This window comes from Mesocricetus auratus, unplaced genomic scaffold (assembly GCF_017639785.1).
Source record: "Mesocricetus auratus isolate SY011 unplaced genomic scaffold, BCM_Maur_2.0 Super-Scaffold_100003, whole genome shotgun sequence".
Classification (NCBI taxonomy): Eukaryota; Metazoa; Chordata; class Mammalia; order Rodentia; family Cricetidae; genus Mesocricetus; species Mesocricetus auratus.
In genome coordinates, this window is record NW_024429188.1 from 25,735,944 (window position 1) to 25,808,032 (window position 72,089).

General features: G+C 39.1%; 1 protein-coding gene across 1 annotated transcript; it reads right to left on the reverse strand.

Moving 5' to 3' along the window:
* Nucleotides 1-13,914: 13,914 nt before the first annotated feature.
* LOC101822402 (claudin-34-like) lies at nucleotides 13,915-28,151 on the reverse strand. The gene is made up of 3 exons (XM_040743819.1): nucleotides 28,031-28,151; nucleotides 15,349-15,428; nucleotides 13,915-14,748 (listed from the first exon to the last, which is right to left on the reverse strand). Exon 3 carries the CDS (start codon nucleotides 14,731-14,733, stop codon nucleotides 14,101-14,103), a length of 633 nt encoding a protein of 210 aa, XP_040599753.1. The 5' UTR covers nucleotides 14,734-14,748; nucleotides 15,349-15,428; nucleotides 28,031-28,151; the 3' UTR covers nucleotides 13,915-14,100.
* Between the last annotated feature and the right edge of the window lie 43,938 nt (nucleotides 28,152-72,089).

The following is a 72,089-nucleotide window of genomic DNA, read 5'->3' on the forward strand; positions in this document are numbered from 1 at the left end:
ACACTAAGAGACCACGGATGCCAGCCCAGACTACTGTACCCGGCAAAGCTCTCAATCACTATAGACGGAGAAAACAAGATATTCCATGACAAAACTAGATTCAAGCAATATGTGTCCACTAACCCAGCCCTACAGAAAATTTTGGAAGGAAAACTACAACCCAAGGAAGCTAACTACAACCAGAAAAACATAAGCATTAGAGAATCCCTCTCTACCAACAGCCAAAAGAACAAAGGGGTGAAATTCCACACATAATTCCACCAACAACAACCATCGCAAATCGAAGAAAGATGAGCAATCATTGGTCATTAATATCCCTCAATGTTAATGGCCTTAACTCACCCATAAAAAGACACAGACTGGCAGATTGGATTCGAAGACAGAACCCTTCCTTCTGCTGCATACAAGAAACACACCTCACCCTTAAAGACAGACATTACCTGAGAGTTAAAGGTTGGGAAATTTTTTTTCAATCAAATGGACCCAAGAATCAAGCAGGGGCAGCAATCGTAATAACTAACAAACTAGACTTTAAAATAAAATCAATCAAAAGAGATGAAGGAGGTCATTACATACTCATCACAGGTGAAACCCACCAAGATGAAGTGTCTATCCTGAACATCTATGCCCCAAATACAAAGGCATCCACATTCGTTAAAGAAACATTATTAGAACTTAAATCTCATCTAAAGCCCCACACAGTTATAGTGGGAGATTTCAACACACCACGCTCACCACTAGACAGGAATACCAAACAGAAACTCAGCAAAGAAGCAAAAGGTCTAATAGAAGTATTGACCCAACTGGGATTAACAGATATCTATAGAACATTTCATCCACATAAAAAAGAATATACCTTCTTCTCACCACCACATGGAACCTTCTCTAAAATCGACCACATACTTGGCAACATATCAAACCTCAGCAGCTACAAAAAAATTGGAATAACTCCATGCATCTTATCAGACCACCATGCTTTAAAATTAGAATTCAACAACAACACAAATTGCAGAAAACCTACAAACTCATGGAAATTGAATAATGCTCAAATGCACCATCCCTGGGTCAAAGAGGAAATAAAAAAAGAAATTAAAGACTTCCTTGAATTCAATGAGAATGAAGACACAACATACCCAAACCTATGGGACACTTTGAAAGCAGTGCTACGGGGGAAGTTCATAGCGATAAGTGCTCACATGAAGAAACAGGAGAACAGTTATACCAGAGAATTAGCATCACAGCTGAAAGCTCTAGAACACAAAGAAGCACACTCCCCCAGGAGGAGTAGATGCCAGGAAATAATCAAATTGAGGCCTGAAATCAATAAAGTAGAAACCAGGAAAACAATACAAAGAATCAATGCAACGAAGAGTTGGTTCTTTGAGAAAATCAACAAAATAGACACACCTTTGTCCAAACTTACCAAACAGCAGAGAGTGAACACGCAAATTAACAAAATCAGAAATGAAAAGGGGGACATAACAACAGACTCTGAGGAAATCCAGAGAATCATTAGGTCATACTTTGAAAACCTGTACTCCACAAAATTCGAAAATTTAAAGGAAATGGATGACTTCCTGGACAGCTATCAATTGCCAAAATTAAATCAAGAACAGATAAGCAATTTAAATAGACCTATAACCCCTATGGAAATAGAAGCTGTCATCAAAAGTCTCCCAACCAAAAAAAGCCCAGGTCCAGATGTCCTCACTGCAGAATTCTACCAGTAATTCAAAGAACAGCTTATGCCAATTCTTCTCAAAGTGTTCCACACAATAGAAGCAGTAGGGTCTTTGCCAAACTCTTTCTATGAGGCTTCAATAACCTTGATCCCCAAGCCACACAAAGATACAACTAAGAAAGAGAACTTCAGACCAATATCCCTCATGAACATTGATGCAAAAATACTCAATAAAATACTGGCAAATCAGATCCAAGAACACATCAAAACAATCATTCACCACGATCAAGTAGGTTTCATCCCAGGGATGCAGGGATGGTTCAACATACGAGAATCCATAGACGTAATCCACCATATAAACAAGCTGAAAAACAAAAATCACATGATCATCTCACTAGATCCTGAAAAAGCTTTGACAAAATCCAACACCCCTTCATGATAAAGGTCTTGGAGAGATCTTGGATAACAGGGACATACTTAAACATAATAAAAGCTATATACAGTAAACCAACAGCCAACATCAAACTAAATGGACAGAAACTCAACGCAATTCCTCTAAAATCAGGAACAAAACAAGGCTGTCCACTCTCTCCATACCTTTTCAATATAGTACTTGAAGTTCTAGCTATTGCCATACGACAACAAAGGGGGATCAAGGGGATACAAATTGGGAAGGAAGAGGCCAAACTTTCACTGTTTGCAGATGATATGATAGTTTACATCAATGACCCAAAGAACTCTACCAGGGAACTCTTACAGCTGATTAACACCTTCAGCAAAGTGCCAGGCTACAAGATCAACTCAAGAAAATCAGTAGCCCTACTATGTACAGATGATAAAAGGGCTGAAAGAGAAACATCACCCTTTACAATTGCCACAAACAACATAAAATACCTTGGGGTAATGCTAACCAAACAAGTGAAAGACCTGTATCGTAAGAACTTTGAATCTTTAAAGAAAGAAATTAAAGAAGCCCTCAGAAAATGGAAAGATCTCCCATGCTCTTGGATAGGTAGGATCAATGTAGTAAAAATGGCAATCCTGCCAAAAGCAATCTACAGATTCAATGCAATCCCCATTAAAATCCCAGCACAGTTATTCACAGACCTTGAAAGAACAATAATCAATTTTGTATGGAAAAACAAAAGACCCAGGATAGCCAAAACAACCCTGTTCAACAAGGCAACGTCCGGAGGCATCACCATCCCTGACCTCAAGCTCTATTATAGAGCTATAGTCCTGAAAACAGCTTGGTATTGGCACAAAAATAGACAGGTAGACCAATGGAATCGAATTGAAAATCCAGGTATTAACCCACACACGTACGAACATCTGATCTTTGACAAAGAAGCTAAAAATATACAATGGAATAAAGAAAGCATCTTCAACAAATGGTGCTGGCATAATTGGAGACTGACATGTAGAAGAATGCAGATCGATCCATGTTTATCGCCATGCACAAAACTTAAGTCCAAATGGATCAAAGACCTCAACATAAATCCAGCCACACTGAACCTCTTAGAAGAGAAAGTGGGTGGTACCCTTGAACGAATTGGTACAGGAGACAGCTTCCTGAACATAACACCAGTAGCACAGACAGTGAGATCAACAATTAATAAATGGGACCTACTGAAACTGAGAAGCTTCTGTAAAGCAAAGGACACAGTCAGCAAGACAAAAAGGCAGCCCACAGAATGGGAAAAATATTCACTAATCCCACATCCGACAGAGGGTTGATCTCCAAAATTTACAAAGAACTCAAGATGCAAGTCTCCAAAACACCAAAGGACCCTATTAAAAAGTGGGCTGCAGGACTAAATAGAGAGTTTTCAATAGAGGAGTCTAAAATGGCTGAGAGGCACTTGAGAAAGTGCTCAACATCCTTAGCCATCCGGAAAATGCAAATCAAAACAACTCTCAGATACCATCTCACTCCTGTCAGAATGGCTAAAATCAAAAACACCAATGACAATTTATGCTGGAGAGGATGTGGTGAAAGGGGGACACTCCTCCATTGCTGGTGGGAGTGCCAACTGGTTCAGCCACTTTGGAAATCAGTATGGAGATTCCTCAGAAAAATGGGAATAAACCTACCACAAGACCCAGCAACTCCACTCTTAGGCATATATCCAAAAGATGCCCATTCATATAACAAAGATGTCTGTTCCACTATGTTCATAGCAGCTTTATTTGTAATTGCCAGAACTTGGAAGCAACCTAGATGTCCCTCAACCGAAGAGTGGATAGAGAAAATGTGGTACATCTACACAATGGAGTACTATTCAGCAGAAAAAAATAATGGAATCATGAGATTCGCTGGCAAATGGATGACACTAGAAGAAACCATCCTTAGTGAGGTAACCCAGTCACAAAATAGAAACATGGCATGTACTCTCTCATATATGGATTTTAGACATAGATCTGGGGAGTGCCAGCCTACAATCCTATGGCCAGAGAGTCAGGGAAACAGAAACTTTATTTAGTGGCTGATGGAAGAAGAGGCAGACTCCCTTGGTTAAGTACTGAGCCGAACTCAAGAAAGCCAGTAACAGAGAGGGAGGACTGATGATCAAAGGGATTAAGACTGGGCTGGTTTAACCCCCAGAAGCAGCTGACCAGACAAAGGTTAACTCTTGAATCCCAGGCATCAGCCTGGGAAGCCAGCATGGGACTTATCAAGACCCCCTGAATCTGGGTGTCAGTGAGGAGGCCTAGGGAATCTATTGAGACTTGGGCAGCAGATCAGTACCCATCCCAAGTATACACATGGACTTTGGACTCCCATAGAACAATGTGAGGTGCACTCTCACCCTGAACTCTTGGGGAAGGTTCTAGGCCCTGCCCTATATGAAATGACAGACTATGCACACCCCCATGGAGGGCCTCACCCTCCCTGGGGAAATGAGGGGATAACCGGGGAGGGGGAGGGCTCGGGAGGAAGGGAGGGAATGGGAGAGGGACCTGGAACTGACTTGTGAAGCAACCTTGTTTCTTATCTAAATTTAAACTGGAAAATAAAATAAAAAAAAGATTTTCTTTGGTCAGCTGGGCTTTGGTGGTGCACGCCTTTAATCCCAGCACTAGGGAGGCAGAGGCAGGCAGAACTCTGTGATTTCGAGGCCAGCCTGGTCTACAAGAGCTAGTTCAAGGACAAGCTCCAAAACAATACAGAGAATCCCTGTCTCGACACACCCCCCCAAAGATTTTCTCTGGTCGATGAACCTATTTCTCCTAGTGTAACTTCAGCACCTGAGATTCTGTCTTCCATCTCTTGTATTCTGTTGGTTATGCTTGTATCTGTAGTTCCTGACCATTTGCCCAGCTTTTCTATTTCCAGCATTCCTTCTGACTGTGCTATTTTTTATTGTCTCTATTTCAGCTTTCAACCATTGCACTGTATGAATTGTTTCTTGTAATTTTTGCTTTGTCTTTTCCTCTCTTTCTTGCATTTGTTGAATTTTTTCGTTGGGCTTCTCTTCATTTCTTGGATTTTTTGTGGTTTTTTGGATTGTTTTTTCCTCCATTTCTTGCAATTCTTGCATTTTGGGGATTGTTTTTTCCTCCCTTTCTTGTATTTTTGGTTTGTTTTTTCTTCCATGTCTTTAAGGGATTTTCTCATATCCTCTTTGAAAGTCTCTATCATTTCCATGAAGTTGTTTTAAGGTCTTTTTGTCTGCTTCCTCCACAATGGGCTGGTCAGGTCTTGTGGGGGTAGATTCTGTAGTTTCTGGTGGTGTCATATTGATTTTCTCCTGGTGGGTGTGGTTTTATTTTGTCTCCTTCCCATCATTTCTTCCTGTGTTTTCAGTTTGAGTCTCTTTCTCCCCTTGTGAGTATATGACCACTGTTCTTTTCCAGTGGGTGGGAGCATGTCCAATACCCTGGTGGCTTTCCTCTTATGTGGATGGAGGCTTTCCTAGTATCCGGACCTTGGCAAGCTCTGGGTAGGCTGGACTCTTACCTCAACTGTCTTGTAGGTAGGGAATGGAACTTGGAAACTGGCAGTCTCTGGGCTGGCTGAATCCCATAGTGCTGGGATCCTGATTCACTGTGTGCAGTCCTCAGTTCTCTGATGGTTCTGCTCAGGCCACCAGAAAGCAGGTTGGAGACAGACCCATGGTTGCCTTCACCTAATGGTTTTTTAGTGAAGCCAAAGGAATTGGGGAGAAAGGATAGGTCTGCCAGAGTTATGCTTACTACGATTGAGCTGGCCAGATTCATTTCACTAAAGAAAGGTCAGATGAACTTGGATTGGTTAGAAGAACAGGCACAGGTCTCTTTAAGTACAGCTGATCTTTGTTTCTAGTTTTATCCCCACTCCACCAAAATGTTACAACTGTTATATACTATTACAGCTGTTACAAACTGCTAGTGGGAAGACATGAGGATTGGTTCCAGGTGGAGCCTGGAAAGGGGTAGGCCACATACGCCTTTTGTTTTGTTTCATTCTTTGTTGTTGTCATTTTTTAAATAAGGTTTCTCTGTGTAGCCCTGGCTCTCCTGGAACTTCCTACATAGACCCAGCTGGCCTCAAATTCAGACATTTGCCTACCTCTACCTGGGATTATAGGCCTTTGTCACATTATTACCCAGGGCCCCTTGGGCCAACTTCAGCTCTGTGGCCCATCCCTTCATGTGAGCTCCTTGTAGGTTCTAAAATGTTTTCATTCTCTTTTCTCTCTCTGAGGAAGATACAGGGGCATTCTTTTTGTCTATGGCCCTCCTGATCCTGCCTTTCATGCTCACTTTCACTTTCATGACATTGCTCGCTCTTAGGAAGACAAGATGTTCCCAGGTGCTTGGAGTTATGCCCTCAACTATACAACAAAATCCTATTGAAAATTGAAATATAAATAAATATAAATTGGAAGAGGAGCTAGGAAAAGGCTTCCTCTGTTGCCTTAAAGACCTATGCTTGTGAAAAGTTTCTACACCCTGATGAGCCTCTTCTGTCAATGCAGCAATCTAAATCAAAACAAATCAAATCAAATTAGGAAAAGCCCATATTTAATGGATACAAAACTCCTGCATGTCCTTCCAGCCCTATAGAGGAGATGGAAAGAGACTGTTTTCTGGGGGGGCAGTTAAAATACACTATGGAAGTGGTCTTCAGTATCTCTGGGGGAGGGGTCATCTTTTGGCTGGCTTTCTGAGAGGCAGCAGGGTTTGGAGATAGAAAGGGTAGGGGGCTTTGGGTGGAAGCTCCAGCATAACATTCCAAACTCTTTGGGTATATGGATACCAGGAGCTGGGGTGAAGCTTCCACCATATCATCCCAGACTCTTTGGGTATATGGTTGCTCGTGGCTGTGGAGAAGGTTCACCATAACAGTTTAGATTTTTAGCACCCACAGAAAAGCCAGGCATGATTACATAAGAATGTAACACCAGCACTTTGGGAGTGGGGAACAGATAGAGCTGTGGCCTTGCTACCCAGGTAGCCTAGTCAAAACAGAAAGCCTTCGGTTCATCAAGAGTCTCAAAAATTGAAATGGTGAATAATAGAGAAGTACACGTGAAATCTACCCGAGACCTCTACACACAGAAAGTGAGGCAAATAAATGCACTCAAATATAAATATAACCTCACACATACATGCATCACATGAACACACACACACACACACACGCACACCATTTATTTTAAGTTTCAATGGGCATGTTGTTATAGCTTAGCTGTAGAGTGTTTCCTAGGATGATTTTGGCCCAAGCTTCTATCCCAAGAACTGCAAAATATCGTTAGGAAACAGGTCAAAGAATTGCTTTGGGAAAGGGTTACTGATACAATTCACTGCTCCTAGACTAAGGAGTCTTTGAGCCAACTTGGAACCTATGCCCTTATATTGTTAGAGTACATGGTGAGTGGAATCTGAATGAAAAATTAAGTCAGGTATGCAAACCAGAGTAATAATGAAACTCTAACACCAACTTCTAGACTCTGATGTCCAGGGGAACCTTGATTGCAGGCAGGCAAAGAGGCTCAGACAAGACACCAAAATCCAGTTCAAGTTTCCCAGGCTAGGGAGTCCTAGGTCAAAGCAGGAAGTATAACAGCCTCTGCCTCAAGGGCTGGCAGGAAGAAGACTGGGTTACTGAAGTTCTGCTAAGTTGTCAGCTCAGAGCATAGAATACTGTAGGTGCCCAGTAAACCGTGGTTACAGTGAAAATGCAGCAAACTGCAGCCAACTTGACTTCATCATCTTCAAAGCAGCAAAACCTCTCTTCATGAACATGAGACAACTGGTTCCAGGAGGAACATTTTAGGCCTGTCACTGGATACTACATTTCATTCTTTCTGATTGCACCAAAACATGACATTTCTTCCCAGATGCTTTTATAAATTTACATGGTTTGCTTGCTGAAACTATAATGTAATTACATGATTTCTCTCCTTCCCTTTCCTCCCTGCATCCACTCCCATATACCTCCTTTGCCCTCTCAAAATTATGGCCTCCTTTTCTTTAATTGGTGTGTGTGTGTGTGTGTGTGTGTGTGTGTGTGTGTACACTCTTGAATATACATGTTCTGTCTTCATATTACTTTCATGTATATGATTTCACAGCTGAAATTGTGTATTGAATAACCAATTGAGGGGTCTTCCCTTTTTACTAGATAATTTCAAAGGTAACCATCTTCCACATTTGAGTTTCTCCCTCCCTCTTCCTCCCCATTTGCTCCCCTTCTATATGTGTGTCTTTCTGTCTGCAAAAACACCCCAAAATGTGAAAGCTCAAGGCTACCTCTTCTGGATCTATTTCTTATTTAGGGTGAACTTCTTGCCCAGCTGTTCCAAAGATTAAACACTGATCATGTTAGGTGACTGTCATGCCTCCTTCTCATTAATTGGCACAGTTCTTTTGGGAGGACCACACATCATACATGTTCTGAATTGCTCTGGTGCTTCTAGCACAAACTTTTGCTGCACAGGTCATTGACATGCTTTCCTTCTTCAATGTTCAAAACAAATAATCCATTCCTAGATTTCATTTATTTAATTGTAGTGCTAGAGGCAGACCTCACAGATTTGTGCATAACAGGCACTTACTCTACCACTGAACTCCTCTTGCTTCTACTGTGTATGTCTCTTTGTGTGCTTGCACACATGAACATATATTTCTTTCTACATATCTATCTAGAAGACTGTTTAAATTAACCTAAAGTCCCACAGCTGAGAATGTAGCTGTGTTTTAGATACTCATAACTAGAAGGGAAATTGCAAAACAGAAAATAAGTGGATATCTTTCCAGACTTTTGTCTAACATGTCACCATGCACATAAACAGTTTTAGCAGCAAAGATGCATAGTGACAAAGGAGGACCTTGCTAGGTAGTGATACTATTTCATGGTGGATGAAATTCACACCAGGAGTAAGCAAACTTGTGTTCTAACAGTGATCTATACTCTCTAGCCTCTCAGAGAGACTTAAATGTTGTCAAAAATTCAGTAGTTAAGGTAATAGTGATTTCACACTACAGCATGGAATCTTCCCTTCCAAGTATACCTCAGGTGAATGTGGAGACACATCCATTAGTGTTAATACCTTGAAGGTTGAAGCAGAGGCTGGTTTGAGGACAATATATACTAAACATCGAAGCTAAAAATGCACCATTTCTAGTTGTCATGAACAATTCCTATAAGGAAGACTCACCTGCCTTGCAACATGGGTTATAAATCTATTCACTGCTCTTTGTGCAGTGTTTCCAGCTAAGTGACTAGATACACTACTACATGTTCATGCAGGTAGTCTACTGCTCCTATGTCTTCAATCCTCTAAGGGAAAGTATGCCTCATTTGTCCCTTAGCTGTATCACCATGCAGCACTATTTTGATAGAATCAGATAAGTTTCTCCTGGGTATGCTAGATATATATGAATTGTTATTTAAGTATGTCCTCTAGAATTCAAGTTTTGGGAAATTAATCCTGGAATTTCTGTGTTGATGGTACTTGGTATTTGGTGTGGAGAATTAGGATCAGATGATCTCATAAGCATGTAGCTAGCTAGGATGACTCAATGGTTTTATAAGATGATAAAGAGAGATCTAATATGGCACTTTGGGGCCAGCTTTCCACAAGCCATCCATTCCATATCCATTGAAGCAGGACAGGATGACAGATGACATATATAGTTATGAGAAAGGGGAGGAACATGCCCATTATATAATTAAATCTTATAATTAGCAAACAAGAAAAATTTCAACATAATTAGCAATCTCTAAAACCTTTATCTTTTCCCAGGTATAAACTTGCAATTTTTCAGGAATCTCTAATTACAGTGAGAAAACAAAACATGTATTCAAACACTTTGTGCAGCCCTAATGGTCCCCAGATTTGCCTTATCACAATGTAATCCCATGCAAAGCATCTTAAGAGTCATTTTTCTATCTTACTTATCAAATGAGACAGAAAAGGAAACAAACAAAATAAACCACAATGTTCTGAGTGGTAACTTGAGAGCCATTACCATGGTATAAATGGCTAGTTCTAAAACGATTAATGACTCTCCTTGTTTGAAGAATCCTTATCAATGTATGCTTGAGTCTCATTTTTAACACTTTATACTTTTGAAGTGCCCATCTTTCTCCTAAACCCTGTAGTTAAAACCAATATTCAAATTATCTTTAATAAATTCTCAACTTGATATTCCTAGAAACAGCTGGCCTGAGCTAGTGGGAGCTCAGATTCTTGTCTGACAGGAGGGGAACCTAAATAGCACCAAGCAGGCTATCTGAATATGGGTTACAGTAGTGTGGCTTGGGCAGTCTGTGGGGTCACTGACAGTGGGACCAGGATTTATCCCTAGTGCTTGAACTGGCTTTTTGGAGTTCATTCTCTTGGAGGAATATCTTGTGCAGCCTAAATATAGGGAGTGGGCCTTGATATACTTCAAAGTAAGGACCCAGACTTTGTGGATTCCCCATGGAAAGCCTTGCCCTCTCTGAGGAGTGGATGGGGATGTGGGTTTAGGGGAAGTAGGAGGTAGCAGGAGGAGGGGAGGGTGTGGGACCTGGGATTGGTATGAAAAATGAGAAAAGATTGTTTTTAAAATTTAAAAAAAATGATTAAAAATACAAATCCCCATTTGGTAGTGATAGGGCATGCCTTTAATTCCAGTACTTGGAAAGGCAGAGGCAGGCAGATTTATGTGAGTTCTAGAACAGCCTAGTCTACAAGAACTAGTTTCAGGACAAGCTCCAAAGTTACACAGAGAAATCTTGTCTCGAAAAACCATAAACAAATAAATACATAAATCCCCAACTCTACTTTGTACTGGCCAATGCTGAAATTCTTTTCTCCTCTGAAACCATGTAGATTAAAGTATCTACAAAATTAAAGGAGGTCAACAGAATGCTAAAATAGTTACGCAAAGCTGTGTTTCTACCCCAAACGTGTGGATGCAGAAATAAGACTTTCACCAAATACTGATACTTAGACATTTAACTTCCCAAACTCTCCTATTGTGAACTAAACTGATTTGTGATCTGTTTTTACAGGTTCTTGTTTTGTGATTCTGCCTTGCCTGAACCTTGCTTTGTAGGTCAGAAGATACAATATCAGTTAGCTGTGACAATATGTGCACAAACCATCTTAACATTAAAGAGGCTGATAAAAGAGATTATTAAGTTCAAGGTTAGCCTGGAGAATTAGTACATATATATCTCAAGAAGAAAGTGGGCTTGCTGTGTAGCATATTGATGTGAAACTTACCTAATATACATGAGGGCCTAGCTTCCATACTGAATACCAGCAATATAGAAGAAAAAATATAATCAGGCATATTAGCATACATATATAATGTCAGCAGTCAGAAGACTGAAGTAGGGGATCATGAATTCAAGGCTGGTTTGGGCTTCAAAGATTCAAAGATAGTGCCTCAAATGTAAAAGAAAGAAAGAAAGAAAGAAAGAAAGAAGGAAGGAAAGAAAGGAAGATAGAAAGAAAGAAAGAAGGAAGGAAAGAAAGAAAGGAAGGAAGAAAGGAAAGGAAGGAAGGAAGGAAGGAAGGAAGGAAGGAAGGAAGGAAGGAAGGAAGGAAGGAAGGAAAGGCCTTAACAGGATATTATGAGACAAAGAACCTGCAAAGCTGCCATTGAGTTCATTTTTTCTTGGTTATCTACTGCTGTGCATGTGGCCTTCCCTTAAGAGTAGTTGTTATCCCAGGGAGACCTTCTTGAAGAAAACTAGATTGTCCTTTGCAAGTGGTTATCAGTAGGAAATAATTTCTGTCTTAATGATGTGAGTCATGTGCCACCTGTCCATTCATCTCTAGGACCCCACCTGGTGCAGATCCACGCAAGCCCTGTGCATACCCAATCTCTGTGAATTCATATGCGTGTTTGTCCTTTTGTGTTTAGAAGGGAAGACCTTGTTTCCTTGGTGCCTTCCATCCACTGGTGCTCTTACACTCTTTCTATCTCCACTTCTATGAGGTTCTCTGAGTCCTGAAGTGATAGATTTGATGAAGGCATTCAATTTAGGGATGAGTGATCTAAGCTTTCTCACTCTCTGCATATTGCCTGTCTGTGGTCTCTGTGTCTTTTCCCATCTGTTGCAGGAAAAACATTCTCTGATGATGGTTGGGAACAGGACTGATCTATGAGTATAGGAGAGCATCATTTAGTCATTTTATTGCTATTTTACTTTAGTAGAATAGTAGGTTTTCATTTTACCCTAGGCCCCTGTGATATATAATCTCACATTCTTTTTCTCCCAAGCAGTGCCAGGTATAGGTTCCATCTCATGGGGTGGGCCTTAAACCAAATCAGATTGTCTTAGCTAGTGTTCTATTGCTGTGAAGAGACACCATATCAAAGACAATACTTATAAAAGAAAGCATTTAATTGTGGACTTGCTTACACTTTCAGATGCTTAGTCCATTATCATCATTGCAGGGATGTGCCAGAATGCATTCAGGCGCATGTGGTGCTGGAGAAGTAGCTAAGAGCTACATCCTAATTCACAGAAAGTAGCAGTGAGAGAGAGATTCTGGGCTTGTCATGGGCTTTTGAAACCTTAAACATCTCCCCAGGGAAACACTTCCTTCAACAAGGCCACACTTCCTAATTCTCTTAAATAATGCCATTCTCTGATGCCTAAGAATTCAATTCTATGAGCCTGTGGGGGCCATTCTAATTCAAATTACCACACAGATAATGGATGGTTAATCCCACTGGATTTGTGAGACCAAATGTATACACATATCTTGCAGGCAAGACACCACTGTAGAACAAATGAATTGGTGTTTGCATTGCTACTTTAATAGTGTGCAGATTACCTTCCCCATAACAATAACTCAATCCTAGATTGGCACCATCTCTAAGTCTCCACCTTCAATGATTGTGTAGATGTTGTTTTTTAGCTATAGGGCCTAGCTGCCAATTTATGGCAAGTCCTTTGTAGACTTGGAAAAAGCCTAGGTTTTTTGGGCATTCCTATGGAACAACTTTAGCCAACAACTCAATTAGATATAACCTACTCCTGGTACTGGAAGCTTCATTTTGTGACAAGAGATTGCCAGTTTTGTGTCCCTCTTATTTGGTGATTTCATTGTCACCTCCATATAATATAGATAATTTAGGAAGCTTTGACTGTGGAGGTAGAGGGAAGACGGTGACAAAGGTGAGAATATGAGCAGAGACAGCTATAATTAAGGGCCATTTAAGTGGAAAACTAATAAAGTCAAAGCTACCTATCTTATTTCTGCATATATTTATTAATTGTCAACAACCTAGATATTTGTCAATGGATGAATGGATAAAGAAAATGTGGAACATTTATATAATGGGATATTATGAACCTGTTAAAAATGAAATTATGAAATTTTCATGTAAATGAATGTAACTAGAAATTAATCAACATGAGGTAACTCAGATACAGACAGACAAACATTTTATGAATTAGCTTATTTACTAATGTGGATATTAGCTGTTAAGTCTTCATTATGAAGGTTACAATCCATAGAACCAAACAGTTTAGCTACAGAGTAGTGGATCAGGTATGAGGATAAATTTCCCTAGGAAAGGGAATTGGAGTGCGCAGATATGGATGAATGAGAGGGCAAGGGGAAATAGTCCTGATTCTCTTTTTAGCCTTGGATTCAAGAGCAATGTGAGAGGTTTGGTACTCTGACACTCATTTCAATATGAATTAAGTTTATTATTTACTTTTGGTGCTAGGAAATAAAACACAGATTTTATATGGGAATTCAAATAAGATTTTATTTAATGAAAGCCCATAATCCATATAATGAATTAAGGAAACAAAAAAGAAGACAAAAAGATAAGAGAGGGCCAATTTGACCATTTTTTTGTTGCTGGCCACCTTTGGCATCATTTTGAGTTCTTTGAAAATTTATGTAGACACAATGACAAATGCTTGCTAGCTTTGCTTGATTTTCAACGCAGTATAAGGTAGCAATTTACTTTTAATTTTTGGAACGGGGTGTCTTGCCTATGGCTAAATTTGAAGAAAGACAAATTATGCCACTTATTAGAAAGAAAACTGCAGCTGTAATTGCCAGAACCATGGCACTACCAATCTTCTGAGTGTCGGGGTGAGAAGGCATGTGGAAAGATGGTGGAAAGGCAATCCCCCATTTGCGCATGATGGATATGTAATTGAACAAAACAGCAAGATAAAGAAAACTGCTAGCAATGATGTTCAGAATCCCTGAAAGGCTGAATGGATTGCAGATGGCATTCCTCCATTCTCTTCCCATACAGACTTTCCAAAGAGCAATAATGGTGGTGATTTTCCCAAAGAGGCCTAAAAAGCTAGACATCAGCAGCAGGTGCTGATTTATTCGAATATATAAAGGAAGGAAGTTGTCACGGTAGTTATATTGGTGACATATTCTGATTTCCTTGGTGTTGTTGCCACTGTGGACAACACAGGCTCTCCATATGCCCACAAAGGCCACTGTAGGCTTGAAAATCTTCGGATCTTCATAGTACCACACTCTCCACTGAGGAAGCCCCATGGAGATGCAGCAAAGCAGCCAGGCCACTGTGGTCAAAGCAAAGCCTCCCATTTGGTGACGGTAATGTTTTTTCAACATGATGGTGACAGTGAACTGTAAAAATATACAGCAGAATATGAAGATAGTTACTCAGGAAAAGGACAGTATACTAGGTTTACAGTAATATGAGAAAAGTGTTTGAGAGTGTGGGGCTTAGCCTGGAGATCTGATGACTTGGATGTGGTGTGAGAAAAGGCCAAGAAGGCCCCTGTGGTAAGGTATCCATGCAGGTAGACAGCCATACACCCTCTATAATGTGTAATCCTACATTTTTCATGAACTTCTGGAAATCCTGCTGCCTTTCCTTCTGAAGGGCTACTTAAAGGCATGAGACCCTACATCTGATCAGTAGAATGATACTTTTGAGGACCACCCATGGTAACCTAGTGTGAGAAGTTTGTCCTAGTGATATGTCAAACCTTGCCTAATCATTCATTCTTCTTGGACATTTGGTTTAGGTCAAAGCTTTCCTTGTTAAGAACATCAACATATGAATGAGCATGATATATGAGACTTTGTCTTCATACATTGTGTTGCTATTTCTCTTGAGTAGATAAGGCATTCAACTTGGAGGAGACGAAGTGTCAAATTCATAGAGTTTGCATTGTGAAATTTACAGAACTATTTCACACAGTTTTCATGACTTTTACATACCCAGCAGCAAAACTTGAAATTTTCAGATTCTTTGTAACTTCCTTCTCATTGGTCATGTACAGTACACCAACACATCAATACTAAAAGATAGTAAATGAATGAAAACTCATGAGGTAATAGAAAAGTAACTTGCTTTGGTATATGCAATATGATGTATATTATAAATTATCTTAAAGCAACGTACTTCACTGTAATACTTGAAATACATCAAATTCTAAGAAAATGAGTGAACATGGATCAAGCTCACGCTTAGGCAATTGTGCAATACAAAGAAACTATAAGTACATTAATAGTTTTATGACTAGTTTTGATTGTCTACTTGAAAAAAAATATAAGGATGATCAGAGAAGAGAGTCTCAGTGAGGAATTATCTAGATTCAGTTGGTCTGTAGGCCTGCCTGTGAGGGATTGTCTTAATAATGTTAAGTGAAATAGAAAGACCTAACCAGTGTGGGCATCACCATTCCCCCAGGAAGGGGGTTATGAGATGTAAGTGAATGTAGAAATGCATACAAATGCTGAAAGGAATGCATTAATTCATTGCTCCCTCTTCTGGACTGTGGATATTATGTGCCTATCTGCTTCAGGTTCTTGCCATCTTGACTTCTCCAGATTGATGAGTCTTGAGCAGGAAATGAGAGCCAAATACACCATTTCTCTAGTAACTGGCTTTTTAAAACCTGTATTTCATGCCATAAAACAGAAGAAAATTAAGACACATAGCATAAGCTGTATCCATTCATGTTTGTATTTACTTCTGTCTATATTAAAATATGTGGGTAAATATTAAACATGATTAATTTGAGTCCTTGGAATCAAGTTGGTCTATGTTTAAGATAGAAGTCTGCTATATTGTTTCTGTCATTTTTTGTTTATTGTGGGTTTTGTGTATGTCTGTTTGTTTATATTGGCCAGGGCTTTACAAGTCAAGTCAAACTTTTCTCCAAATTCATACATAGTTCACATTGGTTTCAGACATGAAGAAACCCTTCCTTAGACTACCAGAGTTAAGGTTATTTATGTACGTGACCACCATATATAATTTTTGTAAGGATTTTTATGGTGATGGCACTTACAATGTGTGTGTGTGTGTGTGTGTGTGTGTGTAAGATAGTTTCCCAAGGACTATTGCAAGTTACTGAAATGTTCTACCATTATTCTATACCCCTAAAATAGGAAGAGATTTTTCAGAGATTGGCTTTCAGAAACTCTGTACATGAGTTCCTTCATTATGCTCCCAAGTAGAAAATTTAAGAATGCATTTTAAGCTGGGACAAAGTGAAATCAGGTCTCTGAAGTCAACAGCCTACCAAGTCAGGAAGATTTAACGACTACAAACAAGGATCTAAAGTCATCTCCTCTTTTAACTGATCAAGAAGCAGCATTTAGAGGAAACATGGGTTTAGCTTTAAATAATCCATTTTTAGTATTACAGATTGCACTTGTAGCATGATTTCTAGACAGTACTTATTAAAGATGGTCTCTCCTGGAGTTAATGTGGGTTTATATGTAAATATTGCTTTAATTTCACAAAAGATAAAGAGATAAGGCCACATGTGGGCAGGAGTTCTTAAAGTACATTCCCCATTACTCAGTCAAATAGAGTAAATATATTGTTATAAATGAGGAGAGTAGATGTTACCTTGTGCCTGAGACCTGCTCTTAGATGAAGGCTCAAATTATCAGTCTAGCTTGGGTGCAGAAAAATGGCAGGTGTAGTTGAAGGTGAATGGAGAGAGTAAAGCTAAAGACGTCATCCAAACCAATATTTGGAAAGCATTTGGGGCAGTGTTTAAGAGTCTTTCTTAGCAATACTTTGGACAGTGGCATAAAGTGAGGTATTGTTGAAGTTGGAAGCCAGAATATCATCATTATATCCAGAGCTCTTTGGTAAAGTGCTAGAGGGAGACATTACTGGTTTAAATAGAAATCTGGCACAAGAAAATGTCCAGAGATCTACAAGGATAACTCAACTAACAATCTAAGCAATATGGAAGCAGAAGCAAACACCCACAGCTAAACACTGTACTGAACTCCTGGAATCCAGTTGCAGAGAGGGAGGAGTATTGAGCAAAAGGGTCAAGACCAGACTGGGGAAACCCACAGAAACAGCTGACCTGAACAAGGGGGAGCTCATGGACCCCAGACTGGTAGTTTGGACAACAACATAAGACTGTTCCAGAACCCCTGAACATGGATGTCAGTTTAGAGGTCTGCGAAATCTATGGAGTCTCTGGTAGTGGATCAATATTTATCCATAGTACACAAATGGACTTTGGGAGGTCACTCTGCATAGAGGATTACTCTCTCAGCCCTGTTCCAAATGATATGACAGACTTTGAAGATCCCCCATGGAAGGCCTCACTCTCCCTCGTGAGCCGTAAGGGGATATGATAAGGGATCAGTTCAAGGCAGGGGAGGAGGTAGAGGGAACTGAGATTGACATGTAAAACAAGCTTGTTTCCAATGTAAGTAAAAAAGAAAAAAACATAAAAGAACCCCCCAAAATAGCTATCATTCACTTTGACCTGATAACCCTAAACATATTCTTGTCTTGATTCCAAGAGTAGTCCATGAATGCATATTTTTTGCTGAGGGCAGTTTTTTTCTGATTTGAGAATTAGCCTCGTTGAATAGGCCTATATGCCTTCAACAACATTCTGGAGTTCAGCATGCACTTAAAGTTGTGATCCTATAGCTTCTGCCTATACCTAGATACTAGGATATACTTCTAAAATGAGAACTTAGAAGAAAATTAATACTAACTATTGAATTACTCCATGAGTTGCCTGATATCTAAAGGATTTGATGAGGTAATGGAATACAGGCACTTTCTCTAGATAAAAAACTCCAGTCACAGATTCAACTGAAAACAGTTTCAAAACCCTATCCCATTTTCCTGGGCTAGTCCTTCTTAAAACCATGAATTATTCAAAAGCTTCTTGTACATACTGATGCTCTCAGAGAGTTCATAATGGAGTTACAAGACTTTCCTAAGATGGTAAATGAGACAGCCCTGTGCATGTGAAGTAGAAGAGAAGAACCAGAAGTACTCAGAATACAATAACAAAGAGGTTGATGAGCTCTAAGCCAAAAAATTTGGAATTCAAAACCATGGCTTTCACAAGTAACACACAGCCCCAACTCAGTCTTCTTGAACCCTCATTTTCCTAGACCCCATTTCCTCCTTAATACCCCTACTCCTAGTGTACCCAGAAGACTGTAACTGTTTTTATTACTATTATTTATTTTTAAATTTAAATTTAAATTAGAAACAAGCTTGTTTCACAAGTCAGTTCCAGCTCCCTCTCTGTTTCCCTCCCCTCCTCCCATGCCCTCCTCCCCACCCCCCAATATCCTCTCATTTCCCCAGGGAGGGTAAGGCCCTCCATGGGGGTGTCCATAGTCTGTCGTTTCATCCAGAGCAGGGCCTAGAACCTCCCCCAAGAGTTCAGGGTGGGAGTGCAACTCTCATTGTTGGATGGGAGTCCAAAGTCCATTTGTATACCCAGGATAAATACTTGTCTACTACACAAGGCTCAATAGATTACCTAGGCCTCCACACTGATACCCACATTCAGGGGGTCTTGATCACTCCCATGCTGGATTCCCAGGCATCAGCTTGGGATTCAGGAGTTAACCCTTGTCAGGTCAGCTGTTTCTGGGGGATAAACAAGCCCAGTCTTAATTGCTTTGTTCATCAGTCCTCCCTCTCTGTTACTGGCTTTGTTGAGTTCACCTCAGTGCTTAGCCATGAGAGTCTGCCTCTTCTTCCATCAGCCACTGAATGAAGGTTCTGTTTCCCAGACTCTCTGGCCACAGGATTGTAGGCTGGCACTCCCCAGATCTATGTCTAAAATCCATATATGAGAGAGTACATGCCATGTTTCTCTTTTTGTGACTGGGTTACCTCACTCAGGATGGTTTCTTCTAGTGCCATCCATTTGCCTGCGAATCTCAGGATTCCATTGTTTTTTTCTGCTGATTAGTACTCCATTGTGTAAATGTACTACATTTTCTCTATCCACTCTTCAGATGAGGGGCATCTAGGTCGCTTCCAGGTTCCAGGAACATAACACTGGTAGCACAGACACTGAGATTGATAATTAAAAAATAGAACCTCCTGAAACTAAGAAGCTTCGGTAAGGCAAAGGACGCAGTCAACAAGACAAAAAGGCAGTCCACCTAATGGGAAAAGACATTCACTAACCCCACATCTGACAGAGGGCTGATCTCCAAAATTTACAAAGAACTCAAGAAGCAAGTCTCCAAAACACCAAAGGATCCAATTAAAAAGTGGAGTAAAGAACTAAATAGTGAATTCTTAATAGGGGAGTCTAAAATGGCTGAGAGACACTTGAGAAAGTGCTCAACATCCTTAGCCATCCGGGAAATGCAAATCAAAACAACTCTGAGATACCATCTTACTCCTGTCAGAATGGCTAAAATCAAAAACCCTGGAGACAATTTATGCTGGAGAGGATGTGGAGAGAGGGGAACACTTGTCCTCTGCTGGTAGGAGTGCCAGCTCATACACCCACTTTGGAAATAAGTATGGATATTCCTCAGGAAAATGGGAATCAGTCTACCACAAGACCCAGCAATTCCACTCTTATGCATATATCCAAAAGATGCAAATTCATACAGCAAGAAATCTGCTCCACTATGTTCATAGCAGCATTATTTGTAATAGCCAGAATAGCCTGGAAGCAACCTAGATGCCCCTCATCTGAAGAGTGTATAGAGAAAATGTGGTACATTTACACAGTGGAGTACTACTCGGCAGAAAAATAAACACTGGAATCTTGAAATTTGCAGGTAAATTGATGGCACTTGAAGAAACTATCCTGAGTGAGGTAACCCAGTCACAAAAACACAAACATGATATATGGATTTTAGGCATATATCAGGATAGTACCGGTCTGTACTTCCACTGACAGAGAGTTTGGGAAACAGGAAAGGACCTAGGAGAGATATGCATATTACCCCAGAGAAGAGGAATGACACAAGATCTTCTGAACAAATTTGGAGCACGGCGATGGGTGGCAGCAGGAGTGGGAGCTGCGAAGAAGAGAGGAGCAGAAGAGGAAGAGAGAGTAGGTCATGGGTGGAACAGGAAGGTTGAATGAGGGGTAGAATAGGGGGAGAACAGGATGAGAAATGCCATAAAAGAGGGAGTCATAGTTTAGAAGACAGATCTGGTACCAATGAGACCTCTAGTGATCTAAAGGGATGACACCAACTGGCAAGCTAAGCAATAGTGGAGAGACCACGTTAAATGCCCATTCCTGATAATGAACTTGATGTCTACACTATATGCTATCCTAGAACATTCATCCAGTGGAAACAGAGGCAAGCACCCACAGTTAAACACTGAACTGAACCCATGGAACCCAGTGACAGAGAGTGGGGAGCGATGAGCAAATTGGCAAAGAATGGGCTGGCAAAACCAGCAGAGACAGTTGATCTGAACAAGGGGGAGATCTTGGACTCCAGACTGACAGCTTGGAGGCCAGCATGGGACTGATCCAGACCCCTGCCCCTGAGTGTGAGAGTCAGTGAGGAGGCCTGGGCAACCTATGGGGCCCTGGGCAGTAGATCAGTGTTTATCCCTGGCATACAAACAAAATTCATGTGTCCATAACAGAAAGAGGGATGCTCTCTCAGCCTGGACTCTTAGGGGAGTGCCTGGACCCTGCCCTGAGTGAAATGATAGACTCTGGATATCTGCTATGTGGAAGGAAGTGGGGATAGGGTAAGAGGCTGGGGGAAATGGTGGGGGGGTGTGGGAGGAGGGGAGGGAAAGGGAGCTGGGATTGACATGTGAAACAAGCTATTTAAATTAAAGTAATAAAAAATTTCCTGGTTAAAAATTGATATTTTGGTTTAGTTTCTTGAGTCCTTTACTTATTTTGAAGATTATCCCTCTGTCAGATGTGTGTTGCTGAAGATCTTTTCCCATTCTGTAGGTTGCTATTTTGTTTTATTGACTGTATTCTTTGCCTTACAGAAGGTTCTCAGCTTCAGGAGGTTCCATTTATGGGTTGTTGCTCTCAGAGTCTGTGCTATTGGTGCTATATTTAGGAAGTGGTCTCCTGTGCCAATGTGTTCCAGGGTACTTCTACTTCTATTGGGTTCAGTGTTCCTGGATTTATGTTGAGGTCTTTGATCCACTTGGACTTGAATTTTGTGCATGGGGATAGATATGGATCTATTTGCATTCTTCAATGTGTCAACATTCAGTTATGCCAGCACCATTTGTTAAAGATTCTTCTTTCTCATTGTACAATTTTGGCTTCTTTGTCAAAAATCAGGTGTGCATAGGTGTGTGGATTAGTATCAGCATCTTTGGTTCGATTCCATTGATCCATGTGTCAAGTGTATGAACTGGCTTTTTGTAGCCCATTCCCTATGGAGGGATACCTTGCTCAGTACTGATACAGCAGCAAGGGCCTTGATAATGCCTCAAATTTTATACCAGACTTTGTTGATTCCCAAAGGAAGAAATTACTGCCTCAGAGGAGTGTATGGGGAGTGGGAAGGGGAAGAGGGAAGATGGGGTGCAGAAGAAAGGGAAGGAGGGGAAACTGGTGTTGCTATGTAAAATGAAAAATAAATTTTTAAGATAAAAACAAAAGAAAGCTAAAAAATCATATATCCCACAAGACTTTAGTAAAGAAAACAAATACCAAGAATCACAGCCTTCCTCTCCAAGTTGATAAAATCAACAAATCATTTCCAGAGAAAAAGATTCCAGTTATTATGATTCCAAATTGTGAAAGAGCTGCAAGAAAGTCATTTGTGAGCTTTCACCCATGCAGGGATGTAGAGGGAAACTTAGAACTCTGCCATTAGATATGTCGTGCTCTAGAGACACATATGGATGTGGTAGCGAAAGGGCAGAACCGTGCCACTAACCACACCCACTTTGGGCATGACTAGAGACAGGGCAACACATGGCTAATGCGGAGTCCTAAGTTTCCCCCTATACTGGGGTAAGCTTCTAGTGATGTAGTGTTACTGAATATACTGCTTCTGTATGTAACCCATCATTCACGCTGCTTGTAAGAATCCCAATAAACTAATCTGTGTACCGAGCTGGGCTTGGATGGAAATCATTGCTTTGTTCTGCCATGAAGAGACTAGCCACTAGTTGGGCATAGAGGCCAGGAAGCGATGGCACACATCTTTAATCCCAGACCTCAGGAAGCAGAGGCAGGTGGATTTCTGTGAGTTCAAGGCCACTCTGCTCTGCAGAAGATTGATACAGTCTAAAAAGGAAACAGAGCCGTGAGGTGGTGGCTCACACTTTTGATTCCAGTATTTTGGAGTCACATGTCTTGAACCCCAGCACTAAGGAGCTGGAGACAGCTAGGGATGCAGCTAGGCAGAGAGAGGAATATAAGGTAGGAGAATACAGGAGAGCATTGCATTCAGTCTGAGGATTCCTAGAGACAGGAGTGCTCATTCAGTCTGAGGATTTTTGGAGACAGGATCTTGCGTACTTTGGTCTGAGGATTTGAAAGAGGTAAAAGGCCTCTCTAGTGGCTGGCTCCTTTAATTTTCTGATCTTTCAGCATTTGCCTCAGAAAAACAAATAATAAAAAGCAAATAGTACACTGGTAGAACAGACGAGGCAGAGTGGGACAAGTGAAGATCAAAGTTAAAAATTCAAGAATTACTTTTACTAAGCACATTAACTCATTCACACAATATTTGCTTTTGGGTTTTGTTGTTTTAACAGCATGATTCTGTTGAAACACCATAACTTAGATCTTCTTTACTGGTTATCTTCCAGCTATGATCACTTTATCTCAGAGGAAAACTAAAGGGGAGTATGAACCATTTCATTTATGTCACATTTTCAGATATTTTAATCAACTTTGACTCTTTGATTTTTCAGAAATGAAGAAACAAAATAACTCTGGTGATGGGATTAGGTGGTTATGGCTACTTACTTTATACTGGAAAGGAATTAAGGACAGAGTAAGGACCTGGGATGAAGGGAAATCCTCAAAGGCATGCCTCTTGCACTCTATATACTATCTCCTTAAGTGTCCAGAATGTATGAAAATAGCACCACCAGGGAGAATCCAAGGATTTAATACATGAAACTCGGGTGGTAACAAGTCATAACCCAACTGAAACATCATAAGCAGGACTCTAACTATATTGATTATAGATTATTCCTTATTATATTATTGAAAAGGACAGAAATTCTCACACAGGTGGCAGTATAGATGAACCTTGAGAACATTGTTATAAGTAAAATAAGCCAATAAAACCCTGGTGGTTTGAATGAGAATGGTTCCCATAATCCCATATGGTTGTTTGAATGCTTGGTCCCAAGTTAGTGAAACTATTTGGAGTATATTAGGAGGTATGGCCTTGTTGGAGGAAGTATGCAATTTTTGTAGGAGACATGTTAAAGGAGGTATGTTTTCAGATTTTCAAAAGTCTATGACATACCCGGTACCACACATACTCTCCCTCTGCCTGAAATCTGTGAATTAGATATGATCTCTCAGCTACTGCTCCAGAAACATGCCTATTTGCTCCCTGTCATGATGATCATTGACTAACCATCTGAAAGTGAAATAAAGCTACCTGTTTAGGGTTTTCTTTTATAAGACGTATCTTGATCATAGTGGCTCTTCAGATTCTTAGAACAGTAATTTAATCAGATGTTGGGGATGTTTCTGTGAAATACCTTACTGTTCTATTTGTTGGAGAAATATGGAAGAATTCCAGGATTTAGATTAGAAAAGTGGTTGAATGCATTAAGACAGGCTTAATGAGCCATCCTAGTAGAAAGTTGGAAGATACTAATGCTGAGAGAATTGTGAAGTATGTAGGATCAGGTCAAAAGATTTTAGAAGGTATCAAATTGCAGCTGTTCAAATAGATATGCTTCTTGGGAAACATTTACGAAGAAGGTGGCTTTCTTTTTGCCCTTGTTCTAAAAATTTGCCAGAGGCTAAACTGAAGAGTTTTGGGTTAATTTCTTTGACAGAAGAGATTTATCACAGCCTAGTATTGCCTATAGCCCTTCATCTTTAGTGATCACTGTTAAATGGAGGCAACGTCCGGAGGCATCACCATCCCTGACCTCAAGCTCTATTATAGAGCTATAGTCCTGAAAACAGCTTGGTATTGACACAAAAATGGACAGGTAGACCAATGGAATTGAATTGAAAACCCGGATATTAACCCACACACGTACAAACATCTGATCTTTGACAAAGAAGCTAAAAATATACAATGGAATAAAGAAAGCATCTTCAACAAATGGTGCTGGCATAACTGGAGGCTGGCATGTAGAAGAATGCAGATCGATCCATGTTTATCGCCATGCACAAAACTTAAGTCCAAATGGATCAAAGACCTCAACATAAATCCAGCCACACTGAACCTCTTAGAAGAGAAAGTGGGTAGTACCCTTGAACAAATTGGTACAGGAGACAGCTTCCTGAACATAACACCAGTAGCATAGACAGTGAGATCAACAATTAATAAATGGGACCTACTGAAACTGAGAAGCTTCTGTAAGGCAAAGGATACAGTCAGCAAGACAAAAAAGGCAGCCCACAGAATGGGAAAAAATATTCACTAACCCACATCTGACAGGAGGTTGATCTCCAAAATTTACAAAGAACTCAAGAAGCAAGTCTCCAAAACACCAAAGGATCCAATTAAAAAGTGGGATACAGAACTAAATAGAGAGTTTTCAATAGAGGAGTCTAAAATGGCTGAGAGGCACTTGAGAAAGTGCTCAACATCCTTAGCCATCCGGGAAATGCAAATCAAAACAACTCTGAGATACCATCTTACTCCTGTCAGAATGGCTAAAATCAAAAACACCAACGACAATTTATGCTGGAGAGGATGTGGTAAAAGGGGGACACTCCTCCATTGCTGGTGGGAGTGCCAACTGGTTCAGCCACTTTGGAAATCAGTATGGAGATTCCTCAGAAAAATGGGAATAAACCTACCACAACACCCAGCAACTCCACTCTTAGGCATATATCCAAAAGATGCCCATTCATACAGCAAAGATGTCTGTTCCACTATGTTCATAGCAGCATTATTTGTAATAGCCAGAACTTGGAAGCAACCTAGATGTCCCTCGACCGAAGAGTGGATAGAGAAAATGTGGTACATTTACACAATCGAGTACTAATCAGCAGAAAAAAAATAATGGAATCCTGAGATTTGCAGGCAAATGGATGACACTAGAAGAAACCATCCTGAGTGAGGTAACACAGTCAAAAAAGGAGAAAAATGGCATGTACTCTCTCATATATTTATTTTCGACATAGATCTGGGGAGTGCCAGGCTACAATCCCATGGCCAGAGAGTCTGGGAAACAGAAACTTCATTTAGTGGCTGATCGAAGAAGAGGCAGACTCCCTCGGTTAAGTACTGAGCTGAACTCAAGAAAGCCAGTAACAGAGAGGGAGGACTGATGACCAAAGGGATTAACACTGGGCTGGTTTAACCCCCAGAAACAGCTGACCTGACAAAGGTTAACTCTTGAATCCCAGGCATCAGCCTGGGAATCCAGCGTGGGTCTGATCAAGACCCCCTGAATGTGAGTGTCAGTGAGGAGGCCTAGGTAATCTATTGAGCCTTGGGCAGCAGATCAGTACCCATCCTGAGTATACACACGGACTTTGGACTCCCATCCAACAATGTGAGGTGCACTTTCACCCTGAACTCTTGGGGAAGGGTCTAGGCCCTGCCCTATATGAAATGACAGACTATGGACACCCCCATGGAGGGCCTCACCCTCCCTGGGGAAATGAGGGGATAATGGGGGGATTGGGGGGAGAGCACGGGAGGAAGGGAGGGAAAGGGAGAGGGCCCTGGAACTGACTTGTGAAGCAACCTTGTTTCTTATCTAAATTTAAACTGAAAAATAAAAAAAACCAAAACCAAGCAACAACAACAACAAAAGAAAAAACAGTCATAATGGAAACACAGAATGTGCATTTAGGTGGGGAAAAAGAACCAGGGAATGTAATGTTGGAGTCAAGTCCTGTGCTCAAGTAGATGAGACTTTTAAAGAAAATCATGATAAAAAGTGGAATAAAAAGAATGTTGTCCTCATGGAAAGACTCCATCCAGCTAATTTTAAAAAGGAAGTAAAGGAAAGCTTAACCAGAAAAGATAGCCATCAGCAATTGAAATATTATGAAACTGTAATTCAAGGACTGGGCCAACAAACAGCATAACTTGGAAACATTAACCACATGGATCGGGGTTTAGAGTCAAGATGGATACAGAAAAATGTTTGTGACATCTCCCACCATGGTTTAGAAAAGCCACGAAGGCATGGTAGGAGAGTCTCTGCATGGATGCACAAAGGGGACATTTTGTGAAGTTGTGAAAGTGAAATCTGGCATACATTGGAGCCCCCACGATGTTGGAGATGAAAAGCCATGGCATTTCTGCCAAGAACAGCTGTAGATAAGGTAGGAAAATAGTCCAAGAGAGAAATATGTTGCAGTCAGCATAGCTGGAAAGGAAGTAATATATATCCTTTGCCATAAGACATAAGGAGCCCTGACTTGGAATTTAACTGATTTTTTTTGTCTTGGATCACTGTAGTATTTCCTCACTATTCACATTATCTTCTGATTTGGAATGGTAATGTGTATTATGTGCCATTATATATTGGAAGTATATGATTTGCTTTTTTATTTTCCATGTGGTTTCATGTAAGAGGTTGCCTTGAGTCTCAGGAAAGATTTTGGGCTAAGAAACAGTATTGATATTGTGCAGGGACTATAGAGACTTGAGAATCTGAAATGAATGCATTTTGCATTTTGATAATGATACAAAGTCTGTGGAGGATAGGGAGTGGAATATAGTGATGTGAAAGAGAAGTACCCTCATAGGTTCATAGGAATGAATGCCTTGTCCCTAGATAGTGGAATTATTTGAGAAGGATTAGAAGGTGTAGCCTTGTCGAAAGAAGTGTCACTGTACTGAGCTTTGAGGTTTTAAAAGCCCATACCAGTTCCAGCCCCAATATCTCTCTCTCTCTCTCTCTCTCTCTCTCTCTCTCTCTCTCTCTCTCTCTCTCTGTCTCTCTCTTTGTCTGTCTCTCTCTGTCTCTGTGTGTGTGTCGTTCTCTCCTTCTCTCTCTCTCTCTCCTTCTCTCTCTCTTATTTCTCTCTCCTCTCTCCATCTTCCCCCTCTCTCTTTATGGAATTTGTGGATCAGATGTGAGTTCTCAGCTACATATTCAATACTTCCTGGCCTGATATTACAGAGTAACCCTCTAAAACTGTAGGCAAATCTTCAGTTAATACTTACATTCATAAGAGTAGCCTTGATCATGGTGTCTCCCAGTAATAGAACAGTAAATAAGACAGAAGTTATTTCAAATAGCATGCAGCTATACTAAAGGAGTCCCTGGGGGATTCAACTCCACTGACTTAAAAAATGATCATGGTAGTTGCTAGGGCCCAGAGCAGGGAAAAATAAGTGGTGGAATTTGATAAGTATAGAATTAATTAAGAGAGTACAGAATGTCATGATAGTTTCACAACACTTCAGTGAATGTTTCATCATGAAACTATATACTGAAAATGGTCAGTGGTGAATTTTGATATGAATGAGATTTTAACTTCATTATTCAGAGTATACATTAATGATGGATATAAGCTCTACTAACCAGAGATGTTACCATCAAATGAACTGCTAGTAGGTGACGTGACAGGACAGCCCTCTACGTAGACCAGTGCAGCTGACAAGGAATTGTCTCCTCTCTCTTGTCCTTTGAGGCTCCTTACTGCCTTCAGAGCGACCTCTGAGCTGTTGACCTATTATTGGCTACTTTTAGTTCTAAGAATCCTATTGTGTCATCAAATTCCAACTCACACTAATCTCACCTACCTATTTTCTGTCATCAATATTTGAACATTGACACTGTTGATTGGTTTGGGAGATTGGTATTGTCTGTGCTTTCTTTTGTGATGTATGTTCTTTTCAATGTTTGCAGTATTTGGTGTTTACTAATGGGATTCCATTGCCTTTCTCTGGCCCTCAGGAACATTTAGAGCAAGTGATGAATAGGCATACCTACAGTCACCACACCAATACATTTAAAATATATTTTTAAAAACATTAATCTTTAAAAATATGTCCTTAGTCTCCTACGGTTTCTTGTTTATAGGGAAAAAAGGTGACATGGGGTAGAAGATGTGAGAGATGTGAGGGCTGATAGGAAATTACAGAATAAATACCAATATAATGTTTACTTTGACCTTTTCATAACTTTTGAGATAGTCTCACATTATATCTCCCAGTCATCTAGAGATTGGGTTCCAGCATGCTCCAGTGCAGAAGGCTGGGAGTTTAGGCATGTTCCTCAATGCCCTTCTTAAACATTCATATATATCTAATATTTTATTTTGAGATTAATAATCATTGTATTTGTTTTTAAATGTTCCATAATATACTGACATATATTTTGGTCATGACTATTGAGTACCAGTAAGAGTAGAAAAAAATAACACAGACACATGAATATTCTCCCTATATTTGTAATACTGTGTGAGTTCCCCGTAGTCATTATGTCCTAGATTGCATGCTTGTAAACAAGGGGAACAATTGTTCCTAAAGATTAGACTCACTGTCTTTATGAGGCTGTAGTTACAAGATCATTAACCTATTCAGTCTTTTAATTACAGTTTATTTATAAGTTTAAAGAGGGCATAGGCAGTCAGAAGCATAAAGTCATTTGCAGAATTTTGCAGCTATGAAGTGAAAGGGCCATGGCGTAATTTGTTCCTGGGTTTTGACTGGTTTTCATTTGGCCAAGTGACATCCTCAGCCAATTAAAATCACTAAGTGTGAAATAACTGAAGCTATGACAAGTCACAATGATTTTCTTTACTAATTTACTGTAGATACCATTTACTTAATATATTGTACATGGGTATTTGGCCTTAGTGTATGTATGTGCACCATGTGCATGCCTTGTTTCTGCTTAATAGAGCTTGAAGTTGGGGATGGTGATGCCTCCGGACGTTGCTTTGTTGAACAGAGATGTTGGGTCTTTTGTTTTTCTATGCAAAATTGGTTATTGTTCTTTCAATGTCTGTGAAGAATTGTGCTGGTATTTTAATAGGGATTGCATTGAATCTCTAGATTGCATTTGGCAGGATTGCAATTTTACTACGTTGATCCTACCTATCTAAGAGCATGGGACTTCTTTCAATTTTCTGAGGGCTGTGTTAATTTCTTTCTTTAAAGATTCAAAGTTCTTGTGATACAGGTCTTTCACTTGTTTGATTACCATTACCCCAAGGTATTTTATGTTGCTTTTGGCAATTGTAAAGGGTGATGATTCTCTGATTTCATTATCATCCCTTTTATCATCTGTATATAGTAGGGCTACTGATTTTCTTGAGTTGATCTTGTAGCCTGCCAATTTGGTGAAGGTGTTAATTAGCTGTAGCAGTTCCCTGGTAGAGTTCTTTGGGTCATTTATGTAAACTATCATATCATCTGTAAATAGTGAAAGTTTGACCTCTTCCTTTCCAATTTGTATCCCCTTGATTCCCTTTTCATGTCGTATGGCTCTGGCTAGAACTTCAAGTACAATGTTGAGAAGGTATGGAGAGAGTGGCAGCCTTGTCTTGTTCCTGATTTTAGAGGAATTGCATTGAGTTTCTGTCCATTTAGTTTGATGTTGGCTGTTGGTTTGCTGTATATAGCTTTTATTATGTTTAGGCATGTTCCTGTTATCCAAGATCTCTCCAAGACCTTTATCATGAAGGGGTGTTGGATTTTATCAAAGGCTTTTTCAGCATCTCATGAGATGATCCTGTGATTTTTGGTTTTCAGCTTGTTTATATGGTGGATTACATTGATGGATTTCCCTATGTTGAACCATCCCTGCATCCCTGGGATGAAACCTACTTGACCGTGGTGAATGATTGTATTGATGTGTTTGTGGATCCGATCTGCCAGTATTTTATTGAGTATTTTTGCATCAATGTTCATGAGGGATATTGGTCTGGAGTTCTCTTTCTTAGTTGTACCTTTGTGTGACTTCGGGATAAACTCATAGAAAGAGTTTGGCCAAGATCCTTCTGCTTCTATTGCATGGAATACTTTGAGAAGAATTGGTGTAAGATGTTCTTTGAATTTCTGGTAGAATTATGCACTGAGGCCACCTGGACCTGGGTTTTTTTTGGTTGGGAGACTTTTGATGACTTCTTCTATTTCCATAGTGATTATAGGTCTATTTAAATAGCTTATCTGTTCTTGATTTAGTTTTGGCAAGTGATAGCTATCCAGGAAGTCATCCATTTCCTTTAAATTTTCAAATTTTGTGGAGTACAGATTTTCAAAGTATGACCTGATGATTCTCTGGATTTCCTCAGAGTCCGTTGTTATGTCCCCCCTTTCATTTCTGATTTTGTTAATTTGCCTGTTAACACTGTGCTATTTGGTATGTTTGGACAAATGTTTGTCTATCTTGTTGATTTTCTCAAAGAACCAACTCTTCATTGCATTGATTCTTTGAATTGTTTTCCTAGTTTCTACTTTGTTGATTTCAGCCCTCAATTTGATTATTTCCTGTCGTCTATTCCTCCTGGGGGAGTTTGCTTCTTTGTGTTCTAGAGCTTTCAGCTGTGCTGTTAATTCTCTAGTGTAACTATTCTCCAGTTTCTTCATGTGGGCACTTAGTGCTATGAACTTCCCCCGTAGCACTGCTTTCAAAGTGTCCCATGTTGTGTCTTCTTTCTCATTGAATTCTAGGAAGTCTTTCATTTCTTTTTCATTTCTTCTTTGACCCAGGAATGGGTTTTCTGCCACTTTGAGGTGTTTTTCTTCACCTTCTTCTACACCTATTATTCTTAGGTTTCGTCTTTTCATGATGTCCCATATTTCTTGGATGCTTTGTGTTAAGAATTTGTTGGACTTAAGATTTTCTTTGGTTGATGAATCCATTTCTCCTAGTGTATCTTCAACTCCTGAGATTCTCTCTTCCATCTCTTATATTCTGTTGGTAATGCTTGTATCGGTAGTACCTGACCATTTGTCCAGCTTTTCTGTTTCCAGCCTTTCTTCAAATTGTGCTTTTTATTGTCTCTATTTCAGTTTTCAACCCTTGCACTGTTGAATTGTTTCTTGCAATTTTCGGTTTATCCTTTCATCCATTTGTTGCATTTCATGAATTTTTTTGGTTTGCATTTTCTTCCATTTCTTGCATTTTTTGGTTTGCTTTTTCTTCCAGTTCTTGTATTTTTTGGTTTGTTTTTTCTTCCATTTCTTTCATTTTTGCTTTGTTTTTTCTTCCATCTCTTGCATTTTTGGTTTGATTTTTCTTCAATTTTTTGAGGGATTTTCCTATATTCTCCTTTAGGGCCTCTATTATTTTCATGAACTTTTTTAAGGTCCTTCTTTTCTGCTTCATTTACATTAGAATGTTGGAATCTTGCTGGTGTGGAGTCTGTAGAAACTGGTGGTGTCATATTTGTTTTTCTGTTGCTGAGTGTATTTTTGTATTGTCTCTTTCCCATCTCTTCTTCTAGTGGGTGCAGAAAGATCCCCTTACTTGTCTGGTGTTTAGGGGACCAGAGTTCCCTTTTGGCAGGTGCTAGCAAGTCCAATACTCTGGTAGTTCTTCTATTCCTCATCCTAGTTTTGGTCCCATGCGTGAAGAAGATGACCAGGAATCTTGGGTGCGAGCCTCCTACCTGCTCCCCTGGTCTCTTTTGTGGAAGAGAAGACTTGGGATCTGGGTTGCGTGGCTCCCGCTGTTATAGGAAGCTCTGTGGCAGTTCCCAGGCAATCCAGAGGCACTGGTTTTCAGGTCCGGATGCAGGGCCTGTTTTACCTGGTCCTGACAGACCAGCTGGTCCCCTGGTCTCCTCGGTGGAAGAGAAGACCTGGGATCTTGGGTGCTTGGCTCCCGCCAGGATGGGAAGCTCTGTGGCCCTACCCAGTCACTGAAAGGTCCAGTACAGAGTTTCTAACCCTCACCTTTAACAATAATTAACCTTATGCCACTCTTATAGTGTTTTAGAAAGATGACTGGTTTTGATGATTTCTCTTGCATCATTCTTCTTAACCTACATGTGCCATTCAAATGCATTCAAGGTCACAGTGTTTGTTTTGATGTTTCCATTCAGGTGGGGGTCTCAGGTTCAAATGAGAGTCTCCCATTTCTAACATTTGGTGTCTTCATTTTGATTGTGTTAAATGAAATGTTCTTAAGGAACTTCTGCCCACACATGGCTCCATCTCTGTCTTTTGCTTAATTATAGCATGAAAATACACATATAGAAACATTGACATCTGAAGTAACCCTCTTCAGAAAGTACTATCAAAAAATCATGCAACAAGTCTATCCAAGGAATTAACAAAAGACTATTAAAAGATAAATGAATGTTGCCTTGTAACACTGTTCTTGATGAGTGAAAATTGATTCACCTTAAGATCTTTGTTTCTATGGGATTATACATTAATGATTAGCAAATTGAGGGACCTTACCTCGCTTGTCCCATCTTGAAATATATCCTTAAATTTTCTCCTTCTGGGAACAAGGAAGGCTAACCATATACAGAATACCTGAAAACATATTCTGTGTATACATACTGCAGATAACAGCTGCATACATTGGACTAATATGTGTAATTCTCTGTATTCTACCTATAAGCCACCAAACTCATAAAAATAAGCAAACAAATAAGTAAATAAATCTCAAACTACTGTCAGTATAAAAACAACAAAATATGTGGTGGTCATGCATGTAACCTCAAGTCTGGAATCTGAGGCATTTGCTTTCTCAAATCTGATACCAATGTGGATTACATAAATAGTTGAAGAAAAGACTAACCTACATTGCAAGACTTTTCCCAGAAAAACAATAAAATGTCAGAGAATTTTAGCATAAAAAAGGTATAAAAAATCACTTTTGGGGCTAGAGATATAGCTAAGAGATTAAGAGTACTGGCTGCTCTTCCAGAGGTTCTGAGTTCAATTCACAGCAACCACATTGTGGCTCACTACCATCTGTAACAAGACCTGATGTTCTATTTTTCATGCAGGCATACATGCAGATCGAACCCTGTATACATAATAATTTTTAATTACTTTTAAACCAAGGACTCATATTTATTGTACTTTTAATCTATTAATATAAACAGAAGTAAACATAAGCACGAATGGATACAAATAATGCTATTTGCTCAACTTCTTTTTATGTTTCTGCCATAAAATACTATAAAAAACAGCAACTTAATGTAGAAGGGTCTTATTTAACTCACATTTCCCGGTTAAGCTCAATAAATCTAGAGACGTTAAGGTGCTAAGAACTTGAAGCAGCTAGGAACATGGCATCTACAGTTCATAATAGAGAGAAATTAATGTATTTGTTCTGGCATTCAGATTAGTCTCCACTCTTATACCGTCAAAAATCTTCTTCCACAGTAGATAGGTCTTCCCATTTTAGTCAATGTAATAATGATAACCTCTTACATGTAGTCCTACAAGCCAACCAAATCTAGACAATTCCTCATCATGATTTCTTAGATCATTCTCACATTGTTTCAAGTCAAAAATTAAAACTACCCATCAAGTTATGAATGTACTTATAGTTTCTCTGCATTACCAATGTTCTCACATTGTCTTAGGATTTGACATGTTTTAAGTATTTCAATAAAGTACATTGCAATGTATGTGTGGGAAGAAGACAGAACATCAACTGTAATGCATTTGGTCTTTGAGGAATTCTGAATATCATTTCCAGCATCTTCATTTACCTTGCTGCATTGTTCAATCAATTATCCATCATACACAAGGAGGCAATAGCATGCCTAATATCTTTCCACGTGCCTTCTTTTCCAGAGACACTCAGAAAATTCGAAGTGCCACGTTTTTTACAAGTCTAGCTGCAGGTTTCTTTCTATTAAGTGACACAATTTTCTTATTTCCAGTTTATCCACATGCATGAGAATGTACTCTAAAATTGTTAAGTGTATTTTCACTTTCTGTTGCATTGGAAATTAAAAATTATCAGAAATGATAGCAAGTTTTCTCCATAAACATACATAGATTTTCAAGTAACTCAAAACCATGTCCAATGTAGCCTTTTGTGTTTTTCATTTTACCATTTCATTGTTTGCATTGTGGGCTTTTACTAAATACTATTTTATATCTTTGGACTTATCAAATATGAGTTTTATTTTCTGTTAATAAAAATAAATAACCAGCAAACCTAGTACATATTGAAATGAGTGTCAGAGTACATTAGCCATTCTCATACTGCTTTTTAAATCAAAGGATAAAAAAAAACCTATTTTTCATCCCAGGATGATGCCTTTCTACTCTGAGAAGTTGACAATTTGCTATAAAGAATCTCCCCAATGTTATGATACTCCAAAATTCCCATGTCTCCTTTATTGACTATGGTTGTTTGAATAAGAATGGCTCTCAAAGGTTCATGAATTTTAATGCTTATTCACCAAGGAGTGGTACTAATTGAGATTAGAAGGATTAGGAAGTATGGCCTTGATGATTTAGGTGTGTCCTTGTTGGAGTTTGTGTGACAATTTTAGGGGGATTGTGTCACTTGGGGTGGACTTTGAGGTTTCAATAACTCACATCAACCAAAGCATATCTCTCTCTCTGCCTGCTGCCTGTGGATCAGGCTTTAGAGCTCTCAGCTATTGCTCCAGTACCTACCTGTCTGCTTCCTGTCATGATGATAATGAACTAACCCCTCAAAAACTGAAAAGAATCCTACAATTAAATGTTTTCTTTTATAAGAGCTGCCTTCGTCCAGTGTCTCCTCACAGCAATAGAACACTGACTAAGCAGAGGCAGTAATACTATAATAAAGAAGGACACTATCTCTAGGTGGAGAAATTCTTTTCTCCTCTCTCAATGGTTATTCTAGGTGGGCAATATGCCAAGGACTTGGCTAAGAAGGAAGCAGGTTCATCTAAAGATAAGGTACTTTTCATCTTCCTTCATGGAATATCTAGCACTTAATGCAGTCTCTGTTAGAACAAACCTCGAGTATTCAGACACAGATCAAGGCCCCATGTTGAAACCCTAGCCCATTCCCATCAATACCATTACCAAACTCAGTTGTCCACTGTAACATGTATCCTGACAGCCAGGGCAAGGCAATTTCTAAAGATCAAATGCCCTTGTCTGGAAAAACAAGTCCAGAAGTGAGAAACTATTGGCTTGTATGTAACTGCCTGAAGCTGCATTTAACTTCCCATTTCCCACCTCCCCAATATAAATTCAAACTATCCTCTTCCCTTTTTTCAAATACACTTTTCCTGCTGTATCTTTCCCTTACTGTTTGAAATACAGTCCCATATACTGAAGACAGACTATTTTATACCTCCTGTTTCTTTAAACAGCCTCAGAAATCTATCAAAGCCACCTTGAGGATCAGTGGGACTACCAGCCTTTCTGAGACCTAAGGTATAAATATTTTTTCTTCTTTTTTGTCTTTTTCTTTTCTGTGTTTGCCAGAGTCTAAAGATGCTTTGAGCTCCCTGGTACTTTGAGGTTCCTGACCCTTTCTCTAAAGCTCCTCTTCCCACATATAGCTATCTGTTGTCATGTGGCTGACCTCAATGCAGGATTATCTCAACAAGCAAGAATGTTCCCTCCTTCATTCTCTCCTCTACACAACTGTCAGATAAGGGCTGTGATGAGGAAATAATGCTATCTGAAATGGAGGTCTAAGTTATTTATTGAATATAGAAAGTTACTCACAGGGAGATAGGAGCTCTGGGAATGTGGCTAGCTCCCAAGAGAGACATTTTGCTTTTCCTCTCCTTTTATATCCCAATGCTCCCATGTATCCCTGTCCACTGCCCTTTTGGAGAGTATTGTGGGCTCACCCCTACAATTTCCCTTTTAGTCTAAATAAAAGATGCAAACTTGATACAAAGTTCAAACACATGCATCATATGTACACAGAAGGTGATAAGCAAGCTATAATCTACATATATCATAAACTAAGCATATGTATCCCATCTAAATCCTAAACATATTTGAAAGAGATGCCCATGTTTGAACACCTCCTTCCAATCCAACCCTAAAATATTTGAAAACTAAGAGTAACAGGTGTAAACTATCTTGTAATATCAACAGTAGTGGAAGGGAGTGTAGTATTCTGAAAATTACTTCCTGCTGAAATGAGACAACAACAATCTCATGGGAGCCTGTGGAAAGAAAATGTTTAATAAGAGTTCCTAAATAGACTAAATAGTCTATGTTTGGCAGGAAATGCTTGATTGAAGTTCTTGACTAAAGTTCTAATGTTGATTGAAGCTCTTGTCTGAAGTTCTGGCCAGATTGTAGAAGGTGCACCATATCAGTTCATTAGTCCTGAGTTGTGTCGAGCAATGTAGTTCCAAAATAGCTTCAGGATGGTACTGGTCAGGTGGAGTCGAAGATGTGGGGTCTCATTTTCTTTCCAAAGTGGTTGAACATTGCTGTCAGAAAATTCCTTGTTCTCTGGAAAACTCAAAACATTAATGTTAACAGAGAGATTTTCAATTTTTATATGTATGCATACAGGGAAAGGAACAATAAAAAAGATAGTAAACATGAAGCAGATTAGACTTTCAGAAAAGGAACCGACTATAATCAGGTAACATACCCCTAGTTTTGTTTTCTTCTGTCTTATATCAATGGCTCTGACATAATACAGGAATTCTGAATTTTATTTTAACAACATAGTTGGATTCTGATCTGTACCTTTTGCGGTCTAATATGCTGTAGGTCTATTTTATAGCCTAAAAAAATAAACAGAATCTCCTCTTTGTATTTTTTCTAGGTCAATCTTTAACCCACAGTCAGGTAAAGTTTCCTTTACTGCCTCAAACATCTTTTCCAACGTACCTTCTTTCAAATCAGCCAACAATATATCATAATATAATGATAGATTATGGATTGTGGAAATTGTTTACAAATTATTTCCAAGTGTTTTTGCACAAAATACTGCCACAAATTTGGTCTATTTAACATTCTATGTGGCGATACCTTCCGCTGAAATCTTCATACTGGTTAAGAATTGTTATAGGTGGGTACTGTGAAGGTGAATTTTTCTCTATCTTTTTCTTGTAAAGGTATAGTGAAGAAGCAATCTTTTACATCTATTACTATAATTGGCCATCCTTTGGGAATTGGAGAAGGTAATGGCATCCCAGGCTGTATAGTGCCCATAGACTGAATTACCTTGTTCATAGCTCTCAGATCAGCAACCATCCTCCATTTCCCAGACTGCTTTTTGATAACAAATACAGGGGAGTACCAAGGACTAGTTGATTCATCAATAGGTACAGCATTTAGTTGTTCCTGAACTAGCATTTCTAAAGCCTCTAACTTCTCAGAGGTCATAGGCCATTGTCCTATCCAGGCAGGTTCATTTGTTAGTCATTTTAAGGGTAGTGCTTTTGGTTTTATTTAAATGTGGCACTAGCATCCTGCAACTGTACAGCCTGTATGTTCCACGACTGTTTACTGTAGTGCCTTACAAAATTCTTTCTAACACTAACAACTTGCTTATGATTAATATCTGACACAGGAGGAATTTTAATCTGGTTATTCCACTGCTGTAATAAATCACAACCCCAGAGATTTGTAGCAATATCTGTGACACATTACCTCAATCTTCCTCTTTGTCCTTTGTAATGATAAACAACACAATTGATGGGGGATAGGTAACTATTTATTGTGGTAATTACTTACAAGAGAAAACTGGCAACCATGGTGAATCAGCAGGTTATACTACAGGACCAGATACACGAAAGAGACCATGCATCTCTCCTGCACCTCCTTTTATTTCCATCTCCTTACATGCCTCTAGCCATGCCCAAAGTGGGCGTAGTTAGTGGCACAATTCAACGCCTTTTATTACCACTTCTGTATGTGCCTCTAGCCATGCTCAAAATTTCTTCACTGGAGTTCTAGTGTTGATTGAAGCTCTTGTCCAAAGCTCTGGCTAGATTGTAGAAGGTACACTGTATCTTTTCCTTAGTCTGGAGTTGTGTCGAGTGATATAGTTCCAGGCTGATTTCAGGTGAAGTCGATGATGTGGGGCAAGTTAGATGCATCAAGTCGAGTTAGGTGGAGTCAATGAAGTGGTTGAAGATTGCTGTCAGGAAATTCTTTGTTCTCTGGAAAACTCAAACATTAATGTTGACAAAGAAATTTTCAACTTTTATATGTATGTATACTGGGAAAGGCAACAATAAGGAAGATAGTAAACATGAAGGAGATTAGACTTTTATAAAAGGAACCGAGTATACACAGATGACAGTCCCCAATTTTGTGTTCTACTGTCTTATATCAATGGCTCTTTGATATAATACAGAAATTCTGAATTATATTTTAACAATACACTTGGATTTAGAGTAGGAGAGCCAATCCAACTCCAAAGCCAGCTTCAGTTAAATGAATGGGGACTAAAGCAAATTAAGAAACAAAGAGAAATTGATATTATAAGAACAAGATAGACAGAGTGAGATATTGATACAACACAGTGGATTATTGTTTGTTTGATGGTCCTTTGGGTAGCTATCCATTCTTCTTCAGGTAACCATATATCCAGTATTTTTTGTTGAGTTTTCCTGTGAAGACAAAAAGCAAAACACTTCTATTTCCTTTTATGAGGTCACCTTACCCACAGTAGAATATGACCTTGTAGATGAACTGTCATCTTTCCTCCTCCTAAGGTGTCTTCTGTGTGGATCCTATTTTGATTAATTTTGATGGAATCCAAAGTTTTCTTCTCCTGTGGAAACAAAGGCAAAAGCCCTTCCCCAATGTAACACATATCCTGGTTTCCAGACTGAGGTGATAGCCTCCTTAAAATACACCGGTTGATTCAGTTAAGAAGTTTTGTCTGTAGTCCAGTGTTTTTCTGCAGCAGTTTGTCCTTTTTCATCAGCATTAAGAAAATTCAGTGTTAATAAAGCATTATATAATCTGTGTTTGGGGGTCTTTGTTCCCCCTGGCTGTTTATGAAGCATTTCTTTTAAGGTTCTTTTAGATCTTTCCACCAATGCTTGTTCTGTTGGATTGTGAGGTATACCAGTCACATTTTTTATGTTACAATATTTGAAAAACTGTTCAAATTTGCTGGAGACATATGCTGGAGCATTGTCAGTTTTTATTTGTGCAGGTATACCCATAACAGCCATCACCAATAAGAGGAGTGTGATATCAGAACCACCCTTTTCAGAGCTGAGGGCAATAGCCCATTGGAAGCCTGAGAACAAGTCTATGGTATGGTATACATATTTCAAAGTTCCAAATATTGGAAAGTGAAATACATCCATCAACCAAATTTCATTTCTGCAAATACCTTTGGAATTACTGACTGTTGGTAATGGGGTTTGATTATAGAACGAACAGGTGGGGAAGTTTCATAACATTTTCTTGGCTTGTTTCCAAGTGATAGAAAAATCCTTTAAGCATTTGCTGTTAGCTTGGTGTTTCTTATGAAATTCTGAAGCATCCAACACTGGTTGAGAATTGTTACACATAAGTACTTTGAAGGCAAAATTTTCTCTATCTTTTTCTTGTAATGGTACAGTGAAGAAGGAATCTTTTAAATGCATAACTACAATTGGCCCATCCTTAGGTATTAGATGAGGTAGTGGCATCCCACTTTGTAGAGAGCACATAGGCTGAATTACCTTGTTGACGGCTCTAAGATAAGTAACCATACTCCATTTCCCAGACTTGTTTTTAATAACAAATGCTGACGAATTCCGTGAACTATTTGATTCAACATGTCCAGCAACTAGCTGTTCCTGAACTAAACTTTCCGAAGTCTCTTATCTTCTCAGAGGTCATAGGCCATTGACCTACCCAGACAGGTTCAATTGTTATGCATTTTAAGGGTAGAGCTTTAGGTTTCTCTGTAGGTTTGGCACTAGCATCCTATTTCTGGATAGCCTGTATGTTCGGCATCTGTTTTCTGTAGTGCCTTACAATATTTTTTCTACCACCAAGCTAGTCTATGATTCATATCTAATACAGGAGGAGTTAATCAGTGTATTCCATTGCAATAATAGATCATGGCCCCAAAGATTTATAGCAGTATCTGAGACATATGGCTTCAATCTTCCTGTCTGTCCTTCTGGCCCAATAGAGCCAATCCATCCAGTGCTTTGTTTTACTTGAGATAGGGTTAAAAACCCTAAGAATTGAAAGTTTATATCTTTTAGGGGCCATTTTGGGGGCGAAGAATTCTGGTTTATGATAGTGATGTCAGCTTCATTGTCTAAAATCCCAGTAATCACCATATTATTTACTTTAACTGGCAACTTGGTTCTGTGATTCTTTATAGAAGTTTTCCAAACTGTTATAGTTGGTTCATCCTCTGTAGCTTATTTATCATCCAGCGCCATATTATTTACAATAGGGAGAGGATCTTATAATTGCCCAGGAAAGGCTGTCCTCCACAGTTACTGGGAATGACCAGACCACTTTTGACCTGGGAGCCTCCAGGAGGCCCCTGAACAAGTTTCCCAGCTGTAAAGGTTTAGCCTGTCTGTGGTTGACCAGCATTCCTTGGTCCAGTGTCTGTCTTTGCCACATCTCCTGTAGAGACAAGAATGCTGAGGTCTTCTGTTTGAAGCATTTCTGGTAGAAGCATTATTTCTAGGAATTCTTTGCCTACAATATGTACTCAAATGTCCTATTCTATAACTGTTAAACCACTTAGCATTTTTATGTCTTTTGAAATTTCTGGAGATTTCCTCCCCTACCCAGACCTCTATATCATCACAGTTAAGGCATATGGCATCCTGGTGCCTCTTCAAATCTGTAGAAATCACTTCAACTACTCAAGCTAATGTTTCCTGACTTTTACATTCAAGGTTAGCTGTACATAGGACCCATTCTTTCAATGGTGCTGATCTTAATTTTAATGGTCAAAATACCTGATTGCATTATGGATTTGCATTCTCATATGCCAAAGATTATATGAGGCACCACCTAGATTCTGTATCTGTTACCTGTATTTCTACTCCTCTGCACAATCTTTCTAAAAATTCAGTGAACCTTTCCCCTTGGACCCTGTACCACTTTGGTATAGGGTTGCATTGTCTCTCCTGTTTCATAAACATTATCCAAAGCATTCAAAGTGGCTATATGCCATAAAGACATGTTCTCATCATACACAGCCTGAACTTGTAGGTCAGCATAAGCACCCTCCCAGAGAATCTTGTTTTGGGATGCTTCATATCCTTTCTTTACACCCTGAAGCTCTAAGGCTTTTGCCTCTTGACTCCATAAATCTATCCATTGTATTTCACATGAATTTTCAAGCACTACTGAGGCAAATTGGCTCCAATCTCTAGGGGTCACTCTATTTGCAGTGGCCCTCGAGTTCAGGAGCTCCCTGACATAGGGAGAATGAAGACCATATGAAACGATGGCATCCTTCACCTGTATAGGTTATCATTGATAAGCAACAAAGCCATTTGGGTCTTTCTTTGTTGTTGGTTTTTTGTTGATAGATACTAGGAAGACCATAGGAGAGGGCATAACAACCTTAGGGAATTCTTCCCTGCATCTGAGAGGTATAAGTAAACTTGTCATGATGTGCTGCTTGTATGTCTGATTCTGAAGTTTCAGATTGGACGTCTTCTGAGACCTGTAATCTACTTATCATTGTTTCTCTGAGCTCTTGAATTTCCTTGGTCAACTAAATTTCCAAGACCATCATGGAATGGTTCATTTTTTTGCATTCAGAATTTATATGTGATTCCAAACATTTAATATTCTCATCATTAGGAAGTATCTGAATAGCATGTAAACTGCCTTCCAAAAATAATGTTCTATCAGCTAGTTTTTCATTACTCTCATACATGGAACAAATCTTTTTTGTTAGCATTTCAATCGTTTGTTCCAGTCTTTGTATTTTGCTAGTGAAATCATCAGACACAGAACAATTTTTTGATTATTTCAACATTATGTTCCACTTTTTCTATTCTGTCTGTTGAATCAATAGTTATGGAACACATGCTTTCCTGAAAGTAATTCAATTTTATATTCTGTATCATTCATCTTCTTTTTTCTGATCTTCATTATCAGTTTGAATATTCTGAATATTTTTTACCAAATCTTCCTTACTATCCTGGAAAGAATTTTCTATTGTCTGAATTCTTTGTACTAGGTTTTCATAACTATTTTGTGATGACTGTATGATTTGTATAAGTTTGTCATTTTTTTTGCCCTATACTCGAACCATTTCTTTAACGAAATTATAAGGATTATCAAACTGATAACCATTATTTCTGATAGAAAGTACATTCCATGTCAGTTCTCAACCCTTTCCAACATCCCCTCCATATAAAGAGCAAGAAAATTCCTAATATCCCACATTGTAACATTATTTGCCATATGAATAGAGCAGTTAATCTTATTATGACTGGATTTTTATTCAGACTGAATTCAGCATGGCTGGAGGCTCAGTCCTAATGTAACTTCCCACAGTCCTTCAGGCCCAATACCCTCCATCCATCTCCTACTTTTTGTTTCTTGAGATAGGGTCATGATCCCTATCAATTGAACCTTTTCAACTTGTAGAGGCCAGTTTTTAGGCCAAAATTCTTGAGTTACAATAGAAATATCTTCTCCTGTATCAAGTAAGCCTTCCAGAATAATGTTATTTGCCTGTACTTTAAGATTTGAACTCTTGTCATAGATAGCAGTCTGGCAAAATATATATTTTTCATTTATTCTAGTATCTACTGGTTCATCCTACGTAACTAAATTGTCATCCAGAATGCCATTAGTGTTTACAATAGGCAATGGATCTTTCAATTTTCCTGAGAATGACAGGACCACTTTTGATGTGGTGGCCTTTTGAGAAGCCACTTTAGGAGTTTCCTGTTTGTAAAGGGTTACATTGTTTGTGTCTGGTTGACCTTTATTCGTTTGTTCATGCATAGCCTTTGCCAAATGGCCTGCATAATCCAGAAGTCTGAGGCCTTCTGCTTCAATTATTCCTAGGAGCAAAATTATTTCTAGGAATGCTTTGTCTACAGTTCTTACTCAGATGTCCTATTCTACCACAGTTAAAACAGCTAGTTTTATGATATCTTTTTAAACTTCTGGAGATTGCCTCTCCTAACAGTTAGGCCATTTGTCATCTTGATGCCTTTTTAGGCCTCTCCTACCCAGGTTCTTGCCTCTTGACCATTATGCTCAATATTATTTGTATGCAAGACCCATTCATCCAATGGCATTGATCTGACCTTTAATGACCAAAGTCCCTGTTTGCATTCTTGATTTGCATTTTCATAAGCTAAAGATTCTATAAGGAGTTCCTTAGTATTTGAATCAGTTGCCTGTAATTTTACTGCTCTAGATATATTTGTAATAATTCAGGAAACCTTTCTCTAGGACCCTGTACCACTTTTGAATGTGGTTCAATCTTTTTCTCCTGTTTCATGAAACTTATTCAAAGCATTCAGAGCTGCTGTATGACATAAAGATAGTGTATGTTTGTCAAATTCAGCTTGGGCCTGTGGATCAGCATGTTAACCTTCACCAAGATTCTTATCTTGAGAAGCACCTTCAAGCTTGAGGGCCTTGGCTTCCTGTCTCCACAAAGCCCTGTATTGTATTTAGAAAGAATGGTCCAGTACTGCTGATATTAAATTGCTCCAATCTGTGAGTGTAATCTTATTTATTCTTTTCCAAGAATTCAGCAATTCCTTTACATAGCGACTGTGAACCCCTTGAGCTACGATAGCCTGCTTTATTCCTTTCAGGAATAGGTTTCCACTGATAAATGATGGTCCCATTCTGATGCCTCCATGATGTTGGCCTTTCTGTCATAGTTACTGTTAGTGCCACCTAAGGAATTTCTCCTAGGCATCTTGTAGGTATATTTCTGTCATTGCCTGGTGGTCCAGTGTCAGTGCCTCTAAGTGTGATGTTTCAAATGGTGAATCCTCTAAAGACTGCGACATTGTGACCATATCATCTCCAAGTGCTTGTATTTCCTGAATCAAAAATTGTTTCAATTACCTGATAGAATCTGTGCACTCCTTGAACTCATCAGTCAAGCATGACTCCAAGCATTTCATACCGTTGTGCCTAGAGGCTCTAAATGTGTCTAAATTGCCTTCTAGAAATATCATCCTGTCTGTCAGATGGCCACTGTCTTCAGACACAGAGTGAATTGTCCCTGCTAGTTTGGAAATTTCCTCCTGGCTGGACTCTATTTTGGCCATAAATGCAGTTGACATTGAATTAAATTTGTCTTGAAGATTTTTCTGTTTATGTTCCAAGTTATCTTCCTTGAAGATCCTGCTTAATCTTTGACTCTAATTTTTGAGTCATCTGTACAATTTCTTCATTATATGTCCGTTTACTTACTCTCTTCCATGTGATTATATATATTAGAATGCCAACCACGAGATTTGACACAAATACATTTGAAATGTATCATAATTGTATTCTAATACATAATCCATGACATTGGCTATGAGATATCTAACGTTCTGCAGTGTTAAATTATCTGTCATGTTGTAATTAGGTATTCTTACCGACAATTTTACAGTACTGAGATATAAAATTCGCTTCTAATTGTTTTATATTGATGAGAGGAATCTTGCCTGTCGTTACCAGGCTTGGCCAGCAGGTGGCACAGGTGTAACGCCAAACACGGCTTCTCTGCAGAAATACAATGTTCTCCAAAAGGATTCTGAAAATTTCTAGCAACAGCTTGTACAGAAATTAGCAAACGAGGGCAGGTTTAGCAATGTGTACCATTCTGCGATGGTAAGGGACTCAAGCCCACAGGCTGGGGGGCAAGCAAGCATGGAGAGAAAGGGGCATGGGAACAGCTGCGGCCTGTAGTGGCAGCAGCAGATGGGCGGGCCAGCGGGAGTATTGCGGGGCACTGAGCCAAGGGAAGCACTCTGACAGAGGGGCGAGGATCCCGAGTGCAGCTTGTGGCAGCAGTGGACATGTTTTCGGTGGCTGGAGGCAGGGAGCACATGCTGTGGTGGCAGTGAAGGCACGCTTGGTGGCAGGCGGCAGAGTTGTGATGCGATCTGAAGGGCAGACGAGTTGGGGAGATCCTGCATGCAGTCTCCATGGCCGGGTGGTTAGGTAGGGGAGGCCACCGCTGAAGGGAAGCTGCTGATGGCACGGCCGTGTACCAGAGGCTGGATAGATAGCCGAGAGACATAAGATAAAACCAAACACAACTGGCAAAAAATTCGATAAATGATTCCTAATGGTATTTTGTTATACTTACAGATTGCTGCCTAACTCAGCTATCAACAGAAAGACTTCATTCTGCAGCTACTGAGAGAATATGCAGAGACCCACAGTCAAATGTGAAGTGGAGCTCAGGGAACCCCACAGAAGAAGGGGAGGAAGAATTGTAGAAACCAGAGGGTTTGAGGACACCAGGGGAACACAGCCCACAGAATAAACTTAGCATGTCTCCATAGGGGCTTGTTTATACTGAAGAGACTGAAGTGACAATCACAAAGACTGCATAGGGCTGTGCTAGGTCCTCTGCATATATGTTAGGATTCTATATCACTTGTTGTTTATGTGGGACTCCTAACAATGGGAATATGGTGTGTCTCTGACTCCTTTGCTCACTCTTGGGGACAATTTTTCCTACTGGGTTGCCTCATCCAGATTTTATGTGAGGATTTGCGCCTAGTCTTACTGTAACATGTTATGTCATATTCCATTGATATTATGGGAGGCCTGCTCTTTTCTGAAGGGAAACAGAGGTGGAATGACTCTGAGGGAGAACACAGGTAGGGGTGGGAACTGGTAGGAGTGTAGGGAGGGGAAACTGCAGTCAGTATGTAATCTATAAGAGAATAAATGAAAAAGAATGAAAAAAGTAAAAAACTATCATTCAAAATGTTTATCATCCCTAGCAATTAGGGAAATGCAAGTCAAAAGAAATTTGAGATTTCATCTTACCAAATTCAGAATGGCAATGATCAATTGAACAGTCAACAATGACTGCTGAATGGGACGGTGCAGCAAGAATACTCATTTACTGTTGGTGGGATTGCAAACTGGTGTAGGCACTATGGAAATCTGTGTGGATAGTTCTCAAAACGGGAAAACTAAATCTACCATATGATCTTAGCTCTGCTACTCTTGCATATACCCAAAGGGTGATCTGATCAGGGAAACGGGGACAAGGAGACTCCTTAAAAGACTATGGGACCATGTGAAATTTGACTGTATGCATTTTACATTATGATATGGCCAAGTCAATTAGGAGCCAGGTAGTGGAATGTAATCATTTCAATGAGAAATGTCTATCATACTCTTGGGTGTTTAAACATTCTGTCCCCAGTGGGTGGGGAAGATTAAGTAATGTAGATTTGCTACACCACTGGAGGTCATGGTTTAAGAATGAAATCCTCAAGCCATTTCCAGTTGCTCCCTTTGCTTTGTTCTTCCAGTTTGAAGATATGATCTTTCAGCTTGTTCTTCCTGAAAGATTCTATATCTTTACACTGTGAAGGAATTTTTATCCTTCTGGAACCATAAGCTCAAACTCTTCCCTCTATAAGTTATAAATCATGGTTTTTTTTCACAGTAACAGACGAGTAAAAACAAATCCCTACTTATCTCATTACAAAATTCATGTTATTGAGTTTTATGTTAAGGTCCCTGATCCATTTGGAATAGACTTTTACATGGGATGAAAAATAAGGATCCAGTTTTATTTTATGCATAGAGAAATCTTATTTCCCTAGCATCATTTGTTGAAGATGGCATCTTTTCTCCAATGCATATCTCTGACCTAAATGTAAAAAATCAGGTGACTGTATAAACATGGGCTGATATCTGGGAATTCATTCTATTTTACGAGTCTGTTTTATGCCAGTTCCATGCTGTTTTTCTTACAGTGATGATGCAGTATAATTTGAAAACAGTTATGCTGATAACCTCAAATAGTATTGCTTTTGTTCAGAGTTGCTTTGACTATCCTTGATCTTGTATCCCTTCAAATAAACAATAAGAATTTTTCTGTCTGTAGTTTTTTGTAAGATGATCATTTTCACAATATTAATTCTTCTAATTGGTGAACATAAGATATCTTTTGATCATCTACTATCTTTCTCAATTTCTTTCCTCAATGTCTGAAAATTTTCATGGTAGACATCTTTCATTATGATGATTATGTTTATCCCCAGAAATTTAATATTCATGTGATTGTGAGGGATTGGGTCCTTTTCACAATTTCTTTTTCAGTTTGCCTGTCAATGTTAAATAGAAAGTCTACAGATTATTGTATGATGGTTTTCTATTGTGCCACCTACCTGAGAGTATTTATCAGGTATAAAATAATTTGGTAGCATCTTTAATATTTCCTAAGGATAGCATCAGATAATCTGCAAAAAAGGATACTTTTGACACTTCTGTTCCCATTTATATCAGTTTTATTTTTTTCTTACTTTGCCTTGCTAAGGTGTAAATGTATATATGAAAATAGATAGAGCATGGACATCCTTGTCTTGTTCCTGATATGGACATCCTTGTCTTGTTCCTGATATTATTGAGAATGCTTTGAGTGTGTCTTTAGTATAATTTTTGGTATAGGTTTTTCATGGGCAGCCTTTATTTTATTGACATATGCAACTTAAATACTAGTCAGCTCTCTGTGAATTTAATCATAAAGATATGCTGTAGCTTGTCAAAGATGTTTTCTATGGTAACTTGCTCTGGGAACTAGGCTGGCCTCAAAATAAGATATCTGCCTGACTCAGCCTCCCAAGTGCTGGGATTAACCGAGTGTGTCATCACTGCCCTGGCTTCTGCTTCTATTGTGATGTCTGCATGTTTTCTGCTTGTCAATCTATTTATGTTTGGAATTCCATTTGCTTATGTATCTATATTAGAGCAGTCCCACATCAGTGGAATAAAGATAACTTAATCATGATGAAAAACCTTTCTGATGGGATGTTGAATTTAGATTACAGGTATTTTTTTTAGAATTTTTGCATCATTTATCATTAGGAAAATTTGTGAGTGGGTGTGTGTGCATGTGTGTGTGTGTGTGTGTGTGTGTGTGTGTGTGTGTGTGTGTGTTGTCTTTACCTGGTTTTAGTATGAGCAAAATAACTGCCTTCACACAAAAACTTGACAGTGGGATAAGTTGAGCTTTATTTTTTTCTTGAGATTCTAGTAGAGTGCTGTGGTGAAAACACCTGATTCTGGGCTTTAATTAGTTGGGAAACTTCTTCTTACTGCTTCAATCTCATCGCTATTTGAAGATGCATTTGGATCATTGATTTGGTCTCAGTTCAAATTTGATATGACATATACGTCTAGAAATGTATTCATTTCTTTTTAAATTTCTGAAGTAGGTGCTTATCTGAATTTCATTGTTATCATTTTCAATATCTTGCTTTTCATTTCTATTTTTATTACTATAGGACTTCTCTCTCTCCTTTGGATAATATTGTTAAATGTTTGTCAATTTAATGTATTGTTTCCAAGAATAATCTTTTAGTCTCATTAAACTTTCTGCTGTTGTTTTTTTTCATATATTAGTAATTTCTGACCTGATTTTGTTCATTCTATCTGGTCGACTCATTTGGGGTTTGTTTTGGTTTGATTTGTTCTTGTTTTTAGAAGGCATTATATATCATCATAAATGTGTTTATTTTATATTAGAGCTTTTGAGATTTTATTGAAATTAGAAACAACCTTGTGACACATATCAATATCAGCTCCCTCCTCCTTCCCTCCCCCGGGCCTCCCAGGCCCCCCGCCCAATCCCGACTATGATCCCTAGGGAGGGGGAGGCCTACATGAAGGATCTCCAAAGTCTGTCATTTCATCCAGGGTAGGGACTAGACCCTTCCCCAGGAGTCTAGGCTGAGAGGGCATCCCTCATTGTGGGATGGGCACCCAAAGTTCAATTTTATGCCAGGAATAAATATTGATCTATTACCCAATGCCTCAAAAATTACCTAGGCCTGCTCACTGACACCCACCTTGAGGGGGTCTGGATCAGTCCCATGCTGGATTCCCAGCCACCAGTCTGGGGTCCAGAATCTTACCTTTTTCCAGATCAGCTGTTTCTATGGGGTAAATTTGCCCGGTATTGACCCCTTTGCTTATCAGTGCTCCCTTTCTGTATCTGGATTCCAGAATTTCAGTTCAGAGTTTAGCTATGGGTGTGTGCTTCTGCTTCCATCAGTCACTGGATAAAGGTTCTATTTCCCAGACTCTCTTGCAGTGGGATTGTAGACTGGTACTCGCCTGATTCATGTCTAAAATACACATACTAATGAGGTCATACCATGTTTGTCTTCTTGTGACTGGGTTACCACACTCATCATGGTTTCTTCTAGTGCCATCCATTTGCCTGCAAATTTCAAGATTCCATGTTTTTTTCCTGATTAGTAGTACTCCATTGTGTAAATGTACCACATTTTCTCTATCCACTCTTCAGTTGAGGGGCATCATTTCTTCCAGGTTCTGGCAATTACAAATAATGCTGCTATAAACATAGTGGAATAGATGTCCTTGTTGTATGAATGTGTATATTTTGGGTATATGATAAGAGTGGGATTGCTGGGTCCTGTGGTAGACTGACTCCCATTTTCCTGATGAATCTCCATACTGATTTCCAAAGTGGCTGTACAATTTGGCACTCCCACCAGCAATGGAGGAGTGTTCTCCTTTCTCCACATATAGACTGTGAGATCCTATGAGAAGGCCAGTTTCTTCTGTTCATTCCCTTATGCTGACCTTGACCACGTGGCTCATACAATCCTTCCTGCCTGTCTTAGCAGATTTCCCAAAGCTCAACCCCGTGCTTGGCTATGGGTCTTTGGATCTGCTTCCATCATTCAATGGGTGAAGTATCTCTGCTGATAACTGGGGTAGTTACCAATTTCATCTATTTTCCCTTCCCAGGGAAATCCATGCATCCCCATCTTCTCCTGCCTTCCTTGTTATATCACCTTTCTGGGGCTGTGGATTGTAGTATATTTTTCCTTTACTTTACTGCTAATATTTACTTATGAGTGAGTACACACCATGTTTGGCTTTCTGGATCTGGGTTATATCACTCAGGATGATTGCTTTCTAGTTCCATCCATTTGTTTTCAAACTTCTTGATGTCATTGTCTTTTTTTATTTAGAAATAAGCTTGTTTTACATGTCAATCCCAGTTCCCTCTCCCTCCTCTCCTCCTCTGCCCCACACCAACCCCCTATCCCACCTCTTTTCTGCTCCCCATGGGGAATCTTCAAAGTACATCGCATCATTTGGAGCATGGCCTAGGCCCTACTTTGTGTGTCTAGGCTGAGAGAATATCCCTCTATGTGGAATGGGCTCTCAAAGTCCACTTTAATACTATTGGTAAATACTGATCCACTACAAGAGGCCACATATATTGCCCAGGCCTCCTGACATCCACATTCAGGGGGCCTGAAATAGTCCTATGCTAGCTTCCCAGCTATCAGTCTAGGTTCCATGAACTCTTCCTTGTTCAGGTCAGCTGTTTCTGTGAGATTCTCCAGCATGGTCTTGACCCATTTGCTCATCATTCTTCCCTCACTGCAACTGTATTCCAGGAGTTTGGTTCAGTGTTTAAATGTGGGTGTCTGCTTCTGCTTCCATCAGCTACTGGATGAAGGCTCATGTTTTTCTTTTTTGACTGGGTTAACCCACTCGGGATGGTTTACTCTAGTTCCATCCATTTGCCTGTGAATTTCAAGATTCTTCTGGTTTTTTTCCATCTGAGTAGTGCTCCATTGTGTAATTGTACCATACCACATTTACCCTAACCAAAATCAAATGATGTCATTGTTTTTAACAGCTGAGTAATACTTCATTGTGTAAGTGTACCACATTTTCTTTATCCATTTTTTGTTGCAAAATATTTGTTCAACTATGTAAAGATGTGCTGCATTTGTTTATGTTGTGGAATATTTGTCTAACTATTTAAGTATGTGTTGCATTTGTTTAATTATATAAAGATGCAATGTTGTTTTACTTTGCCTGTTTAAGGCATCTGTTTGGTCTAATAAAAAGTTAAACAACCAAAACTGAGGAAGGACGTATAAGCAGGACTTACAGGCAAGGAGAGTAATCAGGAAGAGGAAGGAAGAAAAAGCGGGGACAGGAAGATTCCAGAGCCAGAAAGACAGACATGGGAAAAGCAAGATAGTAAGACATACAGAATGAAAGAAAGGTAAGAAGCCTTTAGGCAAAATGCTAATGAATAGAAACAGGTTAAATTAGTTAAAAGAGCTAGCAGGACAAGCCTAGTTTAAGGTTTAATATTCATAATTAAATTAAGTCTCCATGTTTTTATTTGAGAAATGGTTGGTGGCTCAAAGAAAATCCAAGCTATACATTCTTCAATTGAGGGGCTTTTAGGTTGTTTCCAGGTTCTGGCTATTATGAATAATGCTGCTGCAAACATAGTTGAGCAAGTGTCCTTGTGGAATGATTGAGCATCCTTTTGGTATGTGCCCAAGAGTGATATAGCTGGATCTTCAGCTACATTGTTTCCCAACTTTCTGAGAAACCTCTATATTCATTTCCCACAAGAAAAAGTAAGTACCTTAGTACTTGGGAGAAGTGTTATGTAAATATCTGTTAGGTTTCTTTGATTTGAGTGTCATTTAATTTCAGTGTATCTCTTGGGAATTTGTCTGGATGTCCTATTAGTAAAAGTGACTAATTTATGACATTATATCTAGTAGTATTTGTTTTATTAAACCTACTATGCCTGAATTTATTCCATAAATGTTTAGAATTGTAATATTCTGTTTGGTCCATTGATAAGTATGAAGACATTATTTATTTTTCCTAACGACTTTTAGGTTGAAATTTATCTTGTTGGATATGAGTGTGGCCACAACTGCTTGCTTATTAGTTCCATTTGACATTTTAATGTCTCACAAAATATACTTTAAACCACAACTTTAGAGGAAATGATCATTTAAAAAGCCACCAAAAGAATGTTGCAATTTTAAACATGTTTGCACCGAAAAAAATGTCTATAAAAATCATAAAGGAAATACTACTACAGATGAAATCATGTGTTAACCTCTAGACAGTAATAGTGAGTGATTTTAATGCTTCTCTTTCAATAGTAGACAAGCCATTCACACAGAAACTAAGCAAAAATATTACACTTAAATAATACCATAAATCAAGTGGACCCAGCAGACATATATGAAACATTTCATGAAGACACATAAGAATATGTCTTTTTCTCATTAGCTCATGGAAATTTCTCACAAACTGATTACATGTTAAGACACAAAACAAGTTGCAGTGGATATGAGAAAATTGAAATAACATCCAGCATCTTATTTGAATACCATGAGTAAAGCTTGATATTAACAATAGAAACAGCAGAAACTGTGCAACCTTATAGAACCTGAACAAATGACTACTAAAATTTGAGTCAAGACAGAAATCAGGAAGGAAATAAAAACTCATTTGGAATTTAAAGAAGATGAAAACACAACATACCCAAATCTATGAGACACCCTAAAAGCAATTCTAAGAGTCAAGTTCATAGAACTAAATGACAGTAAAAAAAATTGCAGGTACACCTATTTGTCATCCTTCCTTTGGAACCTCTCTGCACTCTCTTCTAGCAATTCTCATTTCTTTTTATCAGTCAATGAATTTTATAACCATTTTCTTCCTGGGAACCATGGTGGGAACCACAGTGACCATATTAAATTGGGTCTCAGTAGGCAATTTTCAGTCTCCTTTGTTTCCTCTATTAAGATCTTCTCATTCTCGCCCTAATCCCATTCACTGGAGACTTCACATCTTGATATAGATTCAGGGTCTTATCATTTATGTTTCTCCAGGAATGTCCTATTGCAGAATACATGCAGGAACTCCTCCTGCCACCACACTCTTATTTCTGGGGTGGAAAAGACCACCATAGCTCTTTCCCACATTACCTCTGAGTGTTTTCTACTAGACCATTTCTATTGTCTCTACCACAAACCCACCTGCCTAAGAAATCTATACCAGGGAATCCCTAGCCACAACACTCTCCTACAATCCAGAGAGAACAATGGAAGCTAAAGTGATGAACACCCACCAAACAAATATAATAACAGATATGAACACCTAGAATTTCTTCAATTATCACAAGTGTATATGCCAAAACACTAACTAAAAAACACAAACACAAATAGCCAAGACTGTATGCCTCCATCAGAATCTAGTCACTATACTATTATAAGCACTGATACATTCAATATAGCTGAAGCACAAGACACAGACCTCAAAATAGAAATATGTTCAAGGACCTTAAAAAGATATGAAAAATACTTTAATGAAGACCTTGAAAATAGAAGGAAGTTGAACAAGATAATGAAAACAACTCAAGATATGAAAAGTGCAATTTAGAGAAGAAATTGTATTATTAATGAAAGAACAGACTGAAATAAAAGTCGATATTAAAAGTCTAGGATGTCAAAAACTCTCAGACTTAAGCCCCACCAACAGATTACAAGACATGGAAAAAAGAATTACAGGCATAGAAGATGAGGTAGAAGAAATAGATACCTCAATTAAATGAAATGCTAAATTAAAAAAATCCAGAAGAAAAATAATCTAGGAAATGTGACAAACTATTAAATGAACAAACCTATGAAAAATAGGTATAGAGGGATGAGAAGAAATCCAGGTTAATGGCAATGACAATATTTTTAACAAAATCATGGAAGAAAATTTAATGAACATAAAGAAAAAGGTGTTTATCAAGGTACAAGAAACATACAGAACACAAATAGGCAGGACCATAAAGGAAATTCCTAAAAATATATAACAATCAAAAAATACAGAACAAAGAAAGTACATTGAAAGCTGAAAAGGATGAAAAAAGTAGCTAATAAAGACCTGCCCATTAGAATAAGGCTTGGCTTCTCAAGGAAGCCAGAAGAGACTACACAGTTGTTCTCCAAAATATGAAAGGTCACAGATGGTAGCTCAGACTAGTGTACTCAACGAAACTATCCATTACAAACCGTAGAAATAGAGAACATCCCATGTTAAAAAATGTGAGGAATTTCTGTATACCAATCCAGCTCTACAGAAGGAACAAGATGTAAAACTTCAGTCTGAAAAAGCTAAATATGTACAAGGAGATGCAAAGGATAAATAATTACAGAATAGTAAATCAAAAGAAGAATGTAAACCCACATCATAACAACAGCATAAGAGGTATCAATAAATACTGTTCATTGATAGCTATCAATATTAATGGTCACAATTCCCAGCAAAATGGACACAAATCAGGAATGCAGTGTTGGCACACACCTTGAATTCCAGCACTCTGGTCTGTAGAGCAAGTTCCAGGGCAGCTAGGGCTACCCTTTCTTGAAAAACAAAAACAACAAGCAACAAGCAAAATGCAAACAGGGTCCATCATTTTGCTGCATCTAAGAAACATGCTTTACCATCTAGAATAAATATCACTTCAGGGTGACAAATATATTTCAAACGAATGCTCCCAAGAAGCAAGCAGGGCTAACAATTTTAATATCTGACAAATAGACTTCAAACAGAACCTAAGGAGAAGAGACAAGGAAAGGCACTATATACTCATCAAAGAAGAAATCAGCCAAAAGGCCACTGAAATTCTGTACATGAATGCACCAAACAAAAGCGCACATAACAGTACAAAAGAAACACCACTACAGCTAAAATTTCATATTGGCCCCCATACAGTGATAGTGAATGACTTCAATTGTTCTTGCCAATAGACAGGTGACACAGACAACTTCTAAATGATGAAATGCTGGAACTAATTAATGTCATAAATCAAATGGACCTACCTGATATTTACAGAATATTTAACCCAAACACATACCTTCTTCTTAGCAGCTCATGGAACATTTTCCAAAATTGACCATATACTTGGATACAAATCAAATTTTAACAGATGTAAAGAAATTGAAATAACATCCTGCATCCTATCTGACAACCATGAATCAAAGCTGAATATCAACAGCAGAAAGCAAATTCATGGGAACTCAACAAGTCACCACTCAATGAAAAGTGGGTCATGATGGAAATTAGGAAGGAATTTTAATTTTTATAACACTGAATAAAAATTAAAACACTGAATAGATAAATATATGGGGTAAAATGAAGTTGTTGAAAGTGTTTCTTCAAGGCAACTTCATTGTATTAAGTGCCTACACTAAAATTTATATCAGAACATAATGCCAGAATACTCTAAAGCAAGGAAAATGGCACCCTAAAGGTATAAATGTGAAGGAATAACCAAAATCATGGTGAAATAAAAACACAGAAACAAAACTTATAAAGAATCAAAGAAAGGAATTTTTGTTTTGCTTAATTTTTAAGAAAAACCAATCCTTGATATACTCTTAGCCAAATTAACTAAAACGCAAAGAGAAGATCAAAATTAATACAATTATAGATGAAAGAGGAATACATCACTACAGACACTTATGAATTCCATAGAAACATAAGAACATACTTTAAAAATCTGTACCTTTGGAATCTAGAACACCTACAAGAACTGGATAAATTTATTCATATATACAACATTAAAAGAATTCAATAACAATCAGAGAAGTAATTTAAATTGACCCATAATTCCTAGCGAAATAGAAGCAGAAATTAAAAGACCCCAGGGTAAAAAACAGCTCAAAGTTAGATGGATTTAGTGCAGAATTCACTTATTGGTTGATGTTTAGTGCAGAATTCACTTATTGGTTGATGAATAATGCCGTTTTGGTCAAAGGACAGGCAAGATTTAGCCAGGCAAGAAGTCCAAACATGGATAGAGAAAAGATAGCAATCAGAGTCAGGGAGAGGCCTGTAGCTGCTAAGGAAGCAAGAGGCACAGGTGGCATCAGTAAGCCAAGACCATGTAAAAATATACAGATTGATAGAAATAGGTTAATAATTAAGAGAGAGCTTGCCAATAAGAAGTGCAAGACATTGGCCAAACAGTTTATAATTAATATAAACCTCTGCCTGTTTATTTGGAACTAAACAGCTGCAGGACCTGGTATGACAAGTAGTGTTCCACATTGGATGCCAATATTTAAAATGAGAGTTCTTAATTGGTCTAAGTAATAAAAATCAAGAGTGAGATATAGGCCACTTCTGCCCACATTCATGGCAGAGGGCAGAGGTGAGCTCCAGGTCCCCATCTTAGACCTGAATTGCTCCTGCTCACCCTCTCTCACATCTCGTGGCCTAGAGACTGCAGCCAGGTCGACTCATTCCCAGACCACCAAGAAAACAGGAGCCTGCAGAGAGAACCAGTCTACTCCCACCCACACTCAGGCCAGAGGGCAGAGAACAGAGAGCAGGGAACAGAGAGTATTGGATTTGCTTACACCCACTGAATGGGAACCCTGGTTGCCTACCCAACAGGAGAAGAGGCTTTTTCTACACCCACTGGAAGGAGTGATGGGAAAGAGACAATATAAGAATACACTCAGCAACAGAAAAACAAATATGACACAACCAGAGTCTATTAATTCTACACCAACAGTGCAGATGAAGGAGAAGGGAATGACCTTAAAAACACCTTCAGGAAAATGATAGAGGCCCTCAAACATGATATGAGAAAACCCCATAAAGGAATTGAAGAAAAACCAAACCAAAAACTCCAACAAGAGCAAGAAAGGGAGGAAAACACAAAGGAAAAATTACAAGAAACAATTCAAACAGTGCAAGGGTTGAAAGCTGACATGGATACAATAAAAAACACAGTCTGAAGGAATGCTGGAAATAGAAAAACTGGGGAAGCAGTCATGTATTACAGATGCAAGCATAACCAACAGAATACAGGAGATGGTAGAGAGAATCTCAGGTGTTGAGGACACAATAGGAGAAATAGATTCATCAACTAGAGAAAGTTTTAAGTCCAACAAATTCCAACACAAAATATCCAGGAAATATGGGACACCATGAAAAGGCCAAACCTAAGAATAATAGGTATAGAAGAAGGTGAAGGAAACCACCTCAAAGGGCAGAAAACATATTCAACAAAATCATAGAAAAAACATTCCCAACCTAAAGAAAAACATGCCAATGAAGGTACAAGAAGCTTACAAAACACTGAATAGAGTGGACCACAAAAAGTCCCCTCACCACATAATAATCAAGACCCAAAGCACACAGAATAAAGAAAGAATACTTAAAGAAGCTAAGGAAAAAAAGGTTAAATAACATATAAAGGCAAAACTATCAGAATTACATCTAATGTCTCCATGGAAACTCTGCAAATCAGAAGGTCCTGGATAGATATTCCATCAGCACTGGATGCCAGCCCAGACTACTAAACTCAGTAAAGCTTTCAATCAATATAGAAGGAGAAAACAAGATATTGCATGACAAAACCAGATCAAAAAATACATATCCATTAACCCAGCCCTACAAAAAGTTCTGGGAGGAAAACTCTAACCCAAGGAAGTTAACTACAACCAGAAAAATATGGGCAATAGATAATCCCACTTCAACAACCAAAAGAGAAAAGGGGTGGAAATCCACATACAATGCCACCACCACCAACCATTCCAAAACAAACAAGAATGAGCAATCAAAACTCATTAATATCTCTCAATATTGATGGTCTTAACTTGCACATAAAGCTAAGAGAATGGATTCAAAATCAGAATCCATCCTTCTGCTGCATACAAGAAACACACCTCAGCTTCAAAGACAAACATTACCTCAGAGTTAAGGACTGGGATAATATTTTCCAATCAAATGAACTCAATAAACAAGCAGGGGCAGCAATCCTAATATCTAACAAACTAGATTTTAAACTGAGATGAATCAAAAGAGATGAAGGAGGTCATTTCATCTTCATCACAGTAGAAATCCACCAAGACGAAGTCTCGATTCTGAACATCTATGCCCCAAACACCAAAGTCATCCACTTTCATAAAAGAAACAATACTAAAATTCAAACAACACATAAAACTTCGCACACTTATAGTGGTAGACTATAACATCACACTGTTACCACTAGGCAAGACTACCAGACAGAAACTTAACAAAGAAACAAAGGAGCTAATAAAAGTTATGACCCAATTGGATTTGACAGACATCTATAGAACATTGCATCCAAACACAAAAGAATATAACTTCTTCTAAGTGCCACATGGAACCTTCTCAAAAATCAACTACATACTTTGCAGCATATCAAACCTCAACAGGTACAAAAAAATGGAATAACTCCATGTATTTTATCAGACCACCATGCTTTAAAGTTAGAATTCAACAACAATAAAAATTGCAGAAAACCTACAAACTCATGGAAGTTGAATAATGCACAATTGTAACACTCCTGGGTCAAAGAAGAAATAAAAATGAAATTAAAAACTTCCTAGAATTCAATGAGAATGAAGACACAATACACCCAAGCTTATGGGACACATTGAAAGCAGTACTAATAGAAAAGTTCATAGCAGTAAGTGAACACATGAAGAAACTGGAGAATAGTCACAATAGAGAATTAAAAGCACAACTGGAAACTCTAGAACACAAAGAAGGAAACTCACCCCAGAGGAGTAGATGCCAGGAAATAATCAAATTGAGGGCTGAACTCAATAAAGTAGAAACTAGGAAAACAATACAAGAATCAATGCAACAAAGAGTTGGTTCTTTGAGAAAATCAACAAGATAGACAAACCTTTATCCAAACTCACAAAACAGAAGAATGTGAACATGCAAATTAACAAAATCAGAAATAAAAAGGGGGGACATAACAATTGACAATGTGGAAATACAGAGGATCATCAAGCCATACTTTGAAAAATCTGTACTACACAAAATTCGAAAATTTAAAGGAAAAGGACAACATTCTGTCAAAATTAAATCAAAAAGTGATAAGCAATTTAAATAAACATATAACCACTAAGAAAACAGAGACTGTCATCAAAACTCTCCCAACCAAAATAAGCCCAGGTCCACATAGCAATCTGTGCAGAATTCTACCAGAAATTCAAAGATCAGCTTATACCAATTCTCTTCAAAGTATTCCATGCAATAGAAGCAGAGGTGTCTTTGCCCAACTCTTTTTACGAGGCTTCAGTAACCTTGATACCCAAGCCACACAAAGACAAAACTAAGAAAGAGAACTCCAGACCAATTTCACTCATGAATGTTGATGCAATAATAATAAAATACTGGCAAGTCGTATACAAGAACACATCAGAAAACTTATCTACCATGATCAAGTAGGTTTCATCCCAGGGATGCAGGGATGGTTCAACATATGAAAATACATCTTTGTAATCCACCATATAAACATGTTGAGAAACAAAATCACACGATCATCTCATTACATGTAGAAAAAGCCTTTGACAAAATCCAGCACCCCTTCAAGATAAAGGTCTTGGGGAGATCAGGGATAACAGGAACATACCTAAACATAATAAAAGCTATATAAAGCAAACCAACAGCCAATATAAAACTAAATGGAGAGAAACTCAAAGGAATTCCTCTAAATTCAGGAACAAGGCTGTCAACTCTCTCCATACCTCTTCAATATTGTACTTGAAGTTCTAGGTAGAGCAATAAGACAAAAAAAGGAGATCAAGGAGATACAAATTGGAAAGGAAGAGGACAAACTTTCACTATTTGCAGATGATATGATAGTTTACAAAAGTGGCCTGAAAAGCTGATAAATACTTTCAGCAAAGTGGCAGATACAAGATCAACTCAAGAAAATCAGCAGCTCTACTATATACAGACAATAAAAGGAATGAGAAAGAAATCAGAGAAATACCATCCTTTACAATTTACATAAACAACATAAAATACCTTTGGGTAACCCTAACCAAACAAGTGAAAGGCATGTATCATAAGAACTTTGAGTCTTTAAAGAAAGAAATTAGAGACCATAAAATGAAAAGATCTCCCATGCTCTTGGATAGTAAAAATGGGAATCTTGCCAAAAGCAATCTACAGATTCAGTGCAATCCCCATTGAAATCCCAGCACAATTCTTCACAAACCTAGAAAGAACAATTCTTACCTCTATATGGAAAGAATAAAAACCTGGGATAACCAAAACTACTCTGTTCAACAAGGCAAAGTCCGGAGGCATCACCATCTTTGACTTCAAGCTCTATTATAGAGCTACAGTCCTAAAAACAGCTTGTTATTGTCACAAAAATAGACAGGTGTACCAATGGAATAGAAGTGAAAACCCTGATATTGACCCACACACATATGAACACTTGGTTTTTTACAAAGAAGCTAAAATGATACAATGGAAAAAAGATAGCATCTTCAACAAATGATGCTGCCATAACAGGATGCTGGCATGTAGAAGAATGGGGATAGGTCCATGTCTATCACCATGCACAAAACTTATGTCCTAATGGATCAAAGACCTCAACATAAATCCAGACACACTGAACTTCTTAGAAGAGAAAGTGGGAGGTACCCTTGAAGGAATTGGTACAGGAGACTACTTCCTGAACATATCACCAGTAGCACAGACACTGAGATGCACAATTAATAAATTGAACTTGCTAAAACTGAGAAGCTTCTGCAAGGCAAAGGACATGGTCATCAAGACAAAAAAGGCAGCCCACATAATGGGAAATGATATTCACTAACCCCACATCTGACAGAAGGCTGATCTCCAAAATCTAAAAAGAACCCAAGGAGCAAGTCTCCAAAACACCAAAAGATCCAGTTAAAAAGAGGTCTACAGAACTAAATAGAGAATTCTCAGAAGAGGATACTAAAGTGGCTGAGAGAACATAAGAAAGTGCTCAACATCCTTAGTCATTAGGGAAATGCAAAACAACATCTAGATTTCATCTTACTCCTGTCACAATGGCTAAAATAAAAAACACCATTGAAAATTTTTGCTGGAGAGGATGTGGAGAACTCGTCCATTGCTGGTGGGAGTGCAAACTAATACAGCTACTATGGAAATCAGTATGGAGATTCATCAGGAAAATTGGAATCAGCCTACCACAAGAGTCAGCAATTCCACTCTTAGGTATATACCCAAAAGATTCACATTCATACAACAAGGACATCTGTTCCACTCTGTTTATAGCAGCACTGTTTATAATAGCCAGAACCTGGAAGTAACCTAGATGCCCCTCAACTGAAGTGTGGATAGAAAAAATGTGGTACATTTACATAATGGAGTACTACTCATCAGAAAAAAACAATGGAATCTTGAAGTTTGCAGGCAAATGGATGGCACTAGAAGAAACTATCTTGAGTGAGGTAACCCAGTCACAAAAAGACAAACACGGTATGTACTCACTCATTTATGGATTTTAGACATGAATCAGGTGAGTGCCAGTCTACAATCTTACTGACAAAGAAGGACACTAAGGGAGATATGCATGATACCCCAGAGAAGGTGAAATGAGGCAATATCTCCTAAGCAGATTGGGAGCATGTGAGGAGGGGAGAGGGAGCCAGGAAAAACTGAGGGGGAGAAGAGGAGGGAAGAGAAGGATATGGGAACAGAAAAGTTGAGTTGGGGGAAGAATAGAGGAGAGCAGGATGAGAGATACCATAATAGAGGGGGTTATTCTAGGTTTGAGGGGAGTCTGGCACTAGTGAGATATTCAGAGATCTACAAGGATGACACCAACTGGCAAACTAAGCAGTAGTGGAGAGAGTATTTTAAATGTTCCTCCCTGATAATGATTTTGATGTCTATCTTATATACCATCCTAGAACTTCCATCCAGTGACAAACGGAAGTAGAGGCAGACACCCACAGCATAACAGTGAACTGATCTCCTGGAACCCAGTGACAGACAGGGAGGGGTGATGAGCAAAGGGGTCAAGAATGGGCTGGTGAAACCCAGAGAAACAGTTGACCTGAACAATGGACCCCATACTGGTGGCTGAGAGGTCAGCATGGGACTGATCCAGACCCTCTGAATGTGGGTGTCATTGAGAAGACCTAGGCAATCTATGGGGCTTTGGGTAGTATATCAGTATTTATCCCTGGCACACAAATGGACTTTGGGTGCCCATCCCATGATGGATGCTCTCTCAATATGGACACTTGGGGGAGGTCCTGGGCCCTACCTGTAATGAAATAGCATACTCTAGAGATCCCACATGGAGGGCCTTACCCTTCCTGGGGAATGGAGTGGGGATTGGGTTGGGGGCTGGGGGGCCTGGGAGGGGGAGCAGACATGGAGTGAAGGGAGAGGGAGCTGGGACTGAAATGGGACACACGCTTGTTTCTAATTTAAATATATAATAATAGTGTTTCAAAAAAGAAAAAAGAGTGAGATATAGAGGAAATTGCTGAGAGATCAGAGAGAAGAAACAAGTCATACCCACACCTTATCTCCTAAGTGTCTCAGCAGACAAGAGGATGAGTTCCTGTTTCTTCCCGCTTATATCCTCCTTCTTCCCAAGCATCTCAATTCCTGTCTAAGACAAGCCATCACACTTCCTGTTTCTGCCCAGTCATGTCACTTGCTGTTACCGTTCAGCCATCTCACTTCCTCTCTGTTTGTACAGATCTCCAAATCTCTACGGTCAGCTAGTGACACATGATCTTCTCATTAGAAGTAGAAAAGGCCTCTGACAAAAATCCAACACCCCTTCATGATAAAAGTCATGGAGGGATCAGGGATACAGAAATATGCCCTCAATATAATAAAGGCTTTCCACCACAATCCCATAGGCAACATCAACGAAAAAGAAAAGAATCTCAAAATGATTCCATTAAAATCAGGAACAAGACAAGGATGTATACTCTCTCCATATCTATTCAACATAGTACTTGAAGACTTACCTAGAGCAATACGAGTACTGAAAGAGACCAAATGAATCAAATAAATCATAGTATATTTATTAGGAGATGACATAATTTTCTGTAGAAAAGTCCTTAAGTATACCAGAAAGCATCTATACCTGATAAATACTTTCATCAAAGTAGGAGGATACTAAACTAACACACAAAAATAAGTTATACCAGGGACAAACAGTGAAAATTAAAACCTACCTTTCACTATTTATTCAAAAAATAAAATGAAGTATCTTGGGATAACTCTAACTAAGCAAGTGAGAGATTTATATAACAAAAACTTCAAGCCTTGAAGTAATAAATGGAAGATGATGAAAAGATCTCCCATGCTCACAAATAAGTAGGATTAAAATAGTAAAAATGGCCATCCTACCAAAAGTAATGTACAGATTCAATGAAATCCCCTTCAAAATTCCAATATAATTCTTCACATCCAGAAAGGACAATCCTCAGCATTATATGTAAACACACACACAAATAAACAACAAACAAACAAAAAAGCTAAGATAGTTGTAATAGACCTGAAAAATAAAAGAACTGTTGGAGGTATCACCATCCTTGATTCAAATTTTACTACAGATATATAGTAAGAAAAACACGATGCTATGGGCATAAAAGCAGATGTATCCATCAATAGAAGCAAATAGAAGACTCAACCATAACTCCATACACTTATAGATACCTGATTTTTGACAAAGAAACAAAATATGAGCAATGGAAAAACTAGTATCTTTAACAAATTGTGCTGGTCAAACTGGATGTCTGCATGTAGAAGAATGCAAATAGATCAATATTTATTACCCTGCAAAAAACTACTCCAAGCAGATCAAGGACCTCAACAAAAGGGCAGATACTCTGAATCTAGCAGAAAGGAAAGTGGAAAATAGTGTTGAAATCATTGAAAGAAAAAATATTTTCTGAACAGGTCACTGACAGCATAGCTACTAAGATCAACAATTAATAAGTGGGAACTCATGAAACTGAAAAACTGCTGTATGGCAAAATACACCACCATTTGCAGAAAGTGGAAGGATATAAAATGGGAAAAGGTCTTTACCAATTTTACATCCAGTTGTGGAATATTTAGAATGTATGAAGAACTAAAAAAACTGAACATCAAGGAAAGCAATTATTCGTGGGCACGTAAATGGACTCTGGGGACCCATCTCTCTCGGAAGGAGAAACACAAGAGAGGGCAAGATGTAACGCCATGGGGTAGGAGGCCCGGAAATTTCTCCGGTAAGAAACATACTTAGATTAACAATTATGGGGTATTTACTTAAGTCAGAGCTAGCCAGTAAGAAACAAGCAAGGCCAACAGCTTCATAATTAATATAGCCTCCTGTGTGTTTATTTGGGACTGATACAGCCCTGGAACCAGGCTGGTGGGAAGGCTTCTCTCAAAGGAAAAAGCTTCTCTTTACAGAATGGTGTCAGAGCGGGATTGAATTTTCACGTAGAATGACAAAAGCTTTAAAGGAATTTTAGAAACAGAAGAATGGAGAGAAGCACAGATTTTGGGGAAGTCTTATGTCAAAAAAGCACTATTGAGCCAATAGGAATCTAGATAGGTGGGACTAGGAGTCCAGGAGGACTCTGGGAAGGAGAAACACAAGAGAGGGCAAGATGTAACGCCATGGGGTAGGAGGCCCGGAAATTTCTCCGGTAAGAAACATACTTAGTGTAACAATTATGGGGTAATTACTTAAGTCAGAGCTAGCCAGTAAGAAACAAGCAAGGCCAACAGCTTCATAATTAATATAGCCTCCTGTGTGTTTATTTGGGACTGATGTGACTCTAGAACCAGGCTGGCGGGAAGGCTTCTCTCAAGGAAAAAGCTTCTCTTTACACATCTCACAATGATGGATTCTTTCTCAATCTGGACACTTTGGAGAGGGCCTGGGCCCTCCCTGGAATGAAATGACAGACTCTAGAGATTCCCATGGAGGGCCTCACCCTCCCTGGGGAATGGAGTGGAGACTGGGTGGGGAGCTGGAGGGGCTTGGTGAGGGAGTGGGCATGGAGGGGAGGGAGAGGGACCTGGGACTGACATGGGAAACACGCTTGTTTCTAATTTAAATATATAATAAAAAGTGTAAAAAATGAAAAGCAATTAACAATGGAGTTTATAAACAACATAAAATTCTCAAAATATAAAACAGAAATAGCTGAGAAATACTTAAATGTTCAACATGCTTAGTCACCATGTAAATGCAAATCAAAGCTACTCTGAGATTTCATCTTACATTAAGAAGAAGATCAATAAAACAAATGACAGCTTACGGCGGTAAGAATGTGCCAAAGGTAAAAGCCTTATCCAATACTGGTGGGTGTGCAAACTTGTACAGCCACTATGGAAATCAATGTGGTAGTTCACTAGGAATCTTGGAATTTATCGACTTCAAGACACAATTATATCATTCTTGGACATATACTCAAAGGACTCTACATCCTACTGTAGAGAAACTTGCCCATCCATGTTCACTGCTTCTCTCTTGATAACAAGCAGAAATGAGAAAGAGCATAGATGTTCATCAACAGATGAATAATGAAATGTGTTATATTTACACAACAAAATATTATTAAGTTGTTATTTAAAAAACAATATCATAAAATTCAGAAGAGAAAGATGCAGCTGGAAAAAAAAGCATCCTGAATGAGGTAACTCAGACACAAAAAGACAAATATATGTATTTCTCTTATATGTTGTTGATGTTAGAATTTATTCCTTCAATAGGCATGTTATAATCCATATAACCAGAGAGGTTATGTATAAAATTAGGGACTACAGCAGGGGAAGAATTGCAAGGGAAGATGAAATTGAATGCATAGTTATGGAGAGATACAGGGGAGACTACATTAGGAGGATTAAATGTGGATGGGGTACAACTGATATCTTAGAGGAAATGGAGGAAATGGGAATATGGGGGCTCTTTATGGAAGAGGGAGGTAAATACAGGATAAGAAGGAAAGGAGATAACAATATGGAAGGCTGAGAAAGTCACAAGGAATCATGCTGCCAACTATTTTCTTAAAAAAACTAAAATGCATGTAATACAATATATATATATATATATATATTAAATGGATGTATCTTGCCTAATGGTGCTCCTTCTAAGACACAAAGACCACCTAACAAATATTCCAATGCCAGATGTGAGAAGCCTTCTTAGGAGTTGTTGAACAGGGTTGTATACAAGACTCCTAAAACACACAGCATATTGCTGCTGCCCTTGGTTGCTCAACAGAAGTAGAATTTAAGTTTTGATAAATATACTAATTACTCCAGAAAGCACATCTGGAGACCTCTGTGTTGGAACTGACCTAAAAGCCCCCTCCTCCAGGAGCTGCATTCAAGGAACCATGTGATCTTCCAAAAAGGGAGAGAACCAACAGTCCTATCCAGCTACAATATCTACATTAATGATCAGTATGGTATGAAAACCATATGTTTGCAGTTGTTGGCATATACACCTTGTTGGTAACCGGCTGCTCCCAAATTGGACGTAAAACCCTCTCAAAAAGAACAGATAACCATGTCTGGTACTGGAAACCTAGATAACTCGTCAGTGCTGGTGATATTGTGCTTACTGGAGAAGAATATACAATCACTAATTACTAAACCAGCATAATCCCTAACAATCTATAAATATTTGTCTTTTTACCTACAGATGTTTTTATCCTTTTACCCACAGATGTGTGTTGTCTTTATATAGGAAACTTCTCTTGCAACAGATGGTTACCACTACAGAAAAATACAACTAATCAATAAGCAGAATTGTGGTACCCAGTCCCAATGGATATGCATATCACTCCTACACCTAAGGCTCAGTGAATATTGTAGAAGAGGTGGCCAAAGGGGTGTAAGAGCCAGGGGACTAGGGACTTTGGTGTGAGATTGTGTCTCCTACTAACATCAATCTATACCTGTAAAGCCTCACCAACATGACTACTCAAACCCTACACAAAGTACAGGTAACTGGGTAAAGCTGACAGTGAAAGATGTGTTCCACCCCAGAAAGAAGACGCCAATTGGTTGTTGAGTACTGAATTATCAGCCAGGAAAACATACATAGAAGTACATTATATTGATTGAATCAATGGGTTATATTTAGGGTTTTATATACAATATATAGTAAATATATAATATATACAAATACATATATGCATATTGATTTAAAAGAGGCCATGAATCTAAAGGATAACAAAGAGGGGTGTATGGCAAGACTTGGAAGGAGGAAAGGGAAAGGAGAAAGGTTGTAATTAAAACATAATCTCAAAAATAGGTGAAATAAATGATTTTTTATTGCTGGTCTTCTTGGGATGATAAATCAGCAATGATTAACAAGTCAGTAGCACCACTGACTGAACTGAAACTGTTTTTTACTGGCACAATGTGATGTTGGTCACACAAAGCTGAAGAATTAGCTGTGTTTGATATGTGATTATCCTCATGGAAATGAAGTCTTCTGTGACTCATTAGGACAATAGGTAAGTGATCAGCACACAGGATCTGTTATCTGGAGAGGATTACACTACATAAAAGTACAAGTAACATATAAAGGCAGACCTATCAGAAACACACGTGACTTCTCCATGGAAACTTTGAAAGCCATAAGGTCCTGGATAGATATTCTACCAACACTAAAAGACAAGGGATGCCAGCCCAGACTACTATACCCGGCAAAGCTCCCAATCACTATAGATGGAGAAAACAAGATATTCTATGACAAAACTAGATTCTAGCAATATGTATCCAATAACCCAGCCCTACAGAAAGATTTGGAAGGAAAACTCCAACCCAAGGAAGTTAACTACAACCAGAAAAACATAGGCATTAGAGAATCCATCTCTACCAACAGCAAAAAGAACAAAGGGGTGAAATTCCACACACAATTCCACCAAAAACAACCATTGCAAATAAAAGAAGAATAAGTAATCAATGGTCATTAATATCCTTCAACATTAATGGTCTTAACTCACACATAAAAAGACACAGGATAGCAGAATGGATTCAAAGACAGAACACGTCCTTCTGCTGCATACCAGAAACATACCTGACCCTCAAAGACAGACATAACCGGAGAGTTGAAGGTTGGGAAAATTTTTCCAAACAAATGGACCCAAGAAACAAGCAGGGACTGCAATCCTAATACCTAACAAATTATACTTTAAATAAAATCAATCAAAAGAGATGAAGGAGGTCATTACAAACTCATCACAGGCAAAATCCACCAAGATAAAGTGTCTAACCTGAACATCTATGCCCCAAATACGAAGGCATCCACATTCATAAAAGAAATATTACTAAAACTTAAATAACATATAAAGCCCCACACATTTATAGTGGGAGATTTCAACACACCACTCTCACCACTAGACAGGAATACCAGACAGAAACTCAACAAAGAAGCAAAGGGTCTAATAGAAGGAATGACCCAACTGGGATTAACAGATATCTATAGAACATTTCCACCACATAAAAAAAGAATATACCAGCAGGGCGGTGGTGGCGCACGCCTTTAATCCCAGCACTCGGGAGGCAGAGGCAGGTGGATCTCTGTGAGTTCGAGGCTGGGCTGGACCGATAGCCTCCAAAACAATACAGAGAAACCATGTCTCGAAAAACCAAAAAAAAAAAAAAAGAATATACCTTCTTCTCACCACCACAAGGAACCTTCTCAAAAATCGACCACATACTTGGCAACATATCCAACCTCAGCAGCTACAAAAAATTGGAATAACTCCATACATCTTATCAGACCACCATCCTTTAAAATTAGAATTCAACAACAACACAAATTACAGAAAATCTACCAAATCATGGAAACTGAATAATGCCCAACTGCACCATTCCTGGGTCAAAGAAGAAATAAAAAAATTAAAGACTTCCTAGAATTCAATGAGAATGAAGACACAACATACCCAAAACTATGAGACACTTTAAAAGCAGTGCTACGGGGGAAGTTCGTAGCACTAAGTGCCTACATGAAGAAACTGAAGAATAGTTACACTAGAGAATTAACAGCACAGCTGAAAGCTCTAGAACACAAAGAAGCAAACTCCCCCAGAAGGAATAGATGCCAGGAAATAATCAAATTGACGGCTGAAACCAATAAAGTAGAAACAAGGAAAACAATACAAAGAATCAATGCAACGAAGAATTGGTTCTTTGAGAAAATCAACAAGATAGACAAACCTCTGTCCAAACTTACCAAACAGCTGAGAGTGAATATGCAAATTAACAAAATCAGAAATGAAAAGGGGGACATAACAACAGACTCTGAGGAAATCCAGAGAATTATCAAGTCATACTTTGAAAACCTGTACTCAACAAAATTTGAAAATTTACAAGAAATGGACAACTTCCTGGATAACTATCATTTGCCAAAATTAAATCAAAAACAGATAAGTAATTTAAATAGAACTATAACCCCTATGGAAATAGAAGCAGTCATCAAAAGTCTCCCAACCAAAAAAGACCAGGTCCAGATGGCCTCAGTGCAGAATTCTACCAGAAATTCAAAGAACAGTGTATACCCATTCTTCTCAAAGTATTCCACACAATAGAAGCAGAAGGGTCTTTGCCAAACTCTTTTTATGAGGTTTCAATAACATTGATACCCAAGCCACACAAAGACACAACTAAGAAAGAGAACTTCAGACCAATATCCCTCATGAACATTGGTGCAAAAATACTCAATAAAATACTGGCAAATCAGATCCAAGAACACATCAAAACAATCATTCACCATGATCAAGTAGGTTTCATCCCAGGGATGTAGGCATGGTTCAACATATGGAAATCCACCAAGGTAATCCATCATATAAACAAGCTGAAAAACAAAAATCGCATGATCATCTCAGTAGATGCTGAAAAAGCCTTTGATAAAATCCAACACCCCTTCATGATAAAGGTCTTGGAGGGATCTGGGATAACAGAGACATACTTAAACATAATAAAAGCTACATACAGTAAACCAACAGCCAACATCAAACTAAATGGACAGAAACTCAATGCAAATCCTCTAAAATCAGGAACAAAATAAGGCTGTCCACTCTCTCCATACCTTTCAACATGGTACTTGATGTTCTAGCCATTGCCATATGACAACAAAGGGGGAACAAGGGGGTACAATTTGGGAAGGAAAAGGTCAAACTTTCACTGTTTGCAGATGATATGATAGGTTACATAAATGACCCAAAGAACCCTACCAGAGAACTCTTACAGCTGATTAACACCTTCAGCAAAGTGTCAGACTACAAGATCAACTCAAGAAAATCAGTAGCCCTACTATATACAGATGATAAAAGGGCTGAGAAAGAAATCAGAGAAACATCACAATTTATGATTGCCAAAAACAATATAAAAAACCGTGGGATAACGCTAACCAAACAAGTGAAAGACCTGTATCACAAGAACTTTGAATCTTTAAAGAAAGAAATTAAAGAAGCCCTAAGAAAATGGAAAGATCTTCCATGCTCTTGGATAGGTAGAATAAATGTAGTAAAAATGGCAATCCTGCTAAAAGCAATCTACAGATTTAATGCAATCCCCATTAAAATCCCAGCACAATTCTTCACAGACCTTGAAAGAACAACAATCAATTTTATATGGAAAAACAAAAGACCCAGGATAGCCAAAACAACCCTGCTCAACAAGGCAATGTCCGGAGGCATCACCATCCCTGACTTCAAGCTCTATTATAGAGCTATAGTCCTGAAAACAGCTTGGTATTGGCACAAAAATAGACCGGTAGACCAAGGGAATCGAATTTAAAACCCTGATATTAACCCACACTCATATGAACATCTGATCTTTGACAAAGAAACTAAAAATATACACTGGGATAAAGAAAGCATCTTCAACAAATGCTGCTCGAATAACTGGAGGTTGGCATGTAGAAGAATGTGGATCGATTCATGTTTTTCGCCATGCACAAAACTTAAGTCCTAATGGATCAAAGACCTCAACAAAAATCTAGCCACGAGCTCCTCCAAGACCCCAACCCAGCGAGCCCAGCTTCAGGTGAGATTGGGTCCCCGGCTGGGACCACCCGCCCATCACCCATCCCCCTCCATCTTCGGGGCCGCTCCCGGCTTCCAGAAGAGCCGCCCACACAGGAAAGAGATCAGCTCCTCCAAGACCCCAACCCAGCAAGCCCAGCTTCAGGTGAGATTGGGTCCCCGGCTGGGACCACCCGCCCATCACCCATCCCCCTCCATCTTCGGGGCCGCTCCGGGCTTCCAGAAGAGCCGCCCACACAGGAAAGAGATCAGCTCCCCAAGACCCCAACCCAGCGAGTCCAGCTTCAGGTGAGATTGGGTCTCTGGCTGGGACCACCCGCCCATCACCCATCCCCCTCCATTTTCGGGGCCGCTCCTGGCTTCCAGAAGAGCCGCCCACACAGGAAAGAGATCAGCTCCTCCAAGACCCCAACCCGGCGAGCCCAGCTTCAGGTGAGATTGGGTCCCCGGCTGGGACCACCCGCCCATCACCCATCCCCCTCCATCTTCGGGGCCGCTCCGGGCTTCCAGAAGAGCCGCCCACACAGGAAAGAGATCAGCTCCCCAAGACCCCAACCCAGCGAGTCCAGCTTCAGGTGAGATTGGGTCTCTGGCTGGGACCACCCGCCCACCACCCATCCCCCTCCATCTTCGGGGCCGCTCCCGGCTTCCAGAAGAGCCGCCCACACAGGAAAGAGATCAGCTCCTCCAAGACCCCAACCCAGCGAGCCCAGCTTCAGGTGAGATTGGGTCCCCGGCTGGGACCACCCGCCCATCACCCATCCCCCTCCATCTTCGGGGCCGCTCCCGGCTTCCAGAAGAGCCGCCCACACAGGAAAGAGATCAGCTCCTCCAAGACCCCAACCCAGCAAGCCCAGCTTCAGGTGAGATTGGGTCCCCGGCTGGGACCACCCGCCC

Coding starts and splice junctions, on each gene's coding strand:
- LOC101822402 (XM_040743819.1), bottom strand. CDS start 14,733: ATGTTGAAAAAACATTACCGTCACCAAATGGGAGGCTTTGCTTTGACC.